At 42.8% G+C, this 72,089-nt stretch overlaps 4 protein-coding genes and 2 long non-coding RNA genes across 8 annotated transcripts in view; 3 read left to right on the top strand and 3 right to left on the bottom strand.

Moving 5' to 3' along the window:
* The first annotated feature begins 36,901 nt into the window (after positions 1-36,901).
* LOC125513800 lies at positions 36,902-40,279 on the top strand. 2 transcript variants are annotated; one of them, XR_007286161.1, is made up of 5 exons: positions 36,902-37,186; positions 37,269-37,488; positions 37,839-37,993; positions 38,406-38,529; positions 39,855-40,279. It is a non-coding gene; the product is annotated as an uncharacterized LOC125513800 (long non-coding RNA). The 2 variants fall into 2 exon arrangements; XR_007286162.1 differs by having other exon boundaries at positions 36,903-37,186; positions 37,296-37,488.
* Positions 40,280-49,241: 8,962 nt separating this feature from the next.
* Positions 49,242-50,081, top strand: LOC125516817. Its single transcript, XM_048682120.1, has 2 exons — positions 49,242-49,334; positions 49,521-50,081. The coding sequence occupies exons 1-2, from the start codon at positions 49,242-49,244 to the stop codon at positions 50,079-50,081; spliced, it is 654 nt and encodes a 217-aa protein (XP_048538077.1).
* Positions 50,082-54,787: 4,706 nt separating this feature from the next.
* Positions 54,788-55,870, top strand: LOC125512138. Its single transcript, XM_048677217.1, has 3 exons — positions 54,788-54,935; positions 55,266-55,531; positions 55,669-55,870. Exons 1-3 carry the CDS (start codon positions 54,828-54,830, stop codon positions 55,868-55,870), a joined length of 576 nt encoding a protein of 191 aa, XP_048533174.1. The 5' UTR covers positions 54,788-54,827.
* Positions 55,871-59,704: 3,834 nt separating this feature from the next.
* LOC125512137 lies at positions 59,705-60,983 on the bottom strand. The gene is made up of 5 exons (XR_007285220.1): positions 60,927-60,983; positions 60,715-60,828; positions 60,546-60,608; positions 60,090-60,206; positions 59,705-59,818 (listed from the first exon to the last, which is right to left on the bottom strand). It is a non-coding gene; the product is annotated as an uncharacterized LOC125512137 (long non-coding RNA).
* Positions 60,984-67,623: 6,640 nt separating this feature from the next.
* LOC125516816 lies at positions 67,624-68,541 on the bottom strand. Its single transcript, XM_048682119.1, has 2 exons — positions 68,359-68,541; positions 67,624-68,036 (listed from the first exon to the last, which is right to left on the bottom strand). The coding sequence occupies exons 1-2, from the start codon at positions 68,539-68,541 to the stop codon at positions 67,767-67,769; spliced, it is 453 nt and encodes a 150-aa protein (XP_048538076.1). The 3' UTR covers positions 67,624-67,766.
* A 2,770-nt stretch (positions 68,542-71,311) lies between these two features.
* Positions 71,312-72,089, bottom strand: part of LOC125512136 — a 1,261-nt gene continuing 483 nt past the window's right edge. For both annotated transcript variants that reach the window (XM_048677214.1, XM_048677215.1), the window contains 2 exons: positions 71,725-72,089; positions 71,312-71,574 (listed from right to left, as the gene is read on the bottom strand). The exon at positions 71,725-72,089 is cut by the window's right edge and continues 129 nt beyond it. In XM_048677214.1, the coding sequence (XP_048533171.1) occupies positions 71,382-71,574; positions 71,725-72,089 (558 nt within the window). In that variant the 3' untranslated portion in view covers positions 71,312-71,381. The remainder of the gene's footprint in view (positions 71,575-71,724) is intronic.

Below are 72,089 nucleotides of genomic sequence, written 5' to 3'. Positions count from 1 at the left end.
AGTTTTGTAGGACAGTAGCAAATTTCCCTCAAGTGGATGACCTAAGGTTTATCAATCCGTGGGAGGCGTAGGATGAATATGGTCTCTCTCAAGCAACCCTGCAACCAAATAACAAAGAGTCTCTTGTGTCCCCAACACACCCAATACAATGGTAAATTGTATAGGTGCACTAGTTAGGCAAAGAGATGGTGATACAAGTGCAATATGGATGGTAGATATAGGTTTTTGTAAACTGAAAATATAAAAACAGCAAGGTAGCGAGCGGTAAAAGTGAGTGTAAACGGTATTGCAATGATAGGAAACAAGGCCTAGGGTTCATACTTTCACTAGTGCAAGTCCTCTCAACAATAATAACATAGTTGGATCACATAACTATCCCTCAACATGCAACAAAGAGTCACTCCAAAGTCACTAATAGTGGAGAACAAACGAACAGATTATGGTAGGGTACGAAACCACCTCAAAGTTATTCTTTCCAATAAATCCGTTGGGCTATTCCTATAAGTGTCACAAACAGCCCTAGAGTTCGTACTATAATAACACCTTAAGACACAAATCAACCAAAACCCTAATGTCACCTAGATACTCTAATGTCACCTCAAGTATCCGTGGGTATGATTATACGATATGCATCACACAATCTCAATTCATCTACTCAAACCAACACATAGAACCTCAAAGAGTGCCCAAAGTTTCTACCGGAGAATCACGACAAAAACGTGTGCCAACCCCTATGCCTAGGTTCATGGGCGGAACCCGCAAGTTGATCACCAAAACATACATCAAGCGGCACATGGTATCCCATTGTCACCACAGATACGCATGGCAAGACATACATCAAGTGTTCTCAAATCTTTAAAGACTCAGTCCGATAAAATAACTTCAAAGGGGAAACTCAATCCATTACAAGAGAGAAGAGGGGGAGAAGAAACATAAGATCCAACTATAATAGCAAAGCTCGCGATACATCAAGATTGTGCCAAATCAAGAACACGAGAGAGAGAGAGAGAGAGATCAAACACATAGCTACTGGTACATACCCTCAGCCCCGAGGGTGAACTACTCCCTCCTCATCATGGAGAGCGCCGGGATGATGAAGATGGCCACCGGTGAGGGTTCCCCCCTCCGGCAGGGTGCCGGAATAGGTTCCCGATTGGTTTTTGGTGGCTACAGAGGCTTGCGGCGGCGGAACTCCGATCTAATCTCCGTTCTGATGTTTTTAGGGTATATGGGAATGTATAGGAGCCGGAAGTACATTGGGGGAGCCACGAGGGCCCCACGAGGCAGGGGGGTGGGCGCGCCCCCCACCCTCGTGGGCAGCTCCCGTATCTTCTGACGTGCACTCCAAGTTCCCTGGGTCTTATCCGGTGAGAAAATCACGTTCCAAAAAGGATTTTTTTTGTTTGGACTCCGTTTGATATTCCTTTTCTTCGAAACACTGAAATAGGCATAAAACAGCAAATCTGGGCTAGGCCTCCGGTTAATAGGTTAGTCCCAAAAATAATATAAAAGTGGATAGTAAAGCCCAATATTGCCTTAGCAGTAGATAATATAGCATGGAGCAATCAAAAATTATAGATACGTTGGAGACGTATCAAGCATCCCCAAGCTTAATTCCTGCTCGTCCTCGAGTAGGTAAATGATAAAAAAGATAATTTTTGATGTGGAATGCTAGTTGGCATAATTTCATTGTAATTCTTCTCACTTGTGATATGAATATTCAGATTCGAAAGATTCAAGACAAAAGTTTAATATTGACATAAAAATAATAATACTTCAAGCATACTAATCAAAGCAATCATGCCTTCTCAAAATAACATGGCCAAAGAAAGTTATCCCTACAAAATCATATAGTCTGGCTATGCTCCATCTTCACCACACAAAGCATTTAAATCATGCACAACCCCGATGACAAGCCAAGCAATTGTTTCATACTTTAACATTTTCAAAACTTTTTCAATCTTCACGCAATACATGAGTGTGAGCCATGGATATAGCACTATATGTGGAACAGAATGGTGGTTGTGGAGAAGACAAAAATAGGGGAAGATAGTCTCACATCAACTAGGCGTATCAACGGGCTATGGAGATGCCCATTAATAGATATCACTGTGAGTGAGTAAGGATTGCCATGCAACGGATGCACTAGAGCTATAAGTATATGAAAGCTCAACAAAAGAAACTAAGTGGATGTGCATCCAACTCGCTTGCTCATGAAGACCTAGGGCAATTTGTGGAAGCCCATCATTGGAATATACAAGCCAAGTTCTGTAATGAAAAATTCCCACTAGTATATGAAAGTGACAACATAGGAGACTCTCTATCATAAAGATCATGGTGCTACTTTGAAGCAAAAGTGTGGTAAAAGGATAGTAGCATTGTCCCTTCTCTCTTTTTCTATCATTTTTTTATTTTTTTATTTTTTATTTGGGCCTTTTCTCTTCTTCTTTTTTATTTTTCGTCCGGAGTCTCATCCCGACTTGTGGGGGAATCATAGTCTCCATCATCCTTTCCTCACTGGGACAATGCTCTAATAATGATGATCATCACACTTTTATTTACTTACAACTCAAGAATTACAACTCAATACTTAGAACAAAATATGACTCTACATGAATGCCTCCGGCGGTGTACCGGGATGTGCAATGAATCAAGAGTGACATGTATGAAAGAATTATGAACGGTGGCTTTGCCACAAATACGATGTCAACTACATGATCATGCTAGCAATATGACAATGATGGAGCGTGTCATAATAAACGGAACGGTGGAAAATTGCATGGCAATATATCTCGGAATGGCTATGGAAATGCCATGATAGGTAGGTATGGTGGCTATTTTGAGGAAGGTATATGGTGGGTGTATGATACCGGCGAAAGGTGCGCGGTATTAGAGAGGCTAGCAATGGTGGAAGGGAGGAAAGTGCATATAATCCATGGACTCAACATTAGTCATGAAGAACTCATATACTTATTGCAAAAATCTAGAAGTTATCAAAGCAAAGTATTACGCGCATGCTCCTAGGGGGATAGATTGGTAGGAAAAGACCATCGCTCGTCCCCGACCGCCACTCATAAGGAAGACAATCAATAAATAAATCATGCTCCGACTTCATCACATAACGGTTCACCATACGTGCATGCTACGGGAATCACAAACTTCAACACAAGTATTCTTTAAATTCACAACTGCTCAACTAGCATGACTCTAATATTATCACCTCCATATCTCAAAACAATTATCATGCTTCAATCTTTTCTTAGTATTCAACACACTCATAAGAATTTTTCTTTTATTAGTCTTGTATGCCTAGAATATTAGGACTTTAAGCAAATTACCATGCTATTTAAGACTCTCAAAATAATATAAGTGAAGCATGAGAGTTCATCTATTTCTTCAAAATACAACTAATACCATGCTCTAAAAGATATAAGTGAAGCACTAGAGCAAACAACAAACTACTCCGAAGGATATGAGTGAAGATCAATGAGTAGTCGAATAATTATGCAACCATGTGAAGACTATCTAACATTTAAGAATTTCAGAACTTGGTACTTTATTCAAACAGCAAGCAAAGAAAAAGAAAATAAAATGACGCTCCAAGCAAAACACATATCATGTGGAGAATAAAAATATAGCTCCAAGTAAAGTTACCGATGAACGAAGACGAAAGAGGGGATGCCTTCCGGGGCATGCCCAAGCTTAGGCTCTTGGTTATCCTTGAATGTTACCTTGGGGTGCCTTGGGAATCCCCAAGCTTAGGCTCTTACCACTCCTTATTCCATAGTCTATCGAATCTTTACCCAAAACTTGAAAACTTCACAACACAAAACTTAACAGAAAACTCGTAAGCTCCGTTAGCGAAAGAAAACAAAACACCACTTCAAAGTAATGTAATGAACTCATTCTTTATTTATATTGGTGTTAAACCTACTGTATTCCAACTTCTCTATGGTTTATAAACCATTTTACTAGCCATAGATGCATCAAAATAAGCAAACAACACACGAAAAACAGAATCTGTCAAAAACAGAACAGTCTGTAGCAATCTGTAACTAACGCAAACTTATGGACCTCCAAAAATTCTAAAATAAATTGGTGGACCTGAGGAATTTGTCTAGTAATCATCTTCAAAAATAATCAACTAAATATCACTCTCCAGTAAAAAGTTCTAGCTAATCTCGTGAGCGCTAAAGTTTCTGTTTTTTACAGCATGATCATAAAGACTTCACCCAAGTCTTCCCAAAGGTTCTACTTGGCACAAACACTAATTAAAACATAAAACCACATGTAAACAGAAGCTAGATGGATTATTTATTCCTAAACAGAACCAAAAGGCAAGAAAATAAAATAAAATTGGGTTGCCTCCCAACAAGCGCTATCGTTTAACGCCCCTAGCTAGGCATGATGATTTCAATGATGCTCACATAAAAGATAAAGATTGAAACATAAAGAGAGCATCATGAAGAATATGACTAGCACATTTAAGCCTAACCCACTTCCTATGCATAGGGATTTTGTTAGCAAACAACTTATGAGAACAATAATCAACTTGCATAGGAAGGTAAAGCAAGCATAACTTCAAAACTTTAAGCACATAGAGAGGAAACTTGATATTATTTCAATTCCTACAAGTATATGTTCCTCCCTCATAATAATTTTCAGTAGCATCATGAATGAATTCAACAATATAACCAGCACCTAAAGCATTCTTTTCATGATCTACTTGCATATAAATTTTACTACTCTCCACATAAGCAAAATTCTTCTCATGAATAATAGTGGGAGCAAACTCAACAAAATAACTATCATGTGATTGAAAATTAAGATCAAGATGAAAAGTTTCATGGTTATCATTATTCTTTAAAGCATACGTGTCATCACAATAATCATCATAGATAGGAGGCATGCTTTCATCATAGTAATTTTGCTCATCAAAGCTTGGGGGACAAAAAATATCATCTTCATCAAACATAGCTTCCCCAAGCTTGTGGCTTTGCATATCATTAGGATCATGGATATTCAAGGAATTCATACTAACAACATTGCAATCATGCTCATCACTCAAATATTTTGTGCCAAACATTTTATAGATTTCTTCTTCTAACACTTTGGCACATCTTTCTTTTCCATCATACTCACGAAAGATATTAAAAAGGTGAAGCGTATGTGGCAAACTCAATTCCATTTTTTTGGTAGTTTTCTTTTATAAACTAGACTAGTGCTAAAACAAGAAACAAAAAGATTCGATTGCAGGATCTAAAGATATACCTTCACTTACCTAGCCTCCCCGGCAACGGCGCCAGAAAATAGCTTGATGTCTACTACGCAACCTTCTTCTTGTAGACGTTGTTGGGCCTCCAAGTGCAGAGTTTTGTAGGACAGTAGCAAATTTCCCTCAAGTGGATGACCTAAGGTTTATCAATCCGTGGGAGGCGTAGGATGAAGATGGCCTCTCTCAAGCAACCCTGCAACCAAATAACAAAGAGTCTCTTGTGTCCCAAACACACCCAATACAATGGTAAATTGTATAGGTGCACTAGTTCGGCGAAGAGATGGTGATACAAGTGCAATATGGATGGTAGATATAGGTTTTTGTAAACTGAAAATATAAAAACAGCAAGGTAGCGAGCGGTAAAAGTGAGTGTAAACGGTATTGCAATGATAGGAAACAAGGCCTAGGGTTCATACTTTCACTAGTGCAAGTCCTCTCAACAATAATAACATAGTTGGATCACATAACTATCCCTCAACATGCAACAAAGAGTCACTCCAAAGTCACTAATAGCGGAGAACAAATGAAGAGATTATGGTAGGGTACGAAACCACCTCAAAGTTATTCTTTCCAATCAATCCGTTGGGCTATTCCTATAAGTGTCACAAACAGCCCTAGAGTTCGTACTAGAATAACACCTTAAGACACAAATCAACCAAAACCCTAATGTCACCTAGATACTCCAATGTCACCTCAAGTATCCGTGGGTATGATTATACGATATGCATCACACAATCTCAATTCATCTACTCAAACCAACACATAGAACCTCAAAGAGTGCCCAAAGTTTCTACCGGAGAATCACGACGAAAACGTGTGCCAACCCCTATGCATAGGTTCATGGGCGGAACCCGCAAGTTGATCACCAAAACATACATCAAGTGGCACATGGTATCCCATTGTCACCACAGATACGCACGGCAAGACATACATCAAGTGTTCTCAAATCTTTAAAGACTCAATCCGATAAAATAACTTCAAAGGGGAAACTCAATCCATTACAAGAGAGAAGAGGGGGAGAAGAAACATAAGATCCCACTATAATAGCAAAGCTCGCGATACATCAAAATCGTGCTAATCAAGAACACGAGAGAGAGAGAGAGAGATCAAACACATAGCTACTGGTACATACGCTCAGCCCCGAGGGTGAACTACTCCCTCCTCGTCATGGAGAGCGCCGAGATGATGAAGATGGCCACCGGTGAGGGTTCCACCCTCCGGCAGGGTGCCGGAACAGGGTCCCGATTGGTTTTTGGTGGCTATAGAGGCTTGCGGCGGTGGAACTCCCGATCTAATCTCCGTTCTGATGTTTTTAGGGTATATGGGAATATATAGGAGCCGGAAGTACGTCGGGGGAGCCACGGGGGCCCCACGAGGCAGGGGGGTGGGCGCGCCCCCACCCTCGTGGGCAGCTCCCGTATCTTCTGACGTGCACTCCAAGTTCTCTGGGTCTTATCCGGTGAGAAAAATCACGTTCCAAAAAGGATTTTTCTGTTTGGACTCCGTTTGATATTCCTTTTCTTCGAAACACTAAAATAGGCATAAAACAGCAAATTTGGGCTGGGCTTCGGTTAATAGGTTAGTCCCAAAAATAATATAAAAGTGGATAATAAAGCCCAAATTGCCTAAAACAGTAGATAATATAGCATGGAGCAATCAAAAATTATGGATACGTTGGAGACGTATCAGGTGGCTCTGCAGCCACCCCCCGTCTCGTCAGAGCAGGTGAGTGCAGACTCTGAGGGGAGAATGGGCCATCAGCTGGGAGCCGGCCTCCCCTCGGAGCTGCCTTCTAAGGGTGCGCCGTCTTCTGGAAGCCGCCGCTTGGTCCTAACTAGCCCTAGGGACCAGTCGCGCGTCCAAAAGGTGTGAGGGGCTTTGCGATCCCTGATGTCTTGAAATGTCATTAGGTTTGGATGAGGCTACCCGGGGTCTATCCCCCTGAAAATGTACTACCTATAATTTATTGAAAATGCCACTTGTGATGAGACACTTTTAACCTGATAGAGTGACTTTGGTTGGATATTTCATATGTGTCTAGTTTGCATTGCTTCTAATTTTTTGAGATGCCTTCTACTTAGCGTTTTTCGTACATATTCCATCCTCCTATAATGTGGTTGCCTTACGTAAAAGTAGTGTTCATTAGTATCATGCATCAATGAATTTGGAAGAGCGAATTCCATTCCTTTTTCTTATGGGTTTGATTTGACAAGGCAAAGTCTAAAAGAATGAACGCACGAGATGGTGGTGGTCCTCTGGAGTGATCGAAATAGATGATCTCTGCAGATTCTCCTGCTACTCCTACTGCACTGCAAGTTCCAAATATCATCTGCCCTACTCCACAACCCCAGGTGCTTGCCCTAACATGGCAGTGTGATATCTGGTTGCATGTTGCATAAGGCGCCTAGCTTGTATTGCCTCTCATTTGTTAAATTGCATCTCCTTAGGTTACACATTATACATGTGAATATGAAACGCCTTCCTATTATTGTACATACTACATCTGCCAATCACACCATATTCTTACATCAAACTACTATTCTTTTGTATCCTTGCTACTTGTGATCCGCGTTGGTATTTCCCCAAAGAGGAGAGGATGATGCAACACAGCAGAGGTAAGTATTTCCCTCAGTTATGAAACCAAGATTATCAATCCATTAAGAGAACCAAACAACACTATGTAAACAGCACCTGCACACAAACAACAAATACTTCAACCCAACGCGTAAAGGGGTTGTCAATCCCTCAACGGTATTGAGATTTAATAAATAGATAGATTGATAGATGCGAATAAAATAAAAGTAAATAAATTGCAGTAAGGTAATTTTGTATTTTTTTGTTTAATATATCTGAAAATATGAAAGCGCAAGTGGTCTCTGGATGATTTTGGTAATTAATCTCAACATACCTTTTGTTGGACTAATAGTTTTATCTAGTATATTTCACAAAAAGTTAAATTATGGCATGGCAAGGACAAGAGGATGTGGAACCCCTTAAAAATGCTAAGGACAAATATTGGCAAAAGCACATGACTTTTCATTTCTATTTAGTGATCCAGGATCGCATTGAGTCCATAGAAAGCCAATACGATTAAAAGGGGATTAGGTGTTGCTTAATGATCTAGTTGTTCAAGTGCTTAGTGATATTGCTTCAAAACCCTCAACCCCTCTCTAAACCCTAAACTCTAACTCGGCCCCACCTATTCTTTCTATCCGGCACCACCGAGTTCTTATGACATAGCCATTGTCTAAACCCTAACAATTCGGTCTCACCGATACGGATCTCGGTCTCACCGAGATGGCCTTGCCAAGTCTCTGTTGTCTGTTGCAATTATTTTGGTCTCACCGAGAATTGAATCGGTCTCACCGAGATGGCTTGACCAACTCTTTGTTGCCTTATTGCTTCATTCCGGTCTCACCGAGTTGATGCAATCGGTGCCACCGAGACAAGTTTTTCCCTAAGCCCTAGCACATCGGTCCCACCGAGTTGTTCCAGACGGTCCCACCGAGATTCCTAACATTCACATTTTTGAACTGATCGGTGCCACCAAGTTTCACTATTCGGTCCCACCGAGATGAGTCAAATGTGTGTAACGGTTGGATTTTGTGTGGAGGCTATATATACCCCTCCACACCCATCTACATAAGTGAGAGAGCCATCAGAACATGCCTACACTTCCATCATTTATTTTCTGAGAGAGAACCACCTACTCATGTGTTGAGATCAAGAGATTCCATTCCTACCATTTAAACCTTGATCTCTAGCCTTTCCCAAGTTGCTTTCCACTCAAATCCGTTTTCCACCATATCCAAATTTGTGAGAAAGACTTGAGTGGTTGGAAGACTATCATTTGAAGGACAAGAGCGAGGAGTTCATCATCAACACACCGTCTATTACCTTTTTGAGAGTGGTGTCTCCTAGATTGGTTAGGTGTCGCTTGGGAGCCTCCTCGTGATGTGGAGTTGAACCAAGAAGTTTGTAAGGGCAAGGAGATCGCCTACTTCGTGAAGATCTACCCGAGTGAGGCAAGTCCTTCATGGACGATGGCCATGGTAGGATAGACAAGGTTGCTTCTTCGTGGGTGGAGCCCTTCGTGGACTCATGCAGCCAGTACCCATCGTGGGTTGAAGTCTCCATCGATGTGGATGTATGATAGAACCACCTATTGGAACCACGCCAAAAATCTTCGTGTCTCCATTGCATTTGCCTTCTCCAAACCCTTCCCTTTGCCTTCATATGCAATGTTTTACATTCTGCTGCTATACTCTTAGAATTGCATGTGTAGGTTGATTGTTTGACTTGTGCTAATTGATAAAATCTTCCAATAGCTAAAATTGGGAAAAAGAAAGATTTTTATTTGGTCAAGTAGTCTAATCATACCCCTCTAGACATATTCGATCCTACAAAATAATATGATAGAAATAGACCCGGAGGCCGTAGATTTCACTAGAGGCTTCTCTCAAAGAAATAACACATGGTGGGTAAACAAATTACTATTGGGCAATTGATAGAAAAGAAAATAATTATGACGATATCCAAGGCAATGATCATGTATATAGGCATCACGTCTAAGATTAGTACACCGACTCTTGCCCGCATCTACTACTATTACTCCACACATCGACCGCTATCCAGCATGCATCTAGTGTATTAAGTTCAAGAAAGAACGGAGTAATGCCTAAAGCAAGATGACACGATGTAGACAAGATAAACTCACATATGAATAAACACCGTCTTGTTACCCTTAATAGCAACGATACATGAGTGTCATGTCTCCTTCTATCACTGAGATTGAGCACCGCAAGTAGGCCTGGGCATTCGGTCCAACCGAACCGATCGGTTCAGTTCCTCGGGTTATTGAGAAATTCGGTTTTCAAATAAACATGACCGATCGGTCAGTTGAGGAACTCCTAACCGAGGGTTCGATGAACTGAAAATCGGTTTGGTCCTTGGTTTAACTCTGAACGAAACCGATCTTGCTTGACAGCAAGGAAACTGCAAAAGTTTTCTGAAAATTTGAGTTGTGGAAGAAATATAGGAAGCAAAAATAGATCGGATAGGCAAGAAATTCTCATGTGTCCTTATGAGGATGTGAATCCACCAAAAGATAATCCCAATGGGATGTTAAAGGAGATTAGTAAGAGAAGAAGATGCAGTCAACAAAGAAACAGGAGACACTAAGGAAGGGAAGACATAAGGCATTCATGCATTGGGTGCTAGTTGCCAGACGGTCGGGCCACCTCCACTGCTGGTGCTGGCTGCCGGGCGGTTGCGCCGCCTCCACTGTCGGTGTTGTCTGCCGTGTTCCACTGCCGGCTGGGGATGAGACCAAGATTCAAGGAGAGAAACACCTATGGCGGCTAGGTTAGGAATGGGGGACCAAAAGTTTTCCTCGTTGTTGCTTTTGTGCAGCAAGGGTGGGTTGTGCGTTCTTTTTTTACGATCCAATACGTTGTGTATTTAATTGGGTCACATGGGTTGTTGAGCTTTGTTAGTCTATTTGGGCCAATGCATAGCATTTTGGTATATTCGGTCATTTCGGTCAATCCTATGTGGAAACCGAGACCACCGAACTAATTTTGAATCTTCACACCTCGGGACCGTACAGAGGACCGAATTTTCAGCCTTTAGTCTATTCGGCTTTAGTGTCGGTTTATTCGGTGTCGGTTTTTGGTCCTCGGTTTATTTTCCCACCCCTAACCGCAAGATCGAATCCATCATAAGCCCCTCTTCCCATGACAAAGAAAATCAATCTAGTTAGCTGAAGTAAACCAATAAATCGGAGAAGAAATACGAGGCTATAATAATCATGCTTAAAAGAGTTCAGAGAAAACTAAAATAATATTCATGGATAGATCTGATCATAAACTCACAATTCATCATATCCCAACAAACACACCACAAAAGAAGATTACATCAAATAGATCTCTAAAAACATCAAGGACAACATTGTATTGAAGATCAAAAAGAGAGAAGCCATCTAGCTACTACCTACGGACCTGTAGGTCTGTGGTGAACTACTCACGCATCATTAGAGGGGCAGCAAGGATAATGAAGAACCCCTCCGCGATTTTTTCCCCTCCGGCAGAGTGCCGGAAAGGCCTCTAGATTGAATCTCGTGGTTCTGGAACTTGCGGTGACGGAAAAAGTGTTTCATTGACTCCCCTAGGATTTTTGGGATATTAGAGTATTTATAGAGGCGAAGGTAGGTTAAGGCGGCTCACGTGGGCCCCACTCCACCAGGGCTCGTCGGGGCCTCTCGCGCACCCTGGTGCCTAGTGGGCCCTACGGGCCTCCCTTCGTGTACTCCAGAAGCTTCCAAGTCTATTATGGGACAGAAAAAATCTTCAAAAAGTTTCGTCGTATTCGAACTTTGTTTGGTATTGATATTCTGCAAAATAAAAATACAAGTAGAAAACAGCAATTGGCATTGGACACTAAGTTAATAGATTAGTCGCAAAAAATAATATAAAATTGCTTGTAAATGTATAAAACATCAAAAATTGATAATATAAGAACATGGAACAATCAAAAATTATAGATACGTTGGAGATGTATCAAGCATCACCAAGCTTAATTCCTACTCATCCTCGAGTAGGTAAATGATAAAAACATAATTTTTTATGTGGAATGATGCCTAACATATTCGTCATATTTTCTTTTCTTTATAGCATCGACTTTTTGGACTTGAATGATTCAAAGCAATAGTCTATATTTAGCATGAAGACATCAATACTCAAACATATCAACAAGCAACCATGTCTTTTAAAATATCAACGCTAAAGAAAGTTATATCTAGCCTATTATGCTCAATCATTGACCCATTTAGGGACACATCTAAATATTAACTACATTCAATGCACATAAGTTTGAAAATAGTGTTGTCTAGTTAGTGTTTTTATAAAAAGAAGATGGAGACTCGAAATAAAATAAAATTTTCACAAATGTAAATAGATAGGTCATTCGTAGAGGAAAGCAGAGATTTGTAGAGGTGCTAAAGCTCATAGCTTAAATTGAAAGATAAAATTATTTAAGAGGCATGTTTTTCCCGTCAACGAAAATGACCAAAAAATCTCAATATTTTCCATGCTAGATAAATCATACATGAGTTCCGAAGTTTACTTCATTTCCACCATTCTTAGTATATATATATAGTGATGCTATTCATCATCCAGGGTGCAGAATAAGTTATTCTTCACCTGAGGTAATCTTACAATCATTTCATAATTAAATTATGTTTGGAATTCAAATAGTTACATTCCTATTGATTCACTACGTAAAATTTGGCATAAAAAATAAAAATATAGGTCATAAGACAAGAAAATTTGCAGTTTATGTGTATTTTACACTATGTTTTTATGTTTGTAATTTTACATAACATAAAATATTTTTTACGCTGACTATATATTTTTTTACAATCTCTTTTTACGTCGGAAATAAGACAAAACTTACGGAACGTAAAATTACGGTGCATTAATGGTAAAATAGAGGGGGTGAAGAATAATTATTCCTCACCCAGGGTGATGAATATATATATACAGCCGGTCTATTCTGATAATATTATTAGAATAGTTATTCTGATAACACTTTCGCACTGCACACTCAATGCAAGTGCATGTCATTGTTTGAACCAAGTGTGCTGCAGTGCTCACACGAGTGAACTTCGTGCCGAAAAAAACTGCACGCGGTGTTTTTCCGGTACTATTTTTGCTCTAATTTTTTAACTGTTTATCGGAACGAGGCGTATAATATACCGTTGAAAAGCTATTGATTAGGCGCAACTTCTCCATGTTGAACACTTTTCGAGATTCCTCTCGGTTTAAGAGCAGTTTCAAAAATGGTGCGGCGGATGACAAGTGGCAGTGAGCGTATTTTCCTGATTTTTTCTAAACCGCTCATTGGAATAAGGCAAATGATATGCTGTTGGAAAGATATCGTCGAGGCGCATCTTTTTCATATCTATTATTTTCTCTAATTCGTTACGGTTCAAGAGCAGTTTCGAATTTACTAAATCGCGGAATTCTATTTTTTTGAAATTTTTGCAATTTTCGGTACTGTTTTTGCTCTAGTTTTTGAACTGTTTGTCGAAACGAGGCGTGTAATACGTCGTTGGAAAGCTATGGATAAGGTGCAACTTTCATATGTAGAAATGGTTTTGTGATTCCTTACAGTTTTAAGTTAGTTTTGAAAATCGTGCAGCGGACGACGAGTGGCAGCGGCCGTTTTTCGCGAAATTTTTACAAACCGGTTGTCGAAATGATTCAAATGATATCTCGTTGGAAAGATATCGACGAGATGCAACTTTTTCATGTAGAACACTCTCTCTAATTCATTACAGTTTAAGAGCAGTTTTAAATTTACCGAAATGCGGACACTCTGTTTTTCGCGACACCCAAATCGACGTGGGTACTTCATCCGACTGAAAACCGCACTGCATCGGACGAACAACCGCACTTCATTGGACAAACAAGTGCACTGCATGATTTCTTTTTTGTGGGACGTAAATTTTCCTAAAGGAGGTGGAGTGCACTTCATGTCGAGTGTTGGTGAACCGCAAGACTTTGAAAAGTGAACCTCGAGACTACCGTAAATGGGTTGTACTGCATCAGACAGAAAACCGCACTTATTTAGACTAAAATCCGCACTTCATTGGACAGACAAGTGCACTGCATGATTTCTTTTTTGTGGGACGTAAATTTTCCCAAACGAGGTGGAGTGCACTTCTTTAGACTAAAAGCCGCACTTCATTGGACGGGCAAGTGCACTGCATGATTTCTTTTTTGTGGGACGTAAATTTTCGCAAACGAGGTGGAGTGCACTTCTTTAGACTAAAACCTGCACTTCATCGGACGGACAAGTGCACTGCATGATTTCTTTTTTGTGGGACGTAAATTTTCCTAAACAAGGTGGAGTGCACTTCATGTCAAGCGTTGGTGAACCACAATACTATAAAAAGTGAACCTCAAGACTACCGTAAACGGGTCGCGGCACTACCGAAAGTGAACCTCATGAGTTTTTGTCAATCTCTATAACATTTTTGTCTTTTTCCCATCTTTATAACATTTATGTCTTCTCATTATTATTATTTTGTTATTACCGTGGTTGGCCTGAAAAGACGAAGCAAATGCACTGCATTTTTTTAGTGAACCATCAAATTTGTAATAACAAACTAGCACGGGTAAACAAGAATAATAAACTGCAAGAGCCTCCTACTCCCTCCGTTCCAAATTAGTTGACCGATATTTAAATAAAACACGGATGTATCTAGACACTAAACAAGTATAGATACATCCGTATTTAGACAAATTCAAGTCAACTAATTTGGAACGTAGGGAGTACATTTTTTCCTTTTTACAATGTGAAGCGCCGAACCATTAAAGAAATGAACTTCATTCGTTTTTCTTCAATAATTTTTTATACACAAACTAAAACGCGACTCATGCGCGGGGCTGCCGAACTGCACAGTCGTGGACAAGCGCACTACAGGGGTGGCACATGTGCACTGCACAAACAACACAAAAATATTTGAAACCTCACATTCATCATATGTTCACACAAGTTCATCAGAACTCTGCTGCTAAACCTTGCCAGCGTCACAAGGACATAACAAATTTCATCATAGGCAAGCAGCACATAAAAACACGCATCCAGCAAACTACACGAAACAGCTAGCCGAGCCGCTCACTTGCTCAAACCCGTTGCCGCCCTGAAATACACATGACCAAGCTGGCTGAACTGCAAACACGAGCAGACTGCATTTTGTCGATGCGGTCGCGCTTGTTGGTGGCTGCTTGGAAGTCATGCATGCCTATGATGGAGTGAGCTGCACTGCCTTGGTCAACGCGGGAGCGCTGTTAGACCTGCATAACAGAGGAGCGTGGGGAATCAGAGAGGAGCCATCACTGGCGAACTGCATCTTTTGTTTTTTGTCCACTGTCGTGTGTTTGTTGCACAATGTTACACTACGGGCCGTCGAAACTGCAGGCCGCCGCAAGCAAACTACGGCGACTACCGACACAGACTACAATCGCCGATGGCCTGCACTGCAGTAGGAGACGAGATGAGACAAACGTCAGAGAGAGAGGGAGAGTAGTAGGAGGAGGAGGAGGAGGATGGGGTGAGGGATTCATACCGAACAACATCATCAAGGATGGTGCACGCACAGGCAGTGGGCAGCTCGTCGGGAGCCCCTATGCTGATGACGATGAACGGGGGAGCTGCACATGCACGCACACATGAGCTGCACTTGGGTGTCCCGCGCACTCCAAGGCCGGGACGCCTGGACTGCAAGAGGAATAGGGGCAGCTCATCGAGCCATAATGCATGGACGCGCGGTGATGAGCACCAAACTGCACGTGGCGCGCCGCCGAGCTCCACAAGGAAAAAATGCGGATGGAGGTCAGCAAGATGTGGCACTCCTGAATCCAAGCCGGACTGCACTAGAGGAGCAACCAAATCACATGAGAATCCAAGATGTACCTCACTGGAGTCGAGGTGCAGTTCCTCTATGTCCCCCGCCTGCACAGTAGCAGGGCCACCATCGGACGTGGTGTGGCGGCTCGGGTGGGGCGCGTCGCACGCGGAGAAGGTGGGGAGGGTGTGGCGACGGCTCGGGTGGTGCTCCCCGCGCTGGAGAAGGTGCTCAAGGCCGATGTGCTCGATGCCAAGTGTAGGAGCATGGACGACCACTGCCCCGTTGAGATCCACCTCCTGACACGCCGCCATGGACCGGGTCGTCGGCCCCGGATCTAGCGGCTGTCGCTGAGCGGCCTGGTGTCGTTCGATCTGGAGTTGGAGGGCGTGGGTCGGGGTTGGGGCGGAGGTGGTTGGGGAGGCAGCGGTCATGCTGGCCGTCGTCGGAGGGAGGTGGCGGGGGTTGGTGGGGTGCCTTTGCCTGGATCCGGGCCAAGAAGGATCCGCATCAGGGGCGGGCAGGGCACGGAGGGAGAAGGTGGGTAGGAGAGGCCGGCGGGCGGGAGGAGGGAGGTTGTGGGGTGGACCACCAGAGGAGAAAGGTGGGCGCGGCGGCGGAGGTTGGTCTTGGGGTGGGCCGGCGTAGAGAGGTGGATCAGGTGGTGGGGGCGGTTGCGAGAAGGAGGCGGGTCGGGTAGGGAAAGGCCGGGAGGGAGAGCGAGGGGTGGAGGAGAGGATAAGGCGGGGTGGGTTTTGTTCTTTTTATTTGCATCCGCAGTTCGGTCGGGGTGTTATCATAATAAGCTCCGGTGTTATCATAATAAGACTCTTAAGGGTGTTATCATAATAGACCCACCCTATATATATATGTGTGTGTGTGTGTGTGTGTGTGTGTGTGTGTGTGGATCACGGGATCAGAATATTATTTTGATCACAACATGAACTTCCTGAGTTACACGCCTGAACTTCCCTCTGTAGGAACCAGACCTTCGGGCTATCTTCACAACCGTGTCTCACTGTGCAAATTACTCTGGTTAGTCGTGTTCTATATGATGTAAGTGTAATCTAGAAACGGTTTTTAGCAACTAAATGCCCGTTTTAAATAGTAATCTCGCTCGTTGGCGGATTTTGCTCTCGGGTCGTGATGAACTTGCGTTTTGCAATTTTACTGCCTGAGTTATTCGACCTGAACTTGCCCCTGTGCTAGGTTGAACTTCCGCCAACATTGCCCAAATGGGGCTTGCGATATACCGTTGGAAAGCTATGGACACGAGTATCGTGACCCAAGTTGAATTTTTGGCAAAATGTAAGCGGTTTAAGAGCAGTTTTGAAAACCGTTTTTTCTTCATACAAAAAACATGAATTGTATTTTTTGATCGCATTTCTAAACCGTTTATCGAAAAGAGGAAAATAATATGGCGTTGGAAAGCTTCTGCAAAACCGCTCCTTCCACATGTTGATAGGTTTCTCTAATTCCCCATGGTTAAAGAGTAATTTGGAAAATCGTAAAGTTTCGCAAACCGAACAGCCGAGATTGTATTTTTGATGCTATTTCTACACGGCTAATCCAATTGAGGCAAATGATATGGCTTCGGAAAGCTTATGAAAATACGCTACTTTTTCATGTTGAAAGTGTTTCCTAATTTTCAAAGGTTTAAGATTAATTTAGAAAACGGTACAAGTTCCACCGAGTTTGTATTTTTTGACTTAATTTTTTAACCATACGTCCGAATGCAGCAAATAATATGGCGTTGGAAAGCTTGAGGAAATGCGAAACTTTTTGGTATATATTGTTTCCCCCAATTACTTACGGTTTTAAGTCAATTTTGAAAATGGCTGAAAACTTATTTTCACCGTAATTTCTATAAACTTTATCGGAATGTGGCAAATAATATACCATTGAAAAGCTACGGAAAATGCGAAACTTTTTCATGCTGATGGTTTTCTCTAATTCCTGGCCGTTTTCAAGTAATTTCGAAAACGGCAAGATCATTTGTTCTGCCTTTATCGCGAAACGGATTCTTCGAAAATGCACCGCGTGAAGAACTTGAACTTCTCGGCATGTCTACTTGAACTTCACTCTGTTTTTCATGTGCTTTTTTGCGCGCAGCTCTCCATCCACTCACTGGAATTGAGCAAGTGATATACTGATGGAAAGCTGTTGTAAACATGCAACTTTCCCGTGTTGATCATTTTTTTCATACCCGCGACGGTTTTAAAAGTTTTTCATCTGAAATTTATTAAGTCTAGTAGTTGAACTTCATACTATTTTCACGTTGAACTTTTGTGATGTATTTTCATTTGCAATTTTCACATCCATCCGTCAGTGTTACACAAATGATATTCCTTTTGTATAAACCTCTCTCACAAGATATAGATAATTGTTTTAAAAAAATCAAAAACAACATATTTTTTTGTTTCGAACATGTAAATACAATATGAACCTCTCTCACAACAATTTTTCAACTTCCGAAGCCGAGCACTTGAACTTCTAGCAACAATTTTTTTAGACTTTTCTTTTTTATTCTTTTTTTCTCATATGAAACACACACCATGTAGTAGGTGAACTTCTGGCTATTATCACTTTGAATGGATATCTGCTTTTTTTACCCTAACTCCTAAAATACTCATACAAATGGAGCATGTAAATCTAGGGTTTTTATAATCTTTGAACTTCTCTGCTTTTTAAATTTGAACTTCTTACTTTTATTCTTTGAAAAAAATGATTTTTATGTAAACATCCTACAACTTTCTTTTTGAAATTGAACTTCATACTTTAATTTAGCATAAAACTAGAATAATTTGAGCTTTTCGTATACATCGAACTACTCCATTTTTTTCATTTGAAATTCTTGATTTTATTTTTAAAATCAAATTGCTCCAATTTTTAAAAAATGATAAAAGCAACGCTATCCTTTAGCAGCGAAAAAGAATAAATTTTTATAGACATCAAACCGCTCTATTTTTTTCAATTTTTGAAACTTTTTGTGCTTTTTTAAGAAATGAGAAAATTGGAGTTTTTTTAGTAAATGTCGAACTTCTTCGTTATTTCGAACTGGACTTCTTGGTTTATTCGTTAGTAACAGGAAAATTCTTTTTTTTAATAAATATCGAACTGCTCAGTTTTTTTAATTGAACTTCATACTTTTAGTTTTCTTAAAAAAGGATAGAATTTTTGTTTTCCGTATACATCGACCTACTTCCGTTATTTTAATTTAAACTTCTTGATTTTAGTGCATAGTTAAAAAGAAAAATCTAAGTTTTATAAATGTCAATTTTTATAATTTGGACTTCTTGGTTTAATTTCTTTTAGTAATGGAAAATCCTAGTTTCATAATAATTATTGAACCAGACCGTAATTTAAATTTGAACTTCTAGAGTTTTTTATTTACAAATGGTGAAAAATCCTTTGTTATGAATTTTGAAATCCTTTATTAAATTTGAAAAAAAAATCAACTTCTTGTTTTCATTCTTTAATAACGAGGGAAATCTGAATTTTGAATAAACATCAAACTGCTCCTTTTTTAAAATTTGAACTTATTTGTTTTATTTCTTTTATTAACTAAAAAATCCTAATTTTGTAATTAACATGAAGCTGCTCTATTTTTAATTTGAATTTTCTGGTTTTCTTTTCTTAATAACGAGATAATCTATGGGGAAAAATTATACACCCATAATATTTTCTTCAAACTTCTCGATATATAAAATTTGAACTTCCAATGTTAAAAATTTCTAGGCGTGCTTTACTTCTTCTTCGTATATTAACATTGAACTACTTTGTTATGTTAATTTGAACTTCCTGGTTTATTCTTTAGTAACTACAGAAATCCGAGTTTTGTAATAAACATAATACCTCTCTATTTTGTTAATTTGAACATCTAGATTTTAGAAATGGGGCAAATCTGACATTTCTAAATATCAAGATGTGGTTTACTACATTTTTTATTTATACATTTTTTTACTATATGTCAATGTGACCTTGTGATGTTTTAGAAACGTGAAAAATATGTTTCAATTTGGACTTCTAGTTTTTATTTCTTTTATTTTTTTAGCAAAAGTTTTTATTTCTTTTAGTAATTTAGTAATGGCCAAATCGTAGTTTTTTTAAACCGCCCTACTATTTCAATTTAAACTTCTCGGTTTAAAAAATGAGAGGATAAAATTCGTTCAAAAGCTCTGTTATTTTAATTTGACCTTGTTTTTTTAGAAACGTGAAATTTCATGTGAATGTTTTCTACAAATATATGTGTGTCTCATTTTTGTTTTCTCGTTCTCTTCAAACCCTCAAATTTGTTAATTAGAACTTCGAGAGTGAGGTATGTTTTCTTCTTGATATATAAACATCGGATTCCCCCGTTATTTGAATTTGAACTTCTTGGTCATTAGTTTTATAAACAGGCAAATTCCATTTTTCTTATAAACATCAAATGCGCTCTGTTATTTTTAATTTGAACTTCTAATTGTTAATTGTTGAGGTTTGAAAAGTTTAATGTTCTATTTTTTTACTTTTTATACGATGAATAATAGAAAATATAAAAATTACAAGTTTTAGACATATGCAATAATTACTTCACAAAAATTAGCTAGTTATTAATCAGTCTAATCAAGCAACCTAGCTAGTTAGATGAAGTTGGGACTTGGGAATAGGTGTCACGAACACCGAAAGAAAATGATCTGAAGGACAAGAACACACGCACAAGGACAACTGGATGCCAAGACTCAGAATAGCCAAAGAAGTTCAGAAAAAGAATAGTATGTAGTCAGGCATGATGAAAACAACAGCAATAATGAATTGACCAACGACATCATTTCTTTTTCAATCTCAATAATGAATGGGGGTTTACTCTGTTTATTTTTTTAGATTTTGTAAAGACGTGCTAAGGGAGAATATACAAAGCAACCACGTTCTGAACTTTTTCTGTTCTAACTTACTGGGGTTCAGAACGTGAACTTCAAAAATAATGTGTACTATGTACATCCCAGAATGCAAGCAACCACGAGATCTCATCAACTCATCAATAGAAAAGGATTTCAGAATCAAGATCACGAGAAAATAACCCAACATGCTCTGCTTGACGCTTAGGAAAAATATATGGCCTCACATGGATAACCGAATAAGATGCTCAAAAGGAAACGACGCACGCATTCTAGCCGGCGGCAGCTATGCTGTCGGTACCGTTTTGTTCTCTGTACGCAAGCATTTTCATACTTGCCGCAAGGATTTTGTTCGAACTGCCACAAGAATTTTTCTTGGCCTGCCATGGATGCTCTATAGCTATTCTACGCTGAATAACAATAGAATCAGTGATGGCAGGACTAGCTGGTCGGCAAGCTCGTCGGAGTCGGCTGTCGGACACCGCAGCGAATGTGACAGAGGCGCAGATACGTGTGTCATGACTTTAGTTGGAAAAAAACTACATGGTGATCTATTTATCTTTTGGTTTATTCTAAACTACCATTGTTGAATTTCGTTTCAGTTCCCTCATTAGCATTTGCACGAACACCTAGTGGGAAGCAAATAACCACTTCGCGGATGCTATTCTGAAGAACACAACAGGAATCGGAGGGATAGAGCTCGTGTGGTTGTTGGCAGTAGTGTGCGGTGGTGTTGAGCTTGTCGGTGGAGCAGACAGAAGAACGACAATGACAATCGGAGAAGCACGGACGGGGATGCACCTATGGTTTGAACTTCTGTCAGGGATGGACGGAGGAAGCAGGAGCCAGGTGCAGGGGGTCGCGGAAGCGACGCAATGAAGACGAGGGTGGAGGTGCTCGGCCTAGATGCCCGGGCGGATTCGCGCTCTGATGGTGGCGGTTGCCGACCGAGCACGGGGCACGTCGGAGATCTAGACGAGAGGCAGCACACATGGTCGGGAGGTAGTGGGTTGGGCCAGTGATACGGTGCGGGACGGCGCATGGCATTGGGTGCAAGGAAGAAGGAAGCGGGGCGGCGGAGGTCACAACGGAGGAAGCACACCAGCAACGGGGAAGGAGGCGCATCGGCGATTGGGAAGGAAAGGCACCGACAACAGGGAAGGAGGCATGCCTGCGACGGAGAAGGAGGCACGCCAGCAGCAGGAGAGTTGGCACACGGCGTAGGTTCCAGGGAGGGCGGCGCGCGGCGGATCCGGCGGGGGTTCGTGGAAGGCATGCGGTGGCGGGCGGTCCGAGGTGATTGGAGAGTTCGGGATGACCTCCTCCAGGGGCCGTCATCGGGAGAAGGCGAGCAACCACGTGTGTGGCCAGGGCGGCACCTGATGCGGTCGGTAGTGGGGGCAGTTCGCCGGAGAGTGGGAGGCCAACGGTGCGCGGGGTGGGTCATGGGAAAACGTGGGATCGGGAGTGGTGGAAGTTCAGGCTGTGGGGTGGTGGGAGTTTCAGCTCGCGGGGGCGTGTGTTGTCAGGAGTTCGAGAACAACTCGATCGCCTCTATATAGGCGCGACTGTGATCAGAATAACTATTATGTTCTCACGATCATAATAGTGTTAATTGTTTGGGGCACCTAGCATTTAATAGGTCACATGTTAACCCATTTGCATTTATTGTTTTCAAAAGAATTAAGACACACATTAATATGTGAAGAGAGAATAACAGAATAAAAAGAAAAGAGATGTACATGTTTACATGCATCCTCTTTAGATTGAGGTATATATGTATGTACGCTAAATGTGACTTGCCGGCTTGCGGACCATCTACCTACAGATAAATATACGTATACATAAAATTTGATACCTTCATGGAGTATCCATGATATTGGTATGTATATACCTACTAATGAAATTATGTACATACGCGGGTATATATATAGGGAAATATATAGGACAACACTATTCTAATCCTGGGATTAGAATAACTATTTGGATCACGGGGCCCTATATAGGACCAGCGGAGGTGTTTCCGAACTCACAAAAAAAAAGAAAAAAAGCTACGCCCACGCCCACCACTTCCTCCCTGATCCAGCGCTGTGCACCCCTCCTCCGCAATTGCCGGCGCAAGCGCACCTCCCGCCGCCGGCCGTCTTCGTGAGTGCGCCGCCGGCGGCAGCCCCACCTTCCTGAGCGCGCCGCCGACCGCCTTCCCGAGCGCGCCGCCGACCGCCTTCCCAAGCGCGCCACCGACCACCGCAACGAGCACGCCGTCGGCCGCGTTCTCGAGCGCGCCGTGGGCTGCCGCCCCAACTTTGCCACCGGGCCGCCGCTTCGTCTTGCCAAGCACCACGACTTCCCTTCATCGTCCCACTATGCGGCAGTCCAGATCGGCCTCTGCCGTGTGTTCCCGACCTTCTTAAGGTGCCTCCCCACTATGCGCCACCACCTCGTGGCAGCGTCTCCTGCCCTGCGCTTCCCAGCCAGGACACCGTCGACAAGGACGCTTCTCCCGCAAGCTCACGGCGACCGGCGAGCACCACCCCTCCCCACGCACGCTGTTACCACCGGCTTGCCTCCAATTAATTAGAACTGATAGAAGTTGATTTGAGTTGACAAATGCTTGATTGCCTGCCCGCCCGATGTGGTCGCCCGCGCTATGCTGCTGCAGTCTCCATGTGTAAGGTTCGTGTAATACCGTATTTTTACAGAGAGCTCTGAACTTCTTGCCTCACGGCGAGCGACCTTTCCTGACTTCTCTGTCCGACCTTCCCCCACGCCTCTCCCATCTGTCGCGCAGGGCACTCCACGGCTTCCCGGGCGCCTCTCCATGCTCCCCTGACACCTCTCGTGTGTACAAAGCAGTTGCTACTGCTGGCTCCACTTTTAGCGGTTATTTTCTTTGAGCTAGCTAACGATGTGGGTGAACCAGGAAGAAGACAAGAGGAAAAAAGAAGAAGGGAAAAGGCCAAAGTGGAGAGCATCTCGTGATGTGGATAAGGACATGTGGTACTACTCAGTGAATAAAAGAACTTGTGTTTCAGAGTAAAGCTAGAATTTTTTATCACAGCCTCACCAATCAGCTCTAAAACACTAATATTTTCTCAATTACATCGTCGTATAACAAAATAAAAAATAGGAAGCTAGGGAAAACTTGCAGAAGTTCTATGTATCACTTCGAGGGGAAAAAGAATTGGAAAAAAACCCACTTTGCTGATTACGAGTTTTAGTGAGCTGTTCTGAAATATATAAAGGAGTTCAAATTGAAAATGCACATCTCAAAAAAAAATACAGGAAGTTGACAGAAAAAATAACTCTAAAATATCTAAAGAAAAATTCCTAACAAATTTTGAGTTGCGATTCAACAAACGGCTGATGCTTTTATCAAAGAAAATAAAACTATGGAAGTTCATTTATTGATTCTGAGAGAGTTCAATGTAGTTGCTTGCGGCCTAATAAATTTTTGGATCTTTGTAACTTCATATGTGATCTCTTTTGTTCTCTTTTATCAAGTGAGGAAGTTCAATGTACAAAGTTGTAACTCCATAGCAACCTTCAAATTTAAGCTTTTAATTTTGATCATTGCACAAAGTTTGAATAAATGAGGAACGCACCATCCAAATATCTCACAAACGGAAGGTCAAATTTAAATAACAAAAATAGTTCAAAAAAATTAATAAGAAATGCGTAGTGCGTCAAAAAAATTGGCTGCTCATCATGTTAGTGGGTCGTGGCCTTGGAAGCTCAGAGCTTTAGTTAGTGGTCAAAATGTCAGTTTCAAACAAGATAGAAATCCAACATATGATACATGAGGATATGGTTGGTTTTTTAAATTCATTTTGCACACAATAGGATCATTGGAGACATTGACGTATTTAGCTTGTTCTTTCTCACTATGTTCAGTTTGAGGTGGTGGAAAATGTGCAGTCGAAGTTCAAGTTAAACTAATGGGGCGATTCAGCATTTATATAAGAATAAAAAATTTCCAAGAAGTTCAAGTTAAACTAACGAATAAACCAAGAAGTTTAAGTTTGAAATAACCAAGAAGATGTATGATGTTTATTACAAAACTAGGATTTTTTTCCGTTGCAAATGAATAACACCAAGAAGTCCAAATTGAGAAAACCAACAAGTTCAATTTTGAAAACTAGGATAGTTCAATGTATATGAAAAACCCAAATTTTCCTCGTTACTAAATGATAAGCCAAGAAGTTCAATTTAAAAAACAAAGCAGTTCAATATTTATTATGAAAACTCATAATTTTCTCGTTTCTAACGTAAACCAAGAAGTCCATTTCGAAATAAAGAAGAAGTTCATCTATTAAAAAAAACTCCAATTTTTTCCATTTCTAAAAATACACAAAGAGGTTCAAAAATTAAAAAGATTGGAGCGGTTTGATGTCTATAAAAATTCAGGATTTTTTCTGTTGCTAAAGGGTAGCGTCATTTTTTGCATTTTAATTTTTTAGCAATTCTACTTTAAAAAAGAAAATAAATAATTTTATATTAAAAAAGGAATAGTTTGATGTATACAACAAACTCAAATTCTTCTTGTTCCCATGCAAAATTACCATATGAAGTTCAATTTAAAAAAGGTTGTATGATGTTTACGTAAAAATCATTTTTTTTCTTTTATAAGAATAAAACTAAGAAGTTCAAACTAAAAAAATAGAGAAGTTCAGAGATTATAAAATCCTAGGATTTACATGCTCAATTTTGATGAGTGTTTTAGGACTTGGGGCAAAAAAAGCAGAGAGCAGTCCAGAGTGATAAACATGGTGTGTGTTTCATATGAGAAAAAATAAAAAAGGTAAACTCTAAAAAAATGGTTGCAAGAAGTTCAATTGCTTGGCCTGGGGAAGTTCAAAAATACTTGTGAGAGAGGTTTCACCATGTATTTACATGTGCAAAAACGCACAAAAAATGTTTTTTTGAATTAAAATAATTCTCTCAATCCATTACAAATTTAAAACAAAAATGCTCTACATTAAAAAGTTTCTCATGTTCAAAAACTTTCCAACGTGTATAAATATTCTTATTCCAAAAAACGGTTAAAACAAAATGGTGTATGTTGTTCGAAACAAAATCTTAACTGTATTAGAAAAAGTTATGTCTTTTCAGCAGGTTTGCAAAGGTATATTATTTGTGCAACGCCGATGTATAGCTGGGGAATTACGAACAGAAAAATGTGACAAAAGTTCAAGGTGAAAACGGCGGGAAGTTCAACTACTACACGGAATGCATTTCTGAAGAGAATAAAAGAATACAAAACTAAAAAGCCTAAAAGGTTTGTTGCAAGAAGTTCACGTGCTCCACCCTGCACGGTTCAAAAATTATATTTACGAGACGTCTATCGTTCATTTACATGTTGTTTTAAAAGTAACAACGTTGTTTTTGTTGGGTAACGTAGTAATTTCAAAAAAAATCCTACGCACACGCAAGATCATGGTGATGCATAGCAACGAGAGGGGAGAGTGTTGTCTACGTACCCTCGTAGACCGATAGCGGAAGCGTTATGACAACGCGGTTGATGTAGTCGTACGTCTTCACGGCCCGACCGATCAAGCACCGAAACTACGGCACCTCCGAGCTCTAGCACACGTTCAGCTCGATGATGATCCCCGGACTCCGATCTAGCAAAGTGTCGGGGTTGAGTTCCGTCAGCACGACGACGTGGTGACGATCTTGATGTTCTACCGTCGCGGGGCTTCGCCTAAGCACCGCTACAATATTATCGAGGATTATGGTGGAGGGGGGCACCGCACACGGCTAAGAGAACGATCACGAAGATCAACTTGCGTGTATAGAGGTGCCCCCCTGCCCCCGTATATAAAGGAGCAAGGGGGAGGCCGGCCGGCCCTTGGGGGCGCGCCAAGGAGGAGGAGTCCTCCTCCTAGTAGGAGTAGGACTCCCCTCTTTCCTACTCCTACTAGGAGGGGGAAAGAAAGGGGGACAGGGAGAAGGAAAGGGGGCACCGCCCCCCCTCTCCTAGTCCAATTCGGACCAGAGGGGAAGGGGCGCGCGGCCCACCCTGGCCGCCCCTCTCTCTCTCCACTAAGGCCCATTAGGCCCATACTTCTCCCGGGGGGTTCCGGTAACCCTCCGGCACTCCGGTTTTCTCCGAAATCACCCAGAACACTTCCGGTGTCCGAATATAGCTGTCCAATATATCAATCTTTATGTATCGACCATTTCGAGACTCCTCGTCATGTCCGTGATCATATACGGGACTCCGAACAATCTTCGGTACATCAAAATACATAAACTCATAATGAAACTGTCATCGTAACGTTAAGCGTGCGGACCCTACGGGTTCGAGAACAATGTAGACATGACCGAGACACGTCTCCAGTAAATAACCAATAGCGGAACCTGGATGCTCATATTGGCTCCTATATATTCTACGAAGATCTTTATCGGTCAGACCGCATAACAACATACGTTGTTCCCTTTGTCATCGGTATGTTACTTGCTCGAGATTCGATCGTCGGTATCTCAATACCTAGTTCAATCTCGTTACCGGCAAGTCTCTTTACTCGTTCTGTAATACATCATCTCGCAACTAACTCATTAGTTGCAATGCTTGCAAGGCTTAAGTGATGTGCATTACCGAGAGGGCCCAGAGATACCTCTCCGACAATCGGAGTGACAAATCCTAATCTCGAAATACGCCAACCCAACATGTACCTTTGGAGACACCTGTAGAGCACCTTTATAATCACCCAGTTACGTTGTGACGTTTGGTAGCACACAAAGTGTTCCTCCGGCAAACGGGAGTTGCATAATCTCATAGTCATAGGAACATGTATAAGTCATGAAGAAAGCAATAGCAACATACTAAACGAGCGGGTGCTAAGCTAATGGAATGGGTCATGTCAATCACATCATTCTTCTAATGATGTGATCCCGTTAATCAAATGACAACACATGTCTATGGTTAGGAAACATAACCATCTTCGATCAACGAGCTAGTCAAGTAGAGGCATACTAGTGACGTTTAGTTTGTCTATGTATTCACACAAGTATTATGTTTCCGGTTAATACAATTCTAGCATGAATAATAAACATTTATCATGATATAAGGAAATAAATAATAACTTTATTATTGCCTCTAGGGCATATTTCCTTCAGTCTCCCACTTGCACTAGAGTCAATAATCTAGATTACACAGTAATGATTCTAACACCCATGGAGCTTTGGTGCTGATCATGTTTTGCTCGTGGAAGAGGCTTAGTCAATGGGTCTGCTACATTCAGATCCGTATGTATCTTGCAAATTTCTATGTCTCCCACCTAGACTAGATCCCGGATGGAATTGAAGCGTCTCTTGATGTGCCTGGTTCTCTTGTGAAATCTGGATTCCTTTGCCAAGGCAATTGCACCAGTATTGTCACAAAAGATTTTCATTGGACCCGATGCACTAGGTATGACACCTAGATCGGATATGAACTCCTTCATCCAGACTCCTTCGTTTGCTGCTTTCGAAGCAGCTATATACTCCGCTTCACATGTAGATCCCGCCACGACGCTTTGTTTAGAACTGCACCAACTGACAGCTCCACCGTTTAATGTAAACACGTATCCGGTTTGCGATTTAGAATCGTCCGGATCAGTGTCAAAGCTTGCATCAACGTAACATTTACGATGAGCTCTTTGTCACCTCCATATACGAGAAACATATCCTTAGTCCTTTTCAGGTACTTCAGGATGTTCTTGACCGCTGTCCAATGATCCACTCCTGGATTACTTTGGTACCTCCCTGCTAGACTTATAGCAAGGCACACATCAGGTCTGGTACACAGCATTGCATACATGATAGAGCCTATGGCTGAAGCATAGGGAACATCTTTCATTTTCTCTCTATCTTCTGCAGTGGTCGGGCATTGAGTCTTACTCAACTTCACACCTTGTAACACAGGCAAGAATCCTTTCTTTGCCTGATCCATTTTGAACTTCTTCAAAACTTTGTCAAGGTATGTGCTTTGTGAAAGTCCAATTAAGCATCTTGATCTATCTCTATAGATCTTCATGCCCAATATGTAAGCAGCTTCACCGAGGTCTTTCATTGAAAAACTCTTATTCAAGTATCCCTTTATGCTATCCAGAAATTCTATATCATTTCCGATTAGTAATATGTCATCCACATATAATATCAGAAATGCTACAGAGCTCCCACTCACTTTCTTGTAAATACAGGCTTCTCCAAAAGTCTGTATAAAACCAAATGCTTTGATCACACTGCCAAAGCGTTTATTCCAACTCCGAGAGGCTTGCACCAGTCCATAAATGGATCGCTGGAGCTTGCACACTTTGTTAGCTCCTTTTGGATCAATAAAACCTTCTGGCTGCATCATATACAACTCTTCTTCCAGAAATCCATTCAGGAATGCAGTTTTGACATCCATCTGCCAAATTTCATAATCATAAAATGCGGCAATTGCTAACATGATTCGGACAGACTTAAGCATCGCTACGGGTGAGAAGGTCTCATCGTAGTCAATCCCTTGAACTTGTCGAAAACCTTTTGCGACAAGTCGAGCTTTGTAGAAAGTAACATTTCCGTCAGCGTCAGTCTTCTTCTTGAAGATCCATTTATTCTCAATTGCTTGCTGATCATTGGGCAAGTCAAGCAAAGTCCACACTTTGTTCTTATACATGGATCCCATCTCAGATTTCATGGCTTCAAGCCATTTTGCGGAATCTGGGCTCACCATCGCTTCTTCATAGTTCGTAGGTTCACCATGATCTAGTAGCATGACTTCCAGAATAGGATTACCGTACCACTCTGGTGCGGATCTTACTCTGGTTGATCTACGAGGTTCAGTAGTAACTTGTTCTGAAGTTTCATGATCATCATCATTAGCTTCCTCACTAATTGGTGTAGGTGTTACAGAAACCGGTTTCTGTGATGTACTACTTTCCAATAAGGGAGCAGGTACAGTTACCTCATCAAGTTCTACTTTCCTCCCACTCACTTCTTTCGAGAGAAACTCCTTCTCTAGAAAGGATCCATTTTTAGCAACGAATGTTTTGCCTTCGGATCTGTGATAGAAGGTGTACCCAATAGTCTCCTTTGGGTATCCTATGAAGACACATTTCTCCGATTTGGGTTCGAGCTTATCAGGTTGAAGCTTTTTCACATAAGCATCGCAGCCCCAAACTTTCAGAAACGACAACTTTGGTTTCTTGCCAAACCACAGTTCATAAGGCGTCGTCTCAACGGATTTTGATGGTGCCCTATTTAACGTGAATGCGGCCGTCTCTAAAGCATAACCCCAAAACGATAGCGGTAAATCTGTAAGGGACATCATAGATCGCACCATATCAAGTAAAGTACGATTACGACGTTCGGACACACCATTACGCTGTGGTGTTCCGGGTGGCGTGAGTTGCGAAACTATTTCGCATTGTTTCAAATGTAAACCAAACTCATAACTCAAATATTCTCCTCCACGATCAGATCGTAGAAACTTTATTTTCTTGTTACGATGATTTTCAACTTCACTCTGAAATTCTTTGAACTTTTCAAATGTTTCAGACTTATGTTTCATTAAGTAGATATACCCATATCTTCTTAAATCATCTGTGAAGGTGAGAAAATAACGATATCCGCCACGAGCTTCAACATTCATCGGACCACATACATCTGTATGTATGATTTCCAACAAATCTGTTGCTCTCTCCATAGTACCGGAGAACGACGTTTTAGTCATCTTGCCCATGAGGCACGGTTCACAAGTACCAAGTGATTCATAATCAAGTGGTTCCAAAAGTCCATCAGTATGGAGTTTCTTCATGCGCTTTACACCGATATGACCTAAACGGCAGTGCCACAAATAAGTTGCACTATCATTATCAAATTGCATCTTTTGGTTTCAACATTATGAATATGTGTATCACTACTATCGATATTCATCAAAAATAAACCACTCTTCAAGGGTGCATGAACATAAAAGATATTACTCATATAAATAGAACAACCATTATTCTCTGATTTAAATGAATAACCGTCTCGCATCAAACAAGATCCAGATATAATGTTCATGCTCAACGCTAGCACCAAATAACAATTATTTAGGTCTAGTACTAATCCCGATGGTAGATGTAGAGGTAGCGTGCCGACCGCGATCACATCGACTTTGGAACCATTTCCCACGCGCATCGTCACCTCGTCCTTTGCCAGTGTTCGCTTAATCCGTAGTCCCTGTTTCGAGTTGCAAATATTAGCAATAGAACCAGTATCAAATACCCAGGTGCTACTGCGAGCTCTAGTAAGGTACACATCAATAACATGTATATCACATATACCTTTGTTCACCTTGCCATCCTTCTTATCCGCCAAATACTTGGGGCAGTTCCGCTTCCAGTGACCAGTCTGCTTGCAGTAGAAGCACTCAGTTTCAGGTTAGGTCCAGACTTGGGTTTCTTCTCCTGAGCAGCAACTTGCTTGCTGTTCTTCTTGAAGTTCCCCTTCTTCTTCCCTTTACCCTTTTTCTTGAAACTAGTGGTCTTGTTGACCATCAACACTTGATGCCCCTTCTTGATTTCTACCTCCGCGGCTTTTAGCATTGCGAAGAGCTCGGGAATTGTCTTATCCATCCCTTGCATGTTATAGTTCATCATGAAGCTCTTGTAGCTAGGTGGAAGTGATTGGAGAATTCTGTCAATGACGCAATCATCAGGAAGATTAACTCCCAGTTGAATCAAGTGATTATTATACCCAGACATTTTGAGTATATCCTCACTGACAGAACTGTTCTCCTCCATCTTGCAGCTATAGAACTTATTGGAGACTTCATATCTCTCAATCCGGGCATTTGCTTGAAATATTAACTTCAACTCATGGAACATCTCATATGTTCCATGACGTTCAAAACATCGTTGAAGACCCGATTCTAAGCCGTAAAGCATGGCACATTAAACTATCGAGTAGTCATCAGCTTTGCTCTGCCAGACGTTCTTAACGTCGTCAGTTGCATCAGCAGCAGGCCAGGCACCTAGCGGTGCTTCCAGGACGTAACTCTTCTGTGCAGCAATGAGGATAATCCTCAAGTTACGGACCTAGTCCGTGTAATTGCTACCATCATCTTTCAACTTTGCTTTCTCAAGGAACGCATTAAAATTCAATGGAACAACAGCACGGGCCATCTATCTCCAATCAAACATAAACAAGCAAGATACTATCAGGTACTAAGTTCATGATAAATTTAAGTTCAATTAATCATACTACTTAAGAACTCCCACTTAGAAAGACATCCCTCTAATCTTCTAAGTGATCACGTGATCCAAATCAACTAAACCATAACCGATCATCGCGTGAAATGGAGTAGTTTTCAATGGTGAACATCACTATGTTGATCATATCTACTATATGATTCATGCTCGACCTTTCGGTATCAGTGTTCCGAGGCCATATCTGCATATGCTAGGCTCGTCAAGTTTAACCTGAGCATTCTGCGTGTGCAAAACTGGCTTGCACCCGTTGTAGATGGACGTAGAGCTTATCACACCCGATCATCACGTGGTGTCTGGGCACGACGAACTTTGGCAACGGTGCATACTCAGGGAGAACACTTTTATCTTGAAATTTAGTGAGAGATCATCTTATAATGCTACTGTCAATCAAAGCAAGATAAGATGCATAGTAAACATCACATGCAATCAATATAAGTGATATGATATGGCCATCATCATCTTGTGCTTGTGATCTCCATCTCCGAAGCATCGTCATGATCACCATCGTCACCGGCGCGACACCTTGATCTCCATCGTAGCATCGTTGTCCTCTCGCCAATATTATGCTTCTACGACTATCGCTACCGCTTAGTGATAAAGTAAAGCATTACAGGGCGATTGCATTGCATACAATAAAGCGACAACCATATGGCTCCTACCAGTTGCCGATAACTCGGTTACAAAACATGATCATCTCATACAATAAAATTTAGCATCATGTCTTGACCATATCACATCACAACATGCCCTGTAAAAACAAGTTAGACGTCCTCTCCTTTGTTTGTTGCAAGTTTTACGTGGCTGCTATGGGCTTAAGCAAGAACCAATCTTACCTACGCATCAAAACCACAACGATAGTTTGTCAAGTTGGTGCTGTTTTAACCTTCGCAAGGACCGGGCGTAGCCACACTCGGTTCAACTAAAGTTGGAGAAACTGACACCCGCCAGCCACCTGTGTGCAAAGCACATCGGTAGAACCAGTCTCGCGTAAGCGTACGCGTAATGTCGGTCCGGGCCGCTTCATCCAACAATACCGCCGAACCAAAGTATGACATGCTGGTAAGCAGTATGACTTATATCGCCCACACCTCATTTGTGTTCTACTCGTGCATATAACATCAACACATAAAACCTAGGCTCGGATGCCACTGTTGGGTAACGTAGTAATTTCAAAAAAAATCCTATGCACACGCAAGATCATGGTGATGCATAGCAACGAGAGGGGAGAGTGTTGTCTACGTACCCTCGTAGACCGATAGCGGAAGCGTTATGACGACGCGGTTGATGTAGTCGTACGTCTTCACGGCCCGACCGATCAAGCACTGAAACTACGGCACCTCCGAGTTCTAGCACACGTTCAGCTCGATGACGATCCCCGGAGTCCGATCCAGCAAAGTGTCGGGGATGAGTTCCGTCAGCACGACGGCGTGGTGACGATCTTGATGTTCTACCGTCGTAGGGCTTCGCCCAAGCACCGCTACAATATTATCGAGGATTATGGTGGAGGGGGGCACCGCACATGGCTAAGAGAACGATCACGAAGATCAACTTGTGTGTATAGAGGTGCCCCCCTGCCACCGTATATAAAGGAGCAAGGGGGGAGGCCGGCCGGCCCTTGGGGGCGCGCCAAGGAGGAGTCCTCCTCCTAGTAGGAGTAGGACTCCCCTCTTTCCTACTCCTACTAGGAGGGGGAAAGAAAGGGGGATAAGGAGAAGGAAAGGGGGGCGCCGCCCCCCCCCTCTCCTAGTCTAATTCGGACCAGAGGGGAAGGGGGAGCCCACCCTGGCCGCCCCTCTCTCTCTCCACTAAGGCCCATTAGGCCCATACTTCTCCCGGGGGGTTCCGGTAACCCTCCGGCACTCCGGTTTTCTCCGAAATCACCCGGAACACTTCCAGTGTCCGAATATAGCCGTCCAATATATCGATCTTTATGTATCGACCATTTCGAGACTCCTCGTCATGTCCGTGATCATATCTGGGACTCCGAACAATCTTCGATACATCAAAATACATAAACTCATAATGAAACTGTCATTGTAACGTTAAGCGTGCGGACCCTACGGGTTCGATAACAATGTAGACATGACCGAGACACATCTCCAGTCAATAACCAATAGCGGAACCTAGATGCTCATATTGGCTCCTACATATTCTACGAAGATCTATATCGGTCAGACCGCATAACAACATACGTTGTTCCCTTTGTCATTGGTATGTTACTTGCTCGAGATTCGATCGTCGGTATCTCAATAACTAGTTCAATCTCGTTACCGGCAAGTCTCTTTACTCGTTCTGTAATACATCATCTCGCAACTAACTCATTAGTTGCAATGCTTGCAAGGCTTAAGTGATGTGCATTACCGAGAGGGCCCAGAGATACCTCTCCGACAATCGGAGTGACAAATCCTAATCTCGAAATACGCCAACCCAACATGTACCTTTGGAGACACCTGTAGAGCACCTTTATAATCACCCAGTTACGTTGTGACGTTTGGTAGCACACAAAGTGTTCCTCCGACAAACGGGAGTTGCATAATCTCATAGTCATAGGAACATGTATAGGTCATGAAGAAAGCAATAGCAACATACTAAACGATCGGGTGCTAAGCTAATGGAATGGGTCATGTCAATCACATCATTCTTCTAATGATGTGATCCCGTTAATCAAATGACAACACATGTCTATGGTTAGGAAACATAACCATCTTCGATCAACGAGCTAGTCAAGTAGAGGCATACTAGTGACGTTTAGTTTGTCTATGTATTCACACAAGTATTATGTTTCCGGTTAATACAATTCTAGCATGAATAATAAACATTTATCATGATATAAGGAAATAAATAATAACTTTATTATTGCCTCTAGGGCATATTTCCTTCAGTTTTGCCATTTTAAAAACTGTTCTCAAACGACAACGAATTTGTAACACGTGTCTACATAAAAAACTTGCTCCTATTCATAAGCTTTCCACCAGTATATTATGTGCCACATTTCGATGAACGATTTAAAATTCTCATGTATACCAATTAAAACATGTTTTTATGTATTAAAAAAATTCTTATCTGTTGAAAGAAGTTCATAGTGAAAACAATGAGAAGTTCAAGTACTGCAGGGAATGCATTTTAGGTGAGAATAAAAGTATAGAAAAATAAAATCTTAAAAGGTTTGTTGAAAGAAGTTCAAGTGCTCTGTCCGGAGAAGTTCAAAAATTGTTGCGAGAGAGATTCACCTTGTATTTCCATGTTCGATTTTTTTTTCGTATAAAAATCTAATGCAATTCTTTACTCAAAATATAAATAGGTGAAGTTCATATTGAAATAAGAGAGAAGTTCGAAGTATATTAAAACCTAGGATTTACCTGTTCAAAAAATAAAAAACACAACACCATTTTTTGCACTTTTAAAAACAACTCATAAACGAAAAAATGGTTGCTAGAAGTTCAAGTGCTCGGTGAGGAAAAGTCCAAAAAATTCTTGTGAGAAAGGTTAACCGTGTATTTAGATGTCCAAAATACGTTAAAAAATATGTTGTTTTTGGGTTTTAAAATGATTCTCTCAAACCAGAGAGAAGTTCAAAGTGATAATAACCAGAAGTTCACGTACTACATGGTGTGTATTTCATACAAGAAAAAACAATAAAGTGAAACAGAGTGAAGTTCAAACAGACATGCCCCAGAAGTTCAACTACTTCACGCAGTGCAAAAAACAGCACGTCAAAAACAAAGTGATGTTAAAACAGACATACCCGAGAAGTTCAACTACTTCACGCAGTGCGTTTCCATTCGCAATGAATGCAGAAATCAGGATTTTGTCATTTCTCTAATTTACTTCAAAACGACAGGAATATCATCTGTGTAAGTTCAAGTTCTCGATCGGAGAAAGTTAAAAAAATATTGTGAGAGAGGTTTGTACAAAAAGAGTATCATTTATATAACACTGACGAAATGGATGAGAAAATTACAAAGGAAAATACGTCATAGAAGTTCAACGTGAAAACAGCAGGAAGTTCGACTACTATAATGAATGAATTTGAGATGAAGAACTTTTTAAATCGTCGCGAGTATGAAAAAATGATCAATACGGGAAAGTTGCGTGCTTACAATAGCTTTCCATTGGTATATCACTTGCTCAATTCCAGTGAGTGGATGGAGAGCTATGAGCAGTGGATGAAGAGCTACGAGCAAGAAAAGCACGTGAAAAAACAGAGTGAAGTTCAAGTACACGTGCCGAGAAGTTCAGGTTCTTCACGCGGGTGCATTTTTGAAGAATCAGTTTCGCGATAAAAGGCAGAACGAATGATCTCACCATTTTCGCAATTACATGAAAACGGCTAGGAATCAGAGAAAACCATCAACATGAAAAAGTTTCGCATTTTTCGTAGCTTTTCAACGCTATATTATTTGCGCCTTTCTGTTAAAGTTTGTAGAAAATACGGCGAAAATATGTTTTTCGCCATTTTCGAAACTGACTTAAAATCATAAAGAATTGGGAGAAACAATACATACCAAAAAATTTCGCCTCAATTGGAGTAGCTGTTTAGAAATGACATCGAAAATACAAACTCAGCTGTTTGGTTTACGAAATTTTACGTTTTTTCAAATTACTCTTTAACCATAGGGAATTAGAGAAAACTTCCAACATGTGGAAGGAGCGGTTTTGCAGCAGCTTTCCAACGCCATATTATATCCCTCATTCCAATAAACGGTTTAGAATTGCGATCGAAAATACGTTTCATGTTTTTTGTGTGAAGAAAAAACGGTTTTGAAACTGCTCTTAAACCGCTTATATTTTGTCAAAAAATTAAGTTGGGTCATGATATTGGTGTCCATAGCTTTCCAACGGTATATCGCAAGCTCCATTTGGGCAATGTTGGCGAAAGTTCAACCTAGTTCACAGGGAGGTTCAACGTACTACTAGCAGGGCAGGTCATGTTGTGATCAGAATATTATTCTAATTCCGTGATCAGAATAGTATTTATGTGTATATATATATACATAGAAAGTCTATTAGTGACCCTGGGTGAGGAATAATATTCTTCACCCGGGTCAATCGACCGAGCGAAACGTTAGTCGATTTAATTTTAGATCGATGGAAAAGTTAATCGGTCGCCCACCTCCCCCGGATGTAAAAAAACCAGCCCACTCACCCGGTCCGTTCCTCTCTCCCACTTCTCCCAATCTCCCATCTCGTCATTGCGGAGGCAGCGGCAGCGGCAGCGACGTCACCGGAGGGACGACCCAGCGGCGAGGACTACCTCTCTAGCGAGCGGAGTACTTCCTTTCCTCTCTCATGCGGTAGGGATTCAGAGGCGCCGTGGGTGGTGTAAGATCCGGGCGAGCTCGGCAGTGACAACGGCCTTCTCCAGCGTCCCTCTCCACCGCCGGCAGTATTATCGCCAGTAAGACCGCCGCCCCCTCCCCCCCACCATCCTCCTCAACTTCCCCTATCCTCTTCCATGAATTCTGAATTTCTAGGTTTAGGGTTATTGGTTTTTGGGAGCGGTGCAGGGGAAGAGGAAGAAAGACCAAGAAATGAAAGGAAAGAAAAATGAGGAGCTCAGGTGATGCAGGTGATGCAGGTAATGCTGGAGACGGGCTCCTGGCAGTGGGGTCAGAGGTGTAGATCATAGCGGAGGAGATGAGCCATGTGGATGGCATAGAAGAGGGGGAGCTCAAGGCTGCGGAGACGGAAGGAACAACGGTAGAGTATCAGGCTTCGATCTAGCTGAGATCTTTTTTTGTTTGTCACGGGACATGTGAATCGTCTCTCTGGTTTTTCTTTTGTCTAAATTTGACTAATTTCCATCCTGTAGCAATAAATGATTGGTATGACTTAATTGAATGTTCGTAATGATGTACATCAAGAATCAACCTGTACCTAGCTGACAGTGCTAATTCTCTGTAATTTTGTGTTAATTGAAATTTCCACATATGTACGAGCAATATTTCTTAATTCAAGAATATTCACTTTATGAGGATTTTTGTTCTGTGCTATTCTTAAGATAAGATTTGAATTGATGATGCTAACTTTATGTTTTATGAATTTATTAGGCAAACAAGGAATTGGAATTCTGCCAAGAAATCTAGGAGTAGAAGAATATGTATGCAAGGGACTTGGAGACGAGGCAATGGTGCGCTGGTGAGAACACTGTTGTTCTGATGCGTTAGGATTGGGGTTCGGCTGCTCTTCAGTTTGTTATATCAAGGTTTGTTGCATCAGTCACTTCAGGAGATTGTCATGTACACCAGGAAATTAGCTTGATTCAAAGATAGTACAATCAGGCTTAGCTGTTGGTGTAGCTAGCTGGACTATGCAGTTACCTAATTGGAATTCACGACTAGTGTCTTCGGTAGTTCCAACAAATCAAAGATTTTGTATAAAGTAAACAATTTTTCCTATTAGCAAACATTAACTGTGTTAGTTGCATAAGAACAGGACAAGGCGAGTGTTCTATTTTGGAGTTTGTTAAGCCATCTACAAAAAATGAATAACCCGATTTAGATTAAGGAGTGTTTACTAGTTGTGTGCTCATATAAGTAAATGGTTTAGGTGTACGTGAATCTTCAAATCGTTCTTTTCTAGGACAATTTCTAAGATTGTTTTCCTTTTACCCAAAGGTTTTGAAGCTTTGGGAGCCTGCGGCCGGTTCGACGGGTGGCATTAGCAAGCACCGGCCGGCCTCGGCACAGCTTCGGGTGGTTATATGGTGGGCGGAGTACACGAGTGGGCTTCGATGTCAGGGTACGGTGACAAGCTAAATCCTGAGTCCAGCTAGGCTTTTTTCGTTCAGATTTTGTTACTGTTTTCCTTTCGGGATTTCATGGTGAGCAAACCTAGCATTTGCAGTCGTTTGTTTAAGAAATTCATGTCCTGACATCAAATTTTGTTTGTAAGGTAAATCCTGCCAACAAGTCGATGCTATGGGCTTACTAGTTCTCTTAATTTTTCTATTCTAATTTTGTATGCAATTTAGATGAATACTGTCTATTTAATTCAGGGATAGTTCAACATGCTTGTGAGGTACAGATTTTGTAGGTCTAGTTGTAAGTGTTTGCTTGATTTGTCGCTCAAGTTTCATGTTCTAATGATGCTCCTTGACTTCAGTACAATGTTGGCATGTAGGATGACTATCTATGCAACTTATCATGCACAAATTAAAAAAAGCTTGGCTCATCTTCTGCATGTCTCCAAGGAATAATTTCTGATGTATAATGAGATAATGATTATTTCTTTTTATTTCTTATCATGTGGCTAGTTGCTACAAAAAAATAACACATACATCGCCACTTATCATTAAAACAAAATCATATCTACCAAGTTTCTACATTCCGTTGAAGCTTGCAGATTTACATCTATTTTGGTACATTATTGAAACAAATCGTAACCATGGATTCTATATGGAAGATCGAAATATCATTTTTACATTAGGTTCATGTACTGTAAGGAATCGACTTTGTTCATCTTCAACCCATTTTCCTATCTTGCAAAGCTGTCCATTCAAGTATGGTCAATTTCTACTCTGTGACTTAATACATTTGTAACACTGTCATAGTGCCATTGACATGCTCTTTTTTCGCCCCATTTAATATTGATTCATCTACATGGTTACCTGCATGTTTTTGCATACATAACTTATCCAGTCCGCTATTGATCATTTCCCTATCCAGTTTGCTATTGATCATTTCTATTTTTCATCCCGGCAGTATGCCGATATCGATAAGCGAGCCAATAGTTCCAAAACGTTGCTTCACAATTACTCGGCAGTATTTGTCTATTTGGGCAGCACATAGCTGGCTTCGGTGGGTGGCATGGCATGTCCATTCTCAATTGAAGTTGCTCTGAAAATATCGAACTCTGCCATGAAATAGAAAAGATAGAACTTTCCTTCATATCATTGATTTTTCTTAGTCTTCCTTTTGTGAAGCTGTGTAGCATTCTTCCTTTTACTACCTGTAATTTCTTCGTGTGTCGCAAAACATGGATCTGTTAATTTATCCCTCCTAATTATTTAATGTTGAATTCCAAGATCTGGTGAGTGGGATATGTACTAACGAGTTATTTTGCAGATAACCACCGTCCATAGCTCTCATGTGAATGTGGCAAGGCCACAGAACAAGTTTTGCATTGCCAGATATCCAACAGATCAACTGGTGTTATGGATGCTTCTTATAGATATTCTTTTGCCATTTCAAACATCAGACACCAGCTACTCACAATGGAGACAGGAAACATGTAGCTTCTGATGTCAACTAAGTGAGCCTGCCAATTGTGGCAATGGAAGGAGGTGGCATGTCGCCTCATTCATGAGGCTGTTAGTTTCATAACAGAATTTTCCAGTTGCATATCTTTTGTAAAGTGTTCAGACTGTTTTTTTAGCAAAGAAATAAAATTTCTAAGACTTTATCTAATTTTACTTTTTTTCGGATTGTAATACTAAATCAATTTGTCACAGTTGTTTTCCCTTCGTAATAGTATTGCAGTTTTAAAACAATCCAAAGTAGCCTTTCAATTTTGCTAGACTAGATGTAATTAGCCAAAGATACGTACAATATGCGCACACATCCTATGGGTACAAAAGTCAGGAACACCTCTACTGCTCATTCCGTAATATTATGACGGCATCATTTGTTTTTTACAGTCATTTTGATCTGTCGGATTAGTTGCAACCAGTGGCGGAGGCACCGCCCGGCGACTCTGGGCACTTGCCCGGGCTCGCTGGCTCCCCGACAAGCGACAACAGCGCTCGGTCAATTAACAAAGGCCTAAAGTTGTTTGGTAGCTTGCTTTACCTGGGCAAAATTAATTTGGGCCTTCGTTTTCTCAATGGTTCTGTGCCCAACAGGCAACCGTAGGAGAGAGTCTGCAGCCCAGCCAATTGTTCATGACCCGACTCCTAAAGTCTCTTCGTTTCTCATAGGTGCCGAGTGCAGGGGCTAGGCGATAGGAGCGGCGGTTAGCCTAGAGCCCTACTACCCTAGACGGCGAGAAGGGCCCGCGGCGAGCGGACGTCCTGCGCCCAGGCAAGCCAACTCCTTCCTCTCATGATCTCATCTTTGGAACAGTTTCCTTGGCTAAGAATTCTCCATGGAAATTAGGGCTAGGTGCTAGGGATCCCTCATCTAGTCATCTCTGAATATCTCTGAATAACTGGTCAAGACCAGGGATTGAAGCACAACCAAGATCTCATGTAGAATCTCAAAATAGCAGCAGCTCTGCGCTCCTCTGTGCTATGCTGTTAGTTAAAGTGTTAATTACCTCTACAGTACTACTACATGCCTCCAGAAACAGTTTTGATAAGAATGTGTTTGTTGATTTCTTTAAATCTGAAAAGTCATTTGGCAATCTGCAATGAACCAATAGATTTAGGGCATAAATTTAGGTAATGCTTCGTTGACGGATTTAAGGAATTTTGATGCAATACATGTAGTTTATGTATAAGTAGTTCTGCACTATTGTTACTTTTTTTCAAAGATGGTACTGCTGTTACTTATTGTAGCTCATTTTCTTATTTACTTGTGTGACAACTAACTTCAAGTTTTATCATTAAATTTCAGAGATGAGGAGGTTTTTGGTGAGTAGAGCAAGCATTGAAAATGTGAATGGTGTGCAACCGGAAATAGAAGTTGAGGCACAACCACCTACTAACATTGCTAACCGGAAATAATGAATGGTTCAATGACTTGATGATATTGTAGCTCATTTTCTTTAGTGCACTGTCGGTATGTTCCATCTGGCCATCTCTATTCTTGCAAGCTTTCAAGATTTAATATATTCACATCACAACTTAATTACAAATTCATTTTCTATCTTGTAGTGCCTTCTAGGACTTTGGCAACATGGTGAATTTGCCTCTACGCAAGGCTGATTGTATGTCTTTGTTTTGGCAAAAATGAACAAATGAGAGATTTTTTTGACCGTGGTTGAAGAAATTGCAAGATCATATCTGCTGACATCTAGTCTGGTACGGATAGCTTTACTTTTGTTGACAACATTGTGAGTTTGCCTCTATGCAAGACTAGTTATTTATCTTTTGCTGTCAAGTCTCAACCTTATTTGGTCTATGAAACCGACATTGATATATTCTATATAAGTTCACTTTAAAATTACATTTTGTGTGACTATTATATTTATGTTTTCACTTCGTTATTAATGTGAATTTGTGATTCAGAAGTTTTCTGATATATTATATGATGTGTATCTGAATATCTGATTTTTGATTTCTAGATTTCACACTTAGGCTCAACTTGCCCAGGCTCCACAAAAGTTCTGGCTCCGCCACTGGTTGCAACCATGCATGACCTAAAAAAGTGACTTGCATGTCGTAAGTTTACCTCCTTTTTTTACGGAATGGAAGCTGATTCTTTCTTCGACCTGTAATTCTACCTCAAGTTCTTTTCTTTCTTACCTTTTCAGTAGACAAATAGCGCGACCTTATATATATATAGGTAAATTGTTTGAGGCACCTAGGTGCCCAGGCACCTAGCAGTTAATAGCTCGCATGTCCATCCATTTGTATTTATTGATTTGAATAGAATTAAAACACACATTAATTGATGGAGAGAGAATGGCAGAATAAAAAGGAAACAGATATAGTATGTATGCACAATGTGACTCGTTGGCCTGTGGATTTTTTCTACACGCAGATGAATAAATGTATACATAAAAGTTGATACCATTCTGAGATATTCATGACAAAATATTTTATTATCTATATCAACAAATTGTGCGCCGACTCCAAATAATATAAATATACATATGGTATATATACCTACTAATGAAATTATGTACATACACGGGTACGTATATATCCAATGATTTATTCTAGGTTTTTAGGTATTAAAGAAATTATATACGTAGCGGATATGTATATACCTACTAACGAAATTATGTACATACGTGGGTATACATATACCTATGAACAAAATTATATACATACCCCTGCAAAAAAAAGAAATTATATACATACGCGGGTATGCGTATACCTACCAAAGAAATTATGTACATATGCGGGTATGCATATACCCCTAACGAAATTATGTACATATGAGGGTATGCATATATCAACTAATAAAATTATGTATATATGTGCCTGCCTTGAAAAAAGGTACATGTACGGGTATGTGTATGTGTATGTGTATATCCAATTAGATGGTGGGTATGTGTATACCTACTGCTGAAGTTACGTAACATACATGTGTATTTTACATACGTAGTGATTTATTCTACGAATCAATAAGTGGTATATAAGGAGGTAATAAATGTTGATTTTTATTCACTATGGTATTTTAATCACCTTCCTTTTCTATGATGTGACATGCATGCATGGGACAGTTAAAGAATTAAAGCCTGCCAAATTAACTAGTAATTAAATCATTTACATTGGTTTCCAAATCTGTCGCTAAACACGATCTAACGATGGATAGGTAAGGTGCCCAGGCACTTAGGTGTCCCAAACTGGCGTCCTATATAGGTATATATATAGGTATATATATATACGCGGATATCCAATGAATTATTATAGGTTCTAACTAGTAAAGAAATTATATACATACGCGGATATGCATATACTTAATAACAAAATCATGTATGTACGTGAGTATGCATATACCTACTAATTAAACTATATACATACGCGGGTATGCATATACCTACTAAAGAAATTATGTAAATACGTAGGTATGCATATACCAACTAACGGGATTACATATATATGCAGGTACCATGCAAAAAATTACATGTGTGAATATGTGTATACCCCGTTATGTGGTGGATATGTGTATATCTACTACTGAAATTATGTAACATACACGGCTATTTACATACCTAGTGATTTATTGTACGAATCAATAAGTGCTATATAAGGAGGTAATAAATGTTGATTTTATTCACTATAGTATTTTAATCTCCTTCTTTTTCTATGACGTGGCATGCATGCATGAGATGGTTGAAGAATTAAAGCCTGTCAAATTAACTAGTAATTAAAGCGTTTAAATTGGTTTCCAAATCAGCCGCTAAACACGATCCAATGATGGATAGGCATATAGGGAATAAAATTATCTTAATAAATATTGGATCAGATTTTGATTAGGTTAATATGGGATTAGGTGAAAGCGATAGACAGATATCACTAGGTAGGGCACTATTCACAATAGTGTTTTACTATTCAATATACTATTTAGAATAGTATTACACTATTCACATCAATATTTAATTCAATACTATTATTTGCACGTTCTAACTTGATTATTTCTTTGATTCAGGATCTATTATGGTCTGGCGAGGCCAACAATTCGACCGATGGTGTGCGCAGAGGTGTAAAATCATACTCAGTACTCACCGTATTTTTCATTATGTTGTATCAGATGTAGCTAGTTACATTCACTTAGTAGTTTTAGTTGCAAATTTATGGGGTAAATTCATGTCATCTTTCCAAGCAGTTCCACCCGAAGGGAACACTTCTCTACGGCCACAGGGTTCTCATTCAAATTCCACTCTGGCCTACACAGAGAACTACACACGCAAAGGTTTCTTCCATAGGATCCCTAGCATAAGAACTCGTCCCATAAATTCATAAATAAAAATACCAAGTGAAACCAAGAAACTACATCATTTCCACAACATAATTTAGATATGGCTTTCCCTTTCAGGAGGCCCCGAAGGGTTTACACAAGCTAAAGAAAATTACCTTATAACTACCTTCTTGAGCCTTACAATGCTCTGGATATTGTGGCTCATGAGAAACTACTACTACTACTACTCCTGCTGCTGCTACTACTGCTGCTGAGCAACGAGTTTGCTAGCTGGGTCGCAGCTCTTTGCTCTATCGGTGGCTGGTGGTTCTTTTCTGTGTGATGTCTCTCTTCGCAGCAAACGCCTCCTTTTATAGGCGAGAGAGCAGCTCTCTGGTTAGCTTCCAGGAGAATGCACCTCCATTATTTTCTTCTTCTTTCTTCTTGTCCATCATGCATCTAGTTTTTAGGTCTTCTAGGCTTTATAGGCTTTGTAGCCATTTGGAGCCCTTCTTTTTAGGACTACTAGTGCATGCTGGATGGAATTGCACACTCCGTGTCTTGGCTGCAATTGGAGTGGCCTTATCTTCCTTTTAAGTTTACTTGTTCGTCATGATTGTGTCTAGGACCTTATCTTCAGGAATATTGCAGCCTTCTGGTATGCATATGCATGTTCATTTGGCTGCTTATATGCGTATGAAGACACATTGGAGCCAATATGCTGGTCGTCCGTCTTATAATAAATCGTTGTGTGTGTGTCTATATATATACATATATATTTGTTAATTTATTTCAGGGGGTCTTCCCTGCCCATATGATTGATAATACCTTATCAATATTTAGAATAGCTATTTTCGGGATTTCTATCAATATTCGGGTCGGGTATAGGTCATCCACGCCCGAATAATTGATAGCAATATCAATATATGCAATTTGGGCTCTATTCAGACGGCTGCCCATGCCCTGCTATGTCCATATTATCATCATTTAACAGATTGAAATCATATTTTTGATCGCATTCATTCTTTATTTCTTCAAAATTTTCATCAATTTCATGCCTTAATTCTTTTAATATTTCTTTTTTTAATTCTTTCTTTATTATTTTTGAAAAGTCTTCAAATCTTTTATCCATTTCTTGATCTATGTATTCACTGTCTAAAGGGTCAAGCTCCTTTAGAAGGCATTCTTGATATGTTTGATATTTTGGAGACTCTTCCTTCTTTATATTTTTTGAGCTTGATGTCTCCCCCTTTGTAGGAGTTGATGAAGGTATGTCTCTTCTCATTTGGATATAGTCTTTAGCCTTTCGGTCAATATAATAATCTGGTCATAATATCTTTCTTGCCCAAAATAAGGCATCATTATACTATAATATCTTTTAAATGTTAAATCTTCTCCTTTTCTTTTTGCATCTAATTTCTCAATCATAATGTTTTCCCATTCCGAATATATGCCAGGTTTATTTTCATCAAATATTAGATATAGTGTTTCTCCTTTTGGTATTTCCATCTTTTCTGGCTTTGGCAAATTTTTGTTTAATTCGTTAAAATATTCTGCCAAACTATTGAGAATTGATAAAAAAATATCATTTTCCCTCTCTCTTGAGAGTATATTGGAACCAAAAATTATCCAATATGCATCTTTGAACTTCATCAAGCTTGATATGGGTTTTTGGCTTGAAATTGAATGTATTTGACTGAAATATTTTCAGCCTATTTTCTTCTCCAAAGAAGAGGTATTCATCCCTGGTGGTGAATAATCCTTTCTTCATTTCTTGTGGACAAGTAAATGTTGTCGAGGGAATAGATTCTTCCGCCATTTTTACTTGCCAAAATCCTTACTTTAAGTCGAATTTAGAGAAATATTTACTTCCTTGTATTCTGTTAATCCATTCTTGCTTATTAGGTATATTGTATGCATTGTCAACTGTATTATCATTAAGCCTTTTAAAATAATTACCATTCTAGATTTATCTCTAACTTCTTCAGCATGATTTTTAACTATGAATGCAGCAGACCGATGAGGACTTCTGCTTTCTTTTATACCTTTTAACTTTAATAACTCTTCAATATGCATTTTGAACTCTTCAATATCTTTTGGAGTAGCTTCTATTAGTCCTGACTTAATTATATAATCTAAATTTATGATATTTATTTTATAAATTATAGAGTTCTTATCCCAATGTTTCATTGGTATTTCTCTAATAATTTGTATGCTTTCTAGTCTTTGCACAATCTTATCTATATCTTTTTTAGATTTTATATCTCTATACCAATTTGGCGAAAATGATTGTAACCTAATGAACTCTATACATGTATTTTTTATATAATATTCTTCTATGGTCTCACTAAGTTCTTCGTCTTAAAAGAATTCAAGGAGATCTAGACTTGTGCTATATTCATCGTCTAAATTAGATATTTCTATATTTTTTAAGGACTTCCTTTATTTTCACACTTCAAATATGTATGGAACATTATCTTGATAAGGGATAGATGTTATATATATTTGGGAGTGGCTTTCTCCTGGTCAATGTGCATGGGCCATTAGTACTATTGCTGCTTGAGGAAAAGATAATCACATAAATTGCTTTTTGGCCACTTGCCCATGCAATTTACTCCCTTCGTTTCTAAATATAAGTCTTTGAAGAGATTCCACTATGAACCACATACAGGGTCCATAGTGGAATCTCTACAAAGACTTATATTTAGGAACGGAGGGAGTAGAAAATATTGAACCATTGAAGTGGGTAAGCCCCGTTGCAAGGCACGGGCCCTTTGAGTCTTTGACTAGTAAATAAAAACACTCAAGTTCAGATACAAGCAAAAACTTGGTAGCCAGTTAAACAGGTTTGCTCAAACTTAATTAGCATTACACTTTTTTCTACTAACTCTCTCGGACTGAGATTTTAATGAAGTCAACCAAGATCAGCTTAGATGGTTATCTTACGGAAATGTTAACGCCCACACGTGTGGGCGTTCACCACCCCGACCACACGCAAGCATCACCGTTGGCAGGTGTGTGCATGAATCTTGGAACAAACCAGGTGGTTTTTTGTGCCACGTAGGATGAGGCGCGTGTGCGGTGTGCGAGTAGGTTCGCCCGCACGTTGGTTGCCACCCCGCGGTCAGCGGTTGCCATCTGAGTCGTGCGGTGGAACTGCAATGCGCCCGCACGCCACGCTTCGACTGCGGTTGACGTCGCACGCCTCTGCCCCCTCCCCCTCACGCTCCCATTTACTCTTCTGCACCGCAGTTACTGGCAGAACCCACTCACGTGTGGACGTTCACCACCCCGACCACACGCAAGCATCACCGTTGGTAGGTGTGTGCACGAATCTTGGAACAAACCAGGTGGTTTTTTGTGCCACGTAGGATGAGGCGCGTGTGCGGTGTGCGAGTAGGTTCGCCCGCACGTTGGTTGCCACCCCGCGGTCAGCGGTTGCCATCTGAGTCATGCGGTGGAACTGCAATGCGCCCGCACGCCACGCTTCGACTGTGGTTGACGTCGCACGCCTCTGCCCCCTCCCCCTCACGCTCCCATTTACTCTTCTGCACCGCAGTTACTGGCAGAACCCACTCGCATTTCCAACTATCGAAGGAGAAGGAGAGGGGAGAAGGCGACGGTGAAGGCGGAAGAATCGACGGTGCTCGGGACCGTCGGTGGTGCTCGCCGGAACGGAGCGGCTCGCCGGAGCGCCTGCGGGTTGAAGGTACTGCTCGATGCACCCCTCGCAATCCCTTCCTGCATTTCCTCCCCTTCCCTCCCTGTTCGATTCCTTGATCGAGATTTGTAGAGATTCAGGCGATTCGTCGATGCGTCGGCGTTCCCGCCGGCGCCGAAGTCGTCTGCTAGACGTTTTTGGTTGCATTGGCCAGTTTCGTCGCGGCGGCGGCGGCGGCATCGTCGGCGTGGTTCTGCTTGTTCGGAGGCACGCACTAGTTTTTGCATATGGATTGAGCAGGTGTCTTCCGGGTAGTTTTTGGTGCGCGTTGGTTCGATTTTGTGTTTTGAAGTGAGTTCGTGGGAGAATTTCGAGGGTGAATTTGAAGTCGAAGTAGTTGCCATTGAACCCTAGATCTAGTTAGTTTGGTTTTTGAAAATGCAGAATGAGGCAAACTTGATAGTTACATTAACTATCATGATTGCGCGACCACTTACTCCCTGAACATATTTGATAGTTGCCACAAACGTGTTTCCCCTTGCGGCAACAAATTACTGAAAACGACTGTGTTAGTTGCCACATGTTAGCTTTCGCACATGGCAACTAATTTTGCTGAAGTAATGCGATACTTGCCACACACACGCTCTTCCATGTGGCAACTAATTCTGCTAAACTAATGTGATATTTATCAAACACACGCTCTTTTTTTCGTGTGGCAACTAAGATTGCTGAATTCCTGTGTTAGGTGCCACAACCATTCTATTTTCATTGCGGCTAGTGTGTTTTCTGAATGTTATGTGACAGCAACCACGGTGTGACAGTTGCCACAATTGGTAGTCAGTGGGCATTCAAGAGCCAAGTGTCATTGCGGCCAGTGTGTTTTTTGAATGTTATGTGACAGCAACCACGGTGTGATAGTTGCCACAATCGGTAGTCAGTGGGCATTCAAGAGCCAAGTGCACTGGATGGCAACCACTGCGCACTTAAAGTGTGCTTGTTGCCATCTAGGTAGTATATTCATATGGCAAATAGAGTACGAACACACTGCCTGTTGCCATTCTGCATATAAGACAGTGTGGCAAATAGAGTGTGAACAGACTGCCTGCTGCCATTTCTGCATATAAGACAGTGTGGCAAACTGTCTGCACAATGTGGCAACCGAATTTGCATATCAAATGTTTCAGATGCCATACGTATGCGTTGCATGCGACAAGTGTTTTTGCTGACCCCCTTGCATTTACATTTTCCACCATGACAATTTGGTATGTTCCCATCTCAGCAGAATGGCTCGTGGCGATCATCAAAACGATGATGATGATTTCATGGATCCACCACAGCGTAATCGGGCAACTGGGCGGAGAAAAGAGGGTGATGAGGTAAATGTTCACACACACCCCCCCTTCTTCCTGATGTATGTTAATGGTTGACACCTTTGAGCCCGCAATCGTCTGGCACGAACTAAAATTTCATTACATTGCAAAATGCGGCAACAACTGATATCCTGTTTTTGTTTGTAAAAACATGGCAACAACTGATCACTTTATGTCTGTTTTTTTTTGCAGAAGAAGAAACGTATTCGCAACAGAGCCTCCCAAGAACGACTGACTGCGTTGACTGACAAATTCAGCGACGATCAGAAGGGGGCTGCTGCTGAGATGGGTATGCAGTCTATGATGGCTGTCCGGTGCACGAACCTTGTCAACCCTGTATGCGATTGGCTTGGTGAGATCTACGACCCCGCCTCTAGAGAATTCGTGATTCCGGGACGTGGAAGACTACTGCTGAATGAGGAATCCGTGTTCTGCACGTTGGGTGTGCCCCGTGGATATATCAAAGTCCCGTACGAGGTCAACAACGAGATCGAGGAAGCGCTGTTCCCCCGTTTGTTTCCTGGGTTGGAATCCATGCCGAACACGACTGCAGTGGCAGATTCGTTGGAGGCCATGACGACGCACGGAGATGTTTTCAAGATGAAGCTACTCATGTACCTCATCTCATCCGTTTTCGCGCCGACCACTTCTCTTCGCCCAAGCAACAAATGCTTCCCCATCCTGGTGAATGATCTATCTTTACTACATTATTTTTCCTTCAATTTTTTTGCTCCGATGTCATGTGCAAGCTAGTCACTGATAGTTTTTTTTGTTGTTTTTTCCATTGGAATTCTGACGCGGCAACTCCTTGTCCTGAATTTTATGCGGTGCAGGCGAAACTGAAAGATGTGAAGAACATGAACTGGTGTAAGTTCATTGCTGACTTCCTGCATGATGCATTTGCAAGCAAGGTGTACCAGAAGGGTTGTCGACTGCATTTAATGGTATTTTTTACCGGTCCTTTATGTGAACACTATTTTTTAACACATCTTTATTCATGCATGTCAACATGATCATAACAAGATGGCAACTGCCATGTTGATTATGTGGCAACTGCCATCATGACTATACGGCAACTGCCATCATACTGTGATGGCAACTGCCAACATGACAACATGGCAACTGCCATCATACTATGATGGCAACTGCCATCACTCTATGATGGCAACTAGCACATGCAGATGGCATATTCTTCGTAAAATACCATATATTTTATCCTGTTATTTGTCGCAAAATACCATGACCGCAACTGATTTTTCTTTCTTTTTAAAATTGTTGTACATCAGCTCATGTACGTCGACTGCCTTGATCTGTCCACCGTGGACTTCACTGGGACAGGAGGCCCGCCGCCTGCGCACAAGTTTGCTATTTTTGCGTGGACTATCGATGCTGTCAAGGCTGTGCTTGCTGCAGGCAGGGTAACTGATAGCAAATATGGTAAACTGCAGGTTAGTTCTGCTTTTTTTGCAACACATGAACTGCTAGTCAGTGTTCATCATTCTCTCTCTTATATCGTTGCTACTTTTTTTTTCTCCCCAGCTGATGGCCAAGCATTCTATAGACTACAGCGTGTTTGGGGGGCCTCAAAACTTTGAAAAGTGGATGGACGTGCACTCAGCTCCGTCTTGTCCTTCAGAGGTAATCAAAAGATCTACATATATGGTTTGCCGTGGAGTATTTTTCGATGTCGTGCAAGTGATTGCAATACGGGGTTGTCATTGATGCCTCTTTGTTTTGTGTACAGGCGAGGGCACCTGTTGAGCAACTAATAGGGCAGTTTGCATCTGGAATGACTGGCTTGCTCGGGAAGTTGGTTGAGGGATGGACGTCCCTCAGTGGCTCTGACGGCGACGCGGTTGCGAGGCAATTCACTTCATTCGTCCCAGAACGTACACACCGGCCAACCGGTTGCCGTGGCCGGTATGACTACAACAGTTCCCAGGAGCCCGCTGACACACAAGATGAACTAGGTGGAGACGCTGGTCTCAGCAAGGATGACGATGATGTCATGGATAATGTGCAAGAGGACACCGATGATGATGAACACGCTGAAGTTCGCGCAGGTGGTAACAAGGGCAAGGATGCAACAGATGTCCCCCAACCGAATAAAGTCAAACAACACACGGCTGTGAGAGGCGAAGGGGTTTTGCCATCAAAGAGGAGGCTGGCTCCAGAGGGTGCTGGGCAAGTTTCTGCTGGCAAGAGGTCTAGGACCGACCCTGTAGCTGCCAGGAAGAGGTTCGACTTTCATCTTAGCTTTTTGCTTTGTCTATTTTCTTCGAACAGACTCATCCTCTTTTTTGCACTTGTGTTCTGTCAAACGCGGCAACGAGATTGCTGACTGACAATTGCCACCTCTTTTTTTCGACCTCCATCTCATACGTGCAGCGAGCCGACAGCTTTTGGACGAGCAATTACGAAGAAACAGGCGCCAACGCCAACCCGTGTTTCTGCTCAGTTGAACAAAGGTGCCCCCATTGCTGGTGATACCACTTCCACCAGGACATCTCCTCGCACGACGACAACCAACACCGGGGATCCTGTCGAGTTGCCAGACCTGATGAAGGCAGTCAAGAAGTAGGTTTCTTCATCCGCTTTCATTGACGTAGCGCTATATTTTTTGATTTTCCAATGCATTCGTTTAGCTTGTCACATTGTCTTCTGTCATCGCCCCCCCCACGTGGCAACCGCTGTTTTACCAAATGATATTTTATTTACTTTCTAAACGTGTGGCAACTTCTATTTTTGTTTTTCACATGGCAAGTGGAATGTAGGCCAAATGGTAACTTTAATGTACCTTATGGCAACTGCCATCTTTTTACCGTTGTCTTGTGAGCTCATCCCACGCCTAGGTTTGAAATTGCATTCATGGCAGATCAGACATTTTTATCATTCTTTCAAGGTTGCTAACATGGCAACTGCTGCTGGATGGCAACTGCTAGTTATGACACATGGCAACTCACGTTCCCCTTACATGGCAACTGCCAGCTTTTCCACCTGTTTTTCCATTTTTTAAGATTTCTACCAAGGCAAATAATTTTGTTTCATTTTTAAATACCTTTTTCATGCGCTTCATTTTTTTGCAGGGTGAAGAAGACTACTACGCGTGGCCAAGCATATCAGTAAGGACCCGCTCGAACGCCATGCATTCAAAGTTGTCAACAGGGGGCAACTCAGATGTACAGGAGGCACCAGTCGACAATACTGCTGGCACCGTTGACCGCTCCCACCAACTCTGATGCAAGTGGCAGACCATCTCCGCCGGCTGCAGATGTGCAGCCTACAACAACAGGCATCCGTACATCGGGGAGTGACGAGTCGGTATCTGCCAGGACAGCTGAAATACTGCCAACCCTTCTGGCAATGAAGGATGCTGCTGTGAGCCATGCCACCCCATCAGCAAGCGTTGAAGTGGACGCTCCCGAGACGAACCTAAGCAAGGAAGATTCCCGCTCATCTGACACTGATTCCAAGCGCGTGCGGTGGCACTCCTGTGTCCACGACAGAAGTGGCGAGGCGGCAGTTCACAAGGACATGCCATCTACAGGTGAGAGTCCTGGCACAACAGCTCCAGCTCCTGTCGGTGCAGATACTGCTAAGGCGACTGTTTCGCGTGCTGGTCTACCACCTAGGCGTCGTAGCCCCCGCAAGCAACCAACAGACATACCGAACGCACCGGCAGTAGCCAGGAGCAGGAGAGACGAGTCTGGTTTTGTTCCTGCGTCCACACTGTTCCCGCCACCTGCCAAAAGCAATGTGACGGAGAAACCTGAAGACCGGAGCACAACTGATGCAGGTGTCAAGCCGGGCACGAGCGACGCAGGTGAACACCGGAGCAGACTGCGCCTTTACCTGCAGTGGAAATCCCCAGCATAAATCTGCGCACTTCCAGGCTCCCAGTCAACGTCGGTGTCCCCTACAGCCCAAACAAGAAGATTGTCATGAAAGCTACGGTTGATACCACTGACAACACGCCCCGCCCTGCAAATAAGGACGACCATTTTGCAGCGGCTGATTCAGATATGTTTGTTGATCTTTCACCCTTGGATTCTGCCCCGCAAGTCATTCGTGGTCCGGCCAGCAGGAATGAGAGGCACCCAATGGCCTTTACCCCACCGAGTTTCAACCTTGGCATCAGTCAAGATCAACCGGTTGTGCAAGATCCTATGCCAGTTGCCTTTGCATTCCCAGGAGGCATGCCTGCAATGATGGCGCAGCCAATGGTCGAGGGCAGGAAGGCTGTCAAATTCGCAGAGCCGATTGTGGCAGGTACACTTGCCATGTCCGTATGATTTTTCTTGCACACGTCTGTGTAGTTTCACTGTTGTCCCAATCATATTTTTTGTTTTGGGGGGTTCTCACTTGTGATGGCAACTGACATGCGATGACATGGCAACTGGATTTGATGCACCGTGTCACCTACTTTTTTTTCTGCCATGCTGCATTTTACATTTGGGCAACCATGTGGCAACTGAAGTTGATTCAATATGGCAACCGTAGTCTCCGTAACATGGCAAACACAGTGCATCACACATGGCAACTGGAATTGATTCAACACCATGTCACCTGCATTTTTTTTTGTTTCCATGCTGCATTTTTTCATAAAGCAATCACATGGCAAGTGCAGTTGACACAACATGGCAACTGTAGTTGCTGTGACATGGCAACTACATTCCAACTAGATGGCAACTACGTTCCAACTACATGGCAACTGTAGTTGCTATGACATGGTCACTACAGCTGGACCACACATGGCAACTGCCCCACTTTTTCCTACCTACAACTCACATCATCCACCCCATCTTTTCTCATAATCCATCTGCTTTTGATTTCCTAGGTATCCTAACCCACTTTTTTTATCACTGCAGCCACACCCGAGGAGATTTCACCGTCTCTTGAAGAAACTTACCGCATGCTTGAGGAGGCAGCATTGCAGAGGAAGTCCTCACGAGGGAAAGAGCAATCAAGTTCCAACGTGCCTGCAGACACGGTATCTGAGGATACCATTAGGAGTGCCACTCCTGGTTCTGTGAGGCAGCAGAGGGTAGTGCACCCACCTCCCGTGGAAGACTACGAGCCCGAATTCAGGGCCACTAAAGAACAGACCCAGCTGTACGATATCGTCAAGCGGTTTGGAAATGCGAGGTCCAGCGGCAAGCACATGAAGGAGCTGAAAGCGTAAACGACCACACCCCATAACATCTCATTTTGCTTTGCTCCTTTTTTACCATTCACATCCTTCGTACTTTCTATGTTATATTGTTTTAGTTCTTTCATAAATTATTTTTTACTTAGTAGGCATGATCCTTCCATGTTATATTGTTTTCATACAGCTCATGTTTGGACAGAACCAAAGTCATTCAATGCGGAGCGACGTACGTCGACCTTGGTGATCTTGCTGAGTCCATGAGGCCAAACGGCAAAATGTCGACGAACGTAGTTGCATGAGGGATTGACTACATCAACAACCACACCGATGTGTGCGCCGACAAGACAATCATGCATTACAGTGTGACCTGCAAAATATGGGACGGTGACTTCCACCACAAAATCCTGAGGAAGAACTTTGCCCAACACGGTGATTTCAAGCTCACAATGAAGAAATATGTGAGTACTCCTTCAATGTCTGCACTTTTTTTTTTCACAAGGTGTGCTTTTTGTTGCCATCATCTGCAGTTGTGTTTTACGTGGCAGCTGTTTTCATGTGGCAACAGCTGCCGTGCACACTGACTTATTTGATTTTTGCATGCCGCGCAAACTATGTGGCAACTTGACAGTAAAATACATGGCATACTTTTGTTCACACATGGACGGCAACTTTATTTCAACTACCCCCACCCATAACAAGAGTTTTTCTACGTGATTCTAATTCCTTTGTCCCTCTGTTGTTCTTTATGCGAACGCTGATTCTCATTTTCCTCACTTTTTTAAATGCAGGTCATGTTCCCCATGTTCCAGGAGCTTTCACCACATGACCCACACGACAAGTGTGGTCACCACTACGTGATCTGTCTTGACCTGAAGAACCAACGTGTTGAGGTGCTTGATTCAATCCGTTCGGAAGATGATGCAGACCTCACCACGCATGCTGAATTCTTCATTAAGAACCTCAAAGAGACATGGCACCGTCACTATGAACACTCAAAGGTCCAGATCAGTCATTTCCCGACTGAGTATGTGGCGACTACAAAGCAAGGGAACACGTAATTCCTTCCTCCCTTTTCGTCTGCCATTTTACATCAATCCAATTCCTGTTTTGTTTGTCAGATCTGAAATTGAAGTCTGTCTTTTGTTACGTCTGAGCTCTTTGCGTGGTCACTTTACTCTTTTCCTCGTGCAGGACGGACTGTGGCTTTCACGCGCTGGAGTACCTTGCGAAGTGGGAAGGCAGAATAGTCCCCGCTATCACAGCTGCAACGGTCGTTGAGCTCCGGAAAATCCACACATGGAACTGGTTGACGAATGAAGATTTCAACAAGCGGTCGGGAGCACGCGAGTTTGTGCAGGAAGCTGTCAAGAAAGTCACCAAAAAGTACAAGTGATCACGTGGCATTACAGACCGGACGCACACCTTATATTCTGTTGCCGATGAATGTAAGGTATTATCTTGTTGTTTATCGTTGAAAACTATGTTTGTGTGCTATGTTGTGGCTACAACCCGCGTAGGCTACTATGTAGTGGTGGTGTGCGAGTGACATTTGAATAGTTTCATGTAATATATGTGTGGACGTGAACCTTCTTTTAGGCGTAATTATTACAATGATTTCATCGTTTCTAGCACCGGTTTGATGCTTTGAACGCGTCTACGATGTTTTAAAAACAATGGCAAATGTAGTTCATCAGACATGGGTAGTGGAAGTCATTGTCGTTTTACATTTTTGGCTGTTTTGCTTCTTCATTTTCATCGGTAACTGCACGGGGGTAGGTTGATCATGCAGCCACAACGTTTTTGCTGGGGTTTATGCACGTTACGCTGTTTTCCAACTTGTTTCCCATACACTTGCACACAACTCACTACGTGCCCGTAAACCGCGTCGTTTTTGTCATGTGAATACATGCCATGCAGAGTCATCAGGAATACCATGGCATATGTCCAGTACATCTAACATGGCAGATACAGTACAAACAACATGGCAGCTCCAGCATAATTAACATGGCAACTACAACACAACTAAGATGGCAGATCCAGTACAATTAACATGGCAGATTCACTACAACTAGCATGGCATATTCAGTACAAAACAGCATGGCATATTTAGCATAAATTAGCATGGCATGTTTAGCATCAAAAATCATGGCAGACTAACTACACATAACATGGCAAATTAAATGCATACATCATGGCAGATTAAGTACCCATAACATGGCAACTGCATTTAACCATTCAATGAATTTTCCCTTGCACTTCTAATGCCCCTGAAGAGTTATTTCCCCAATTGTTTTAAAAAAGAATTCTCAACATCAAGGGCACAAAACAAAATGTCCACAACGCCACAATTTTTGCTCATGGATTGGCCGCCCCTTTCTTCGTTTTCTTGTGTTTTGCTTGGATCTCCAATCCCGACTTATACCTTATCTCTCTTGGACGACCCTTTGTGATGGAACGGGGTGGGTTCATGACCTGGGTCTATGTGCTTGCTGTTCCAGATCCTATCTCCGAGTTTTCAGACGACGGCCCCGTGGATGAAGGCACGCTTGATGTGCGGGGAACCGGTGTAAGGCTTCCTCGGCTTTCCTCTTCTTGATCTCATCAAGATCTCTTTTTAGTGCTTTCCTGTGTTTTTCTGCGACTCTCGCCGTGTCATCACTCTTGCACGCTTCATCAATTAGCTCAGCATAGTTCTTTGTCAGCACAACGTGCCTCACGGCTTCCATGGTTGACTCTGGTCTCTCGTCATGCACAGCCAGAACCGCGTGTGTTGTTTGCGGCGCCAACGTATCGTCAGCGTCCCAAGTCCATCGCCGCCTTATGAAATGTCGGGGCATCCGTGTCACAGCGTTCACGTCCATTACTTTTAGTATGTGATAGCACACAATGCCGTCCCGTTCGAACTTGCAGCATTGGAAGTAGAACTCGCCTTCGCCTATCGAGGCTGTGACGAAATAGTTCCTTCCTTTGTCCGGGTCTTCAGGTTCTGAATCTGACATGCCCAAAATAGAACACACCTTGAACGTACGTTCGTCCACCTGGAAAGCCGTGAACATGCTGGCACGCTTTATTTCTTCCTGGAATCTGCATTTTTTATGTGTTTTCTGTTAAACTATTGTGGGCTTTTTTCTTGTAGCACCTTATGTTGTCATGGAAAATAGATATACATTTTGTTTGAACATGGCAAACGTAATTCATTGAACATGGCAAATATAGTATGTTGAACATGGCAAATGCAGTACGCTATACATGGCAAATGCAGTACAATAGACATGGCAACTGCATTTTCAACAAACATGGCAGATGCATCTTATTTAAACATGGCAACTGCATTTTGTTAAACATGGCAACTAGAGTTTATTAAACATGGCAATTGCATTTCAGCAAACATGGCAGTTGCATTTTAGTAAACATGGCAATTGCATTTCAATAGACATGGAAACAACATAACATTTTCCATTTGACACTAGCATTTGCACACCAACATGTCCAGTGGAAGTACATTGCATTAAACATGGCAACTGCATTTCATTGAACATTGAAACTGCATCCGGGTAAGCATGACAAACAGAATTTCTATTGAATATGACAACTGCATCTGAGTAAGCATGGAAAAGAGTACTTTATTAAACATGGCAACCGCAAAATCATGGCAACTACATCGCACTCTATAAGGCACATACTGACTTGGTGCTTTTTCTGCAAATAAGACTATAACGCAACTGACTTACTTGTTAAAGATCTTGTTGGTGTATATCTTGCTCATGTGCCTCTCCATCGGTAAGTACGTTAGCAATTTTGGCTGCTTTAGCGCGGTGTTCGCTTCTTGCTGCAGCTCAGATCCCAGAATTTTTTGTTGCAAAGCTGTGTACTGCTTGGCAAACTGTAGCAATGAGTTGCCAGGACTGACGTACCGCTTCAAAACAGCATTGAATCCCTCGCTGCGCTGCGTAGTCTGCAGAAAGGGGAAGAAGCAGTGCATGAAGTAGGCCGACACCCAGTACATTCGCTTCTCCCACAGGCTTATAAGAGTCTCGTTGTCTTGGACTTGATGTGTTTCAGTCATGGCCATCCAGCTCCTTTCAAACTCCTCCACCGTCAAGCTGTGGTCCACGCACAGTTCGAATTGCCTTGTGCAGCTCTGGACGGTCAGCAAAGAACGGTCCTAGCGTCTCCTCAGCCTTCTTTATAATGTGCCACCTACAGTGTCTGTGCACTGCCAACGGAAAGACCTCCTCTATGCCTGCACGCATGCTGAAATCCTGGTCCGTTATTATGTTCATCGGAGCAAGTCCATCCATGCACTCCAAGAAGGTCTTGAACAGCCAAACGTACCCATCCGTATCTTCGTCGAATGAAATGCAATCTCGGAAATGTTTGTAGGCTCTCCTTGCAGCACCATCCACCCAATACATGTTCCTGACACAGTCCTCATAGTCCAACCTTATCCTGTAGAAGAAATCTGCATCTTCTTTGGCTTTCTCATCAAAGTAGGCAATTGTGGCCTCTATGTCTGCCAACTTGCTCTCTCTACGGTACCTTGCCCGTAGGTTTGTGACGTCAGCTGGTATGTACGGCATGCTACTCAGAGTCCCCTTTTTGCTGTGGATGAGAGATAGTATCTGCACCATTCTCGATGGACCGACGTTACAATCATGTAGCAGCTTTACGAATTGCCTTTTGACGGGGGTGAACCCTCTGTGGGCGGTCAGAAATTTCACCAGGTCGAACTTCTTTATCAGTTGGTGGTTGTGCTCGTCAAAATACTCATTGACCACCCACTGTGCTCCATCTACGTTTAGCTTACACCGGACAGGGCACTCGGTCTTCTGAATGATACCTCTCTTTCGTTCCGGAACGACAGGCGCATCGCCTTTCCCATTCTTGTTCCTGCGTGCCTTGTGGCACCTCATCTCACCTCTGCTGTACTCGTTAGTTTTCTTAATTTTCCTACGGTACTCGGTGTTGACCGCAAACCCATGGAACTTTGCATATGTCTGGTAGTATTCCTTTGTTGTTTCGAATGACTCAAATCTCTACCCAATGTACGGTGGCTGAGGCACCACGATCTCTAATTGCCCACCATCTTCATCCCCTTGCGCGTCGTCGTCAGTTTCATCGTTCACTTCAGTATGGGCGGCAGTCCCATCTACCTGAGAGTTGCCAGTGCTTGTGTTCAAAGGGGTACTTGCCGGCATTGCTGGAATGATTGCCATTCCCGACTCTAACTCGAAATTGTTTGCGGCATGTTTGTCTGCTGTCTGGTGGAACGCATCTTCCGTGCGCTCAGAGCTCCCCGCAGTAGATGTGTCGGCGCCGCTGTGCATTGTAGTTGTAGGTTCTGTAACAGGGAAAAACAGGTAAGGGATTAAGAATTTTGTGTTGGATAACATATGGATCGCAACGGATCACACCATCTTCGAGTGATTTTTCATGACATCTTTTACAGACAACAAGCCGTCAGTCTGTAGATGGTCATTTTTATGGCAACTGTAGGTGTGCAGACATGGCACCTACTGTTCAACAAACATGGCAACCATTGTTTTGCCTACAAATAACTACAAATAGCAAATGTAGCGTTGTTTTATGTGGTTCAGATATTTTCCCTCTACCTTGTTGTGCTGTATTTGACCATCATGTGTGGTTTGTTACACCATAATGACGTGATCCACCAGGAATTTGCGAAGCTTGCCAGGAGACGTTTGCCGGATCACCGCCAGCGTAATAACCTGCAATCATAGTAGTGGTTGGTCAAATCGCGGCAAACGCATTTCGTGCTAGCACGGCAACTGCAGTTGTCCTTATGTGGCAAATGCATTTTTGCTTGCATGGCAACTGAAGTTGCATCGGTAGGGCAATCACAGTTTGTTATTAGATGGCAATTGCAGTTGTCATGAAATGGCAACTGCAGCTTTTCCTACATGGCAACTGCAGGTGTGCAGAGATGGCAAATGTTGTTTTTAATACATGGCAACCGTAGAAGCCCAGTCATGACAATTTTTGTAGTTGTCAACTATGCTCCTTGTGCTGACTGAGCATCCGCATCTTCACTATGTTTATGGACTCACCTGTGTACGACGTCGATGGCAGGTACATGGGTGCTGCCCGATTCCACGTGCTGCACGAAGGCTCTGCATTTTACACCCGTGAAAACTCGTGAGTCCTTTTGCCATCTTTTTTTCATGTTCATTTTTTATGTCCACAGCATTATGTGCTCTTTTTTCGTTTTTGCATTACCTTGATTAGCCATACTAGCTAGTTGGAGTTGGCTGCCCGTACATTTGTCAGCGTTAGCGCCTTGTGACTGCACTTGCCACGGGGCCCCCCTAAGAGTGTTCTGGTCATAAGAACCTGCAAGACAAATGATAGTGCACGACATAAGTAGAATGTCATGTCCATCGTCGCGAAGATGGCAAATGTTTCTCTTCATTTTTTAGCACGCATCGTACCTACGCCTGCATACTGTTCTAGCAGCGGCAGCAACGGCCCTGCAGAGATGAGCTGACCGTACTCTGATGCATCGAAAGGTGGCGGCGTTTCTGGCCTTTGAGAACCCCAATCATCTGCACCATCTTCGTGATTCATTCTTTTCCGTGTCTCGCTTCTGTTCTGATGTGCTCTCAATCACTGGATGAACAAGAAGGCATCAACAATCCAATTTTTTTATCATTGTGCTGCTTGCATGTAGAAGTTAACACGTCAGTGCTATCACATTTTCATGCGTTGGCAACCAACATATCATGGCTAGTAGGACATGCACATCCACTATCCTTTTCTAAAATCTGGTGCTAGCTATCCGTTTGATTCGATGGCATCAGGCTCTACAATAGGATGGCAAGCAATAAGTTGACATGGTGGCAGTTGACGACAATGACAGGTGGCAACTGACGTTATACACCAATGGCAATTAATTTTCACACCCCCATTATTCCAAATTTATCAATTCTCTCTCCCTTTTTATGGATTCCTGCACATCCATTCATTCACCAACTAGGAGCATCAACCTACTGAGAACTCACGGTTATCTCTAGCGTACTACATGGCAGATCTAGTGTATTCTGCTTGGCAACTGCGAAGTCACACAACGTATGTAGTGTTTTAACCCTGTAGGATGGATCTAGTTGCCAACTTCGTCGGTAATTTTGCAATTTTCTGCCCAGAAGGAGGATGAGAAACAGTAGGGAGATCGGGAGATTCACTTGCTTTTAGCTGGTCGTCTCTGGAGGGCGTTGTTGGAGTGGGGGTTGGGGGGGTGGGATGGGGTGGGGGGAGATAAGGGGTGTGGTTTGCGGTGGGAGCGCCCTACAGATCCTCCCTGGTTGCCATGGCAACCAGAGATGGCCGGCGACGGAGGTCGGGGTTCGACAGGCGGGGGGCGAGGGCGCAGACGAGAGAGGGGACGGATCGGAGGCCGGAAACGGCTGGGTCGTGCGGGCAGCGGCTCGTCTGGCCCGGACGAGGCAGTGCGGGCGGGGTTGCCACGCATTGGACGTGCAGGCGCGCTTTTGTGCGCGCGGACGGGGTCGTGCGGGGCGGTTCCCGTCCATGCCACACGATGCGTGCGGGCGGGTTGCCCTCCACGCCACACGTGTGGCAGTTATCGGCTTCCCGTTTTCTCAGCCGTGTCCTCAGCTGCATGCTATCCCGTTTTCTGCAAACTTGTCACTCACTCCAAACCATGTCTTTCAGATTTCAGAAGATCAGGTGTCAAAGTTGGTGCGTGATGCACATATATACGCAGTTCATAAGAAGAAGGATGCTTGCTTGACAGTCTACAAAGATATGGTCGAGGTTCATGATGTTCGGACCTCGAAAGAAAAACTACTGAAATCATTGGTTGCTAGCTAAGAAAAGATATGAAGAGGAAGGGCCTGAGAATAAGATAAGGAAGCCCATAACTGCCACACGTGTGGCGTGGAGGGCAACCCGCCCGCACGCATCGTGTGGCATGGACGGGAACCGCCCCGCACGACCCCGTCCGCGCGCACAAAAGCGCGCCCGCACGTCCGGTGCGTGTGAAAGTGCAACTATCCCTAGGTGGTTTTGGTAATTCATAACAACATATAGCTCATTGAGCTAATGCGATTCCAAGATGATTATTTCAGGAAAGCTCAATGATTGGCATGGCACGGATATGAAAGTGGAACCCTCAAAATGCTAAGGACAAAGGATTGGCTCAAGCTCAAAAGCTCAAGACTCTTCATTTTATATTTTAGTGATCCAAGATCACATTGAGTCTTTAGGAAAAGCCAATACTATTAAGGAGGGATGAGGTGTTGCTTAATGAGCCTCTTGCTTCATGTGCTTAATGATATGCTCCAAAATCCTCAACTACTTTCCCATATCCACATATGACCTAAACCCTAAGCCAAACTCGGTCCTACCGATTCTTCCTATCCGGCGCCACCGAGTTTCACTTGTCATTAGCCACTGCCAAACCCTAGCAATTCGGTCCTACCGATAAGGATCTCGTTCTCACCGAGATGGGGTTGCAAACTCTCTTTTTCCCTTTCGTAACTTTTCGGTCTCACCGAAAGAGCGAATCGGTCCCACCGAGATTGCAATGTAAACTCAGTGTTTCCCCTTTGTAACTTTTCGGTCTCACCGAGTTCCACTCGGTCTCACCGAAAGAGCAAATCGGTCCCACCGAGTTTGCCTGACCAACTCTCTGGTTAGCTAATTACCAAATTCGGTCTCACCGAGTTTGTGTAATCGGTCTCACCGAGATTACGTTATGCCCAAACCCTAACCGAATCGGTCCTACCGAGTTGCATGTCAGTCCCACCGAAATTCCTAACGGTCACTAGGTTTACTATTTCGGTCAGACCGAGTTTATTTATTCGGTCCCACCGAGATTGGAAAACTGTGTAACAGTTGGATTTTGTGTGGAGGCTATATATACCCCTCCACCTCCTTCTCATTAAGTGAGAGAGCCATCAGAACACACACACCATTCCTACTCATATGTTCTGAGAGAGAACCACCTACTCATGTGATCCACATGTTATCCAACACAAAATTCTTAATCTCGTACCTGTTTTTCCCTGTTACAGAACCTACAACTACAATGCACAGCGGCGCCGGCACATCTACTGCGGGGAGCTCTGAGCGCACGGAAGACGCGTTCCACCAGACAGCAGACAAACATGCCGCAAACAATTTCGAGTGAGAGTCGGGAATGGCAATCATTCCAGCAATGCCGGCAAGCACCCCTTTGAACACAAGCACTGGCAACTCTCAGGTAGATGGGACTGCCGCCCATACTGAAGTGAACGATGAAACTGACGACGACGCGCAAGGGGATGAAGATGGTGGGCAATAAGAGATCGTGGTGCCTCAGCCACCGTACATTGGGCAGAGATTTGAGTCATTTGAAGCAGCAAAGGAATACTACCAGACATATGCAAAGTTCCATGGGTTTGCGGTCAACACCGAGTACCGTAGGAAAATTAAGAAAACTAACGAGTACAGCAGAGGTGAGATGAGGTGCCACAAGGCACGCAGGAACAAGAATGGGAAAGGCGATGCCCCTGTCGTTCCGGAACGAAAGAGAGGTATCATTCAGAAGACCGAGTGCCCTGTCCGGTGTAAGCTAAACGTAGATGGAGCACAGTGGGTGGTCAATGAGTATTTTGACGAGCACAACCACCAACTGATAAAGAAGTTCGACCTGGTGAAATTTCTGACCGCCCACAGAGGGTTCACCCCCGTCGAAAGGCAATTCGTAAAGCTGCTACATGATTGTAACGTCGGTCCATCGAGAATGGTGCAGATACTATCTCTCATCCACAGCAAAAAGGGGACTCTGAGTAGCATGCCGTACATACCAGCTGACGTCACAAACCTACGGGCAAGATACCGTAGAGAGAGCAAGTTGGCAGACATAGAGGCCACAATTGCCTACTTCGATGAGAAAGCCAAAGAAGATGCAGATTTCTTCTACAGGATAAGGTTGGACGATGAGGACCGTGTCAGGAACATGTATTGGGTGGATGGTGCTGCAAGGATAGCCTACAAACATTTCCGAGATTGCATTTCATTCGACGAAGACACGGATGGGTACGTTTGGCTGTTCAAGACCTTCTTGGAGTGCATGGATGGACTTGCTCCGATGAACATAATAACGGACCAGGATTTCAGCATGCGTGCAGGCATAGAGGAGGTCTTTCCGTTGGCAGTGCACAGGCACTGTAGGTGGCACATTATAAAGAAGGCTGAGGAGATGCTAGGACCGTTCGTTGCTGACCGTCCAGAGCTGCACAAGGCATTCGAACTGTGCGTGGACCACAGCTTGACGGTGGAGGAGTTTGAAAGGAGCTGGATGGCCATGACTGAAACACATCAAGTCCAAGACAATGAGACTCTTGTAAGCCTGTGGGAGAAGCGAATGTACTGGGTGCCGGCCTACTTCATGCAGTGCTTCTTCCCCTTTTTGCAGACTACGCAGCGCAGCGAGGGATTCAATGCTATTTTGAAGCGGTACGTCAGTCCTGGCAACTCATTGCTACAGTTTGCCAAGCAGTACACAGCTTTGCAACAAAAAATTCTGGGATCTGAGCTGCAGCAAGAAGCGAACACCGCGCTAAAGCAGCCAAAATTGCTAACGTACTTACCGATGGAGAGGCAGATGAGCAATATATACACCAACAAGATCTTTAACAAGTAAGTCAGTTGCGTTACAGTCTTATTTGCAGAAAAAGCACCAAGTCAGTATGTGCCTTATAGAGTGCGATGTAGTTGCCATGATTTTGCGGTTGCCATGTTTAATAAAGTACTGTTTGCCATGCTTACTCAGATGCAGTTGTCATATTCAATAGAAATTCTGTTTGTCATGCATACCCGGATGCAGTTTCAATGTTCAATGAAATGCAGTTGCCATGTTTAATGCAATGTACTTCCACTGGACATGTTGGTGTGCAAATGCTAGTGTCAAATGGAAAATGTTATGTTGTTGCCATGTCTATTGAAATGCAATTGCCATGTTTACTAAAATGCAACTGCCATGTTTGCTGAAATGCAATTGCCATATTTAATAAACTCTAGTTGCCATGTTTAACAAAATGCAGTTGCCATGTCTATTGTACTGCATTTGCCATGTATAGCGTACTGCATTTGCCATGTTCAACATACTATATTTGCCATGTTCAATGAATTACGTTTGCCATGTTCAAACAAAATGTATATCTATTTTCCACGACAACATAAGGTGCTACAAGAAAAAAGCCCACAATAGTTTAACAGAAAACACACAAAAAATGCAGATTCCAGGAAGAAATAAAGCGTGCCAGCATGTTCACGGCTTTCCAGGTGGACGAACGTACGTTCAAGGTGTGTTCTATTTTGGGCATGTCAGATTCAGAACCTGAAGACCCGGACAAAGGAAGGAACTATTTCGTCACAGCCTCGATAGGCGAAGGCGAGTTCTACTGCCAATGCTGCAAGTTCGAACGGGACGGCATTGTGTGCTATCACATACTAAAAGTAATGGACGTGAACGCTGTGACACGGATGCCCCGACATTTCATAAGGCGGCGATGGACTTGGGACGCTGACGATACGTTGGCGCCGCAAACAACACACGCGGTTCTGGCTGTGCATGACGAGAGACCAGAGTCAACCATGGAAGCCGTGAGGCACGTTGTGCTGACAAAGAACTATGCTGAGCAAATTGATGAAGCGTGCAAGAGTGATGACACAGCGAGAGTCGCAGAAAAACACAGGAAAGCACTAAAAAGAGAGCTTGATGAGATCAAGAAGAGGAAAGCCGAGGAAGCCTTACACCGGTTCCCCCGCACATCAAGCGTGCCTTCATCCACGGGGCCGTTGTCTGAAAACTCGGAGATAGGATCTGGAACAGCAAGCACACAGACCCAGGTCAGGAACCCACCCCGTTCCATCACAAAGGGTCGTCCAAGAGAGATAAGGTATAAGTCGGGATTGGAGATCCAAGCAAAACACAAGAAAACGAAGAAAGGGGCGGCCAATCCATGAGCAAAAATTGTGGCGTTGTGGACATTTTGTTTTGTACCCTAGATGTTGAGAATTCTTTTTTAAAACAATTGGGGGAATAACTCTTCAGGGGCATCAGAAGTGCAAGGGAAAATTCATTGAATGGTTAAATGCAGTTGCCATGTTATGGGTACTTAATCTGCCATGATGTATGCATTTAATTTGCCATGTTATGTGTAGTTAGCCTGCCATGATTTTTGATACTAAACATGCCATGCTAATTTATGCTAAATATGCCATGCTGTTTTGTACTGAATATGCCATGCTAGTTGTAGTGGATCTGCCATGTTAATTGTACTGGATCTGCCATCTTAGTTGTGCTGTAGTTGCCATGTTAATTATGCTGGAGCTGCCATGTTGTTTGTACTGTATCTGCCATGTTAGATGTACTGGACATATGCCATGGTATTCCCTGATGACTCTGCATGGCATGTATTCACATGACAAAAAACGACGCGGTTTACGGGCACGTAGTGTGTTGTGTGCAAGTGTATGGGAAACAAGTTGGAAAACAGCGTAACGTGCATAAACCCCAGCAAAAACGTTGTGGCTGCATGATCAACCTACCCCCGTGCAGTTACCGATGAAAATGAAGAAGCAAAAACAGCCAAAAATGTAAAACGACAATGACTTCCACTACCCATGTCTGATGAACTACATTTGCCATCGTTTTTAAAACATCGTAGACGCGTTCAAAGCATCAAACCGGTGCTAGAAACGACGAAACCATTGTAATAATTACTCCTAAAAGCAGGTTCACGTCCACACATATATTACATGAAACTATTCAAATGTCACTCGCACACCACCACTACATAGTAGCCTACGCGGGGTTGTAGCCACAACATAGCACACAAACATAGTTTTCAACGAAACAACAGAGATAATACCTTACATTCCTCGGCAACAGAATGTAAGGTGTGCGTCCGGTCTGTAACGCCACGTGATCACTTGTACTTCTTGGTGACTTTCTTGACAGCTTCCTCAAACTCGCGTGCTCCCGGACCGCTTGTTGAAATCTTCATTCGTCAACCAGTTCCATGTGTGATTTTCCGGAGCTCAACGACCGTTGCAGCTGTGATAGCGGGGGACAATTCTGCCTTCCCACTTTCGCAAGGTATCCAGCGCGTGAAAGCCACAGTCCGTCCTGCACGAGGAAAAGAGTAACGTGACCACGCAAAGAGCTCAGACGTAACAAAAGACAGACTTCAATTTCAGATCTGACAAACAAAACAGGAATTGGATTGATGTAAAATGGCAGACGAAAAGGGAGGAAGGAATTACGTGTTCCCTTGCTTTGTAGTCGCCACATACTCAGTCGGGAAATGACTGATCTGGACCTTTGAGTGTTCATAGTGACGGTGCCATGTCTCTTTGAGGTTCTTAATGAAGAATTCAGCATGCGTGGTGAGGTCTGCATCATCTTCCGAACGGATTGAATCAAGCACCTCAACACGTTGGTTCTTCAGGTCAAGACAGATCACGTAGTGGTGACCACACTTGTCGTGTGGGTCATGTGGTGAAAGCTCCTGGAACATGGGGAACATGACCTGCATTTAAAAAAGTGAGGAAAATGAGAATCAGCGTTCGCGTAAAGAACAGCAGAGGGACAAAGGAATTAGAATCACGTAGAAAAATGGTTATGGGTGGGGGTAGTTGAAATAAAGTTGCCGTCCATGTGTGAACAAAAGTATGCCATGTATTTTACTGTCAAGTTGCCACATAGTTTGCGGCATGCAAAAATCAAATAAGTCAGTGTGCACGGCAGCTGTTGCCACATGAAAACAGCTGCCACGTAAAACACAACTGCAGATGATGGCAACAAAAAGCACACCTTGTGAAAAAAAGTGCAGACATTGAAGGAGTACTCACATATTTCTTCATTGTGAGCTTGAAATCACCGTGTTGGGCAAAGTTCTTCCTCAGGATTTTGTGGTGGAAGTCACCGTCCCATATTTTGCAGGTCACACTGTAATGCATGATTGTCTTGTCGGCGCACACATCGGTGTGATTGTTGATGTAGTCAATCCCGCATGCAACTACATTCGTCGACATTTTACCGTTTGGCCTCACGGACTCGCAAGATCACCCAGGTCGACGTACGTCGCTCCGCATTGAATGACTTTGGTTCTGTCCAAACATGAGCTGTATGAAAACAGTATAACATGGAAGATCATGCCTACTAAGTAAAAAAATTATGAAAGAACTAAAACAATATAACATAGAAAGTACGAAGGATGTGAAATGGTAAAAAAGGAGCAAAGCAAAATGAGATGTTATGGGGTGTGGTCGTTTACGCTTTCAGCTCCTTCATGTGCTTGCTGCTGGACCTCGCATTTCCAAACCGCTTGACGATATCGTACAGCTGGGTCTGTTCTTTAGTGGCCCTGAATTCGGGCTCGTAGTCTTCCGCGGGAGGTGGGTGCACTACCCTCTGCTGCCTCACAGAACCAGGAGTGGCACTCCTAATGGTATCCTCAGATACCGTCTGCAGGCACGTTGGAACTTGATTGCCCTTGCCCTCGTGAGGACTTCCTCTGCAATGTCTGCCTCCTCAAGCATGCGGTAAGTTTCTTCAAAGTGAGACGGTGAAATCTCCTCGGGTGTGGCTGCAGTGATAAAAAAAGTGGGTTAGGATACCTAGAAAATCAAAAAGCAGATGGATTGTGAGAAAAGATGGGGTGCATGATGTGAGTTGTAGGTAGGAAAAAGTGGGGCAGTTGCCATGTGTGGTCCAGCTGTAGTGACCATGTCATAGCAACTACAGTTGCCATGTAGTTGGAATGTAGTTGCCATCTAGTTGGAATGTAGTTGCCATGTCACAGCAACTACAGTTGCCATGTTGTGTCAACTGCACTTGCCATGTGATTGCTTTATGAAAAAATGCAGCATGGAAACAAAAAAATGCAGGTGACATGGTGTTGAATCAATTCCAGTTGCCATGTGTGATGCACTGTGTTTGCCATGTTACGGAGACTACGGTTGCCATATTGAATCAACTTCAGTTGCCACATGGTTGCCCAAATGTAAAATGCAGCATGGCAGAAAAAAAAGTAGGTGACACGGTGCATCAAATCCAGTTGCCATGTCATCGCATGTCAGTTGCCATCACAAGTGAGAACCCCCCAAAACAAAAAATATGATTGGGACAACAGTGAAACTACACAGACGTGTGCAAGAAAAATCATATGGACATGGCAAGTGTACCTGCACAATCGGCTCTGCGAACTTGACAGCCTTCCTGCCCTCGACCATTGGCTGCGCCATCATTGCAGGCATGCCTCCTGGGAAGCAAAGGCAACTGGGCATAGGATCTTGCACAACCGGTTGATCTTGACTGATGCCAAGGTTGAAACTCGGTGGGGTAAAGGCCATTGGGTGCCTCTCATTCCTGCGGCCGGACCACGAACGACTTGCGGGGCAGAATCCAAGGGTGAAAGATCAACAAACATATCTGAATCGGCCGCTACAGAATGATCGTCCTTATTTGCAGGGCGGGGCGTGTTGTCAGTGGTATCAACCGTAGCTTTCATGACAATCTTCTTGTTTGGGCTGTAGGGGACACCGACGTTGACTGGGAGCCTGGAAGTGCGCAGATTTATGCTGGGGATTTCCACTGCAGGAAAAGGCGCAGTCTGCTCGGTGTTTCACCTGCGTCGCTCGTGCCCGCTTGACACCTGCATCAGTTGTGCTCCGGTCTTCCGGTTTCTCCATCACATTGCTTTTGGCAGGTGGCGGGAACAGTGTGGACGCAGGAACATAACCAGACTCGTCTCTCCTGCTCCTAGGCTACAGCCGGTGCGTTGGTATGTCTGTTGGTTGCTTGCGGGGGCTACGACGCCTGGTAGACCAGCACGCGAAACAGTCGCCTTAGCAGTATCTGCACCGCAGGAGCTGGAGCTGTTGTGCCAGACTCTCACCTGTAGATGGCATGTCCTTGTGAACTGCCGCCTCACCACTTCTGTCGTGGACACAGGAGTGCCACCGCGCACGCGCTTGGAATCAGTGTCAGATGAGCGGGAATCTTCCTTGCCTAGGTTCGTCTCGGGAGCGTCCACTTCAACGCTTGCTGATGGGGTGGCATGCTCACAGCAGCATCCTTCATTGCCAGAAGAGTTGGCAATATTTCAGCTGTCCTGGCAGATACCGACTCGTCACTCCCCGATGTACGGATGTGCCTGTTGTTGTAGGCTGCACATCTGCAGCCGGCGGAGATGGTCTGCCACTTGCATCAGAGTTGGTGGGAGCGGTCAACGGTGCAGCAGCAGTATTGTCCACTGGTGCCTCCTGTACATCTGAGTTGCCCCCTGTTGACAACTTTGAATGCATGCGTTCGAGCGGGTCCTTACTGATATGCTTGGACCCACACGTAGTAGTCTTCTTCACCCTGCAAAAAAATGAAGTGCATGAAAAAGGTATTTAAAAATGAAACAAAATTATGTTTGCCTTGGTAGAAATCTTAAGAAAATGGAAAAACAGGTGGAAAAGCTGGCAGTTGCCATGTAAGGGGAACGTCAGTTGCCATGTGTCATAACTAGCAGTTGCCATCCAGCAGCAGTTGCCATGTTAGCAACCTTGAAAGAATGATAAAAATGTCTGATCTGCCATGAATGCAATTTCAAACCTAGGCGTGGGATGAGCTCACAAGACAACGGTAAAAAGATGGCAGTTGCCATAAGGTACATTAAAGTTACCATTTGGCCTACATTCCACTTGCCATGTGAAAAACAAAAATAGAAGTTGCCACACGTTTAGAAAGTAAATAAAATATCATTTGGTAAAACAGCGGTTGCCACGTGGGGGGGGCGATGACAGAAGACAATGTGACAAGCTAAACGAATGCATTGGAAAATCAAAAAATATAGCGCTATGTCAATGAAAGAGGATGAAGAAACCTACTTCCTGACTGCCTTCCTCAGGTCTGGCAACACGACAGGATCCCCGGTGTTGGTTGTCGTCGTGCGAGGAGATGTCCTGGTGGAAGTGGTATCACCGGCAATGGGGGCACCTTTGTTCAACCGAGCAGAAACACGGGTTGGCGTTGGCGCCTGTTTCTTCGTAATTGCTCGTCCACCAGCTGTCGGCTCGCTGCACGTATGAGATGGAGGTCAAAAAAAAGAGGTGGCAATTGTCAGTCAGCAATCTCGTTGCCGCGTTTGACAGAACACAAGTGCAAAAAAGAGGATGAGTCTGTTCGAAGAAAATAGACAAAGCAAAAAGCTAGGATGAAAGTCGAACCTCTTCCTGGCAGCTACAGGGTCGGTCCTAGACCTCTTGCCAGCAGAAACTTGCCCAGCACCCTCTGGAGCCATCCCCCTCTTTGATGGCAAAACCCCTTCGCCTCTCACAGCCGTGTGTTGTTTGACTTTATCCGGTTGGGGGACATCTGTTGCATCCTTGCCCTTGTTACCACCTGCGCGAACTTCAGCGTGTTCATCATCATCGGTGTCCTCTTGCACATTATCCATGACATCATCGTCATCCTTGCTGAGACCAGCGTCTCCACCTAGTTCATCTTGTGTGTCAGCGGGCTCCTGGGAACTGTTGTAGTCATACCGGCCACGGCAACCGGTTGGCCGGTGTGTACGTTCTGGGACGAATGA

Source organism: Triticum urartu, chromosome 6 (assembly GCF_003073215.2).
Source record: "Triticum urartu cultivar G1812 chromosome 6, Tu2.1, whole genome shotgun sequence".
NCBI lineage: Eukaryota > Viridiplantae > Streptophyta > Magnoliopsida > Poales > Poaceae > Triticum > Triticum urartu.
Note: the sequence above shows the minus strand (reverse complement) of the source record. Positions and strands in the feature narration are given on the sequence as shown.

Bases quoted from the DNA above. Each gene is read 5' to 3' on its own strand.
- LOC125512138 (XM_048677217.1), top strand. From the start codon at position 54,828: ATGCATTACAGTGTGACCTGCAAAATATGGGACGGTGACTTCCACCAC. The intron at 54,936-55,265 runs GTGAGTACTCCT...TTTTAAATGCAG, and splicing joins AGCTCACAATGAAGAAATAT to GTCATGTTCCCCATGTTCCA. The intron at 55,532-55,668 runs GTAATTCCTTCC...TTCCTCGTGCAG, and splicing joins ACTACAAAGCAAGGGAACAC to GACGGACTGTGGCTTTCACG.
- LOC125516816 (XM_048682119.1), bottom strand. From the start codon at position 68,541: ATGTCGACGAATGTAGTTGCATGCGGGATTGACTACATCAACAATCAC. The intron at 68,037-68,358 runs GTGAGTACTCCT...TTTTAAATGCAG, and splicing joins AGCTCACAATGAAGAAATAT to GTCATGTTCCCCATGTTCCA.
- LOC125516817 (XM_048682120.1), top strand. From the start codon at position 49,242: ATGGCTCGTGGCGATCATCAAAACGATGATGATGATTTCATGGATCCA. The intron at 49,335-49,520 runs GTAAATGTTCAC...TTTTTTTTGCAG, and splicing joins GGAGAAAAGAGGGTGATGAG to AAGAAGAAACGTATTCGCAA.